The sequence below is a fragment of the Coffea eugenioides genome, chromosome 8 (genome assembly GCF_003713205.1).
Source record: "Coffea eugenioides isolate CCC68of chromosome 8, Ceug_1.0, whole genome shotgun sequence".
Lineage (NCBI taxonomy): Eukaryota > Viridiplantae > Streptophyta > Magnoliopsida > Gentianales > Rubiaceae > Coffea > Coffea eugenioides.
The window spans coordinates 13740147-13812235 of record NC_040042.1 but is presented as its reverse complement, the minus strand read 5'-3'; the positions used below and the strand labels follow the sequence as shown (position 1 = coordinate 13812235).

The following is a 72089-nucleotide window of genomic DNA, read 5'->3' as shown; positions in this document are numbered from 1 at the left end:
CAATATCAATTATTCAAAACAACTACAACAAAAAAACTACTACTATGTGTCTTTGTGAAACATTACAATGCCCCAGTGATGCAATATCCGAAACTGGGGGGGTGGGGGGGTCTACCCCCAGTTTGACTTTGTCACAACCTTTTTCTTACCACTTTACACCCTTGTTACTAGTTAGACAAATTGCCGCCCCACCCCCAAACCAACCCCACCCCACCCAAAACAAAAAAACAACAAAAAAATTACTTGGCATTTTGAATTCACAGACTACTTAACTGCATGACCTTCTCAAACAGTGGGTACTCAAAGCAGAAAATGAGATACAAACACTCAATTGAGGGCTATTTTTAGTAGGCCTCCGGAATAATGTTTCACCTAATTCAGTCATGTTTCTTTTCTTTTATAAGCTAGGAAGGAGAAGAGGGGACGGGACCTGGGGAGGAAAGGACTTGGCTTACTTAGCCTAGCCAATGGCATTCTTGTTGCAACGATTAACTTGTAGAAGAAAAACTTAAAGGTAAATCATTGATCATTTGGTTTAGATGTTAGCGTGACATCTTTTTTAAGTCATGCATTTGAGGAAAGTGAAGCAAATAACTGCAAGCAGTAAAAGTTAGAAAATAAAACTAAAAACGAAACAAAAGGAAAATTGCTTACAGCATCTGGTTCCATTTCAGATGGAGAGAGTAATCTGTCAAAACATCGGCCAGAAATGGTACAAACAAGAAGCTCATTTGCAGGATCAGCAACAACTTCTTTGCAAGTATCGTCACACACTGCATAATCGCATAAAAATCTTAAAGAACTAATTGGCTCCCTGATTATTCCAAATCCAAGAATCACATAAGTAGAACTCTTTAATAGATTTGCCAACTTACCATGTACATTTCCAGTCTTCTCACAAACAAAAACATCTCCAATTTGATAATAGGTACATGTTTCCCCAGAGCAAGCATGATTTACAACCACCTTATCAGTCAGGCCTCTACTACTCTTCCATGTAGAAACTTGATCAGTGACAGTCTTGTCAATAATTATCTGATCATCAAGCACCTATAGATCAAACACCATATAGTAGTTGAAATTATTGCGTCTGTTTAGAAACAACTCAAGCAGCCCAAATTGAAAATCAAGTACCAAGGATATCATTTAGTCAAGATCATACCATGCTGAACAAAGCCCCCTCTCAAAAACAAAGTCATGTAAGCAAAAATATTCAATGCCGTTTAGAGGAGAACCACATAGAAGTAGATTTGTCTGGAAGAAAAGCTAGACCAAATAGGCGAAACTATAATACTAGGAACAATGTCTAAGATTCTCTAGATTAACAAGGTATTCAAGGAAGAAAGTTTGTCTTTGCATAAATGCAAAGCTCAATTTTTTTCCGTCTTTCAATATTTTTCTCCTCTATTTTCAGTTGAAAAAATAAATGTAGTCCAATATAGAAGATTCTCTTCAGTCATAAAAATAAATGTACTCCAATATAGAATATTCTCTTTTATATTTTAATTTTTTAAATTGTAGGATACGGGCAACAGGATCATTAGCTTAAGACTTCTAAGGTATTGCAGATACCATCATGCTGAAATATATTAGAAATGCATCTATCCAGCAAAAGGGTAAATCCTTCTAGAGAAACAACCATAGCTTCAACTTCTTAACAATAAAATTCTTATTCAAATAAGAAAATAAACAAACAAAAAGAAAGAACACACGGAGAGACGTAGCGTACAAATTTGTTCATCAAATCAGTTCAACTATCTCCTGTCCAAGCCAACGATTCAAGGAGAGTAATCCCTTTATACCTGAGAAGGAAGAGGTGCTTGGCTTCTTTTCGCTGCCTGCATTTGTATGTAATACTCTTTAAATTCAGATGGGCAGTTCCTAACTAACTCTACCATGTCCTCTTCATCTCTCTGGAAAAACACAAAAAAAAAAAATAGATAAAATAAAAGTTCACATTTAAGATGCTTTTGTTCATCTAATCATTTATAGTTTTGTAAAGAAGTGTAACAATGCCTATCATGTTATGCATCCTGCAGCTACAAATAAATGCTATTGCAAACACACTATCAAAGTACTTTAAGCGAACTATCACCTATAGCAAATTCTTCAGTATAACTATTCCTTTTAAAGCAATGACCTAACATTTTAGACCAAACAGCAAATAGCCTCCCACTAACCAATATAATGAGGTAGCCTTGACAAGCTCATATAGAACAACAGAAAATTTGATTTTGTGTCAGAACACACCTGAATGTAAAGCTTTTTCCAGGCAAATTCTCGCAACTTCTTGGGTGGCAAAAGACCCCACCGCATCCAATACCTACAAAAATCCATGTACAATCAATCAAGCATTAACTTCTCTTGCAAACAGATATACATGTGAATAAAATTATAGCTAGTCCTGACTATTATAAGCTCATATCAAACTCATAAACACACATAGAAATAAGGCTGTTAAATCTCAACCAAACAGAAAGAATCTGCAGAAGTTTAGCCAAACCAACCAATAATCACACTCCACATACAGAATGGAAGTACTCACAGGCGGCGCCACAAGGACTCATCAGAAGCAGCAAGATTGAGGAATCTACACACCAAAGAACATGCAACAAGATCCTGCATCCAATTGCCACAAAAAAAATAACTTCCTTATTGAGCAAGGAAAAGAAATATAAGATAGAACAGGTGCACATACTACAAGTACCTCGGAGGAGAGAAACTTAAGAATGTGACGGAACAACTCAGGAGGAACTTTACTCAAATCCCCTGTCTCCACCCTCCAAGGCACCGGTCTGCTCTCACTACTACTTCCACTATTATTGACATCTGTAGCAGTTCCAATCTTCTTAGAACGCAACGATGCAGCTACCAATTCATTTGCTGACAAAAATTGGCATGATGACAATATCATGGACTGTCCCTCATTATGATTATCAACTTCCTCTATTCTCCTTTTCTTTACTTCTCTTTCTTCTCCCTCCTTTTCGTCATCCTCACAACTAATACCACCCTCCTCAATGAGCATTTTGTTTACTTGCTTCTCCTCCTCCTCCTCATTCTCCTCCTCCTCCTTCCTCATCTCCACCTCTTCACTAATGTCATCCTCCTCAATTAGCTTTCTTATCGCATCACTCTCCTCTTCTACCTCATCACTATAGTCATCCTCCACAACCAGCATTCTCTTTACAACTCCATCATCATCCTCTTCCTCAAGCTTCTCTTCCCTCTTTTCATCCTCCTGAAAATAGATCAATGAGTCAACCATGACGAATACCCATGTAACCTCACACTTAACACGCACAAGGATGCATGTCTTGTTATTAGAAGTCCAAAATCATAGACTTTAACCGCATAAATTTTCACTTTAATCACACAAATCTTCACTCAGTCGAAAAAAATATAACATTTACTCTTCAAAGTTAACAGTAGCAAGAGAAAATCGATCAAAAACATGATGCATATCATATTGCTTCACTAAGCTACTATAAAGACTAAAAAGTCTATTGCTTTACGTGACACAACGAAATAACACCGAAATTAACAATTATGACACAAGCTTCAACTTCTCTTTTTTTTTTTTTTCTATAACTTCAAGAACATATACTAACCTTTTTTTTTCCTGCAGGCAAATGATAAAAATGCAATTTTGTTAAACTTTTTATTGTTCTAAAATCTAATATTGAAAAAATTGATTTTTCCAACAAAAAAAAAAGAAGTAAAAAAAATTTGCAAATAAGCTTCACTATTTTCAGACATTGTAGCCGCTGCAGAGGGCAAAACCTCAAAATTCATTTTGAAAGTGAAATTTTTTTTAAAAAAATTGTCAAATAAAAGGAAGCAGGCTCGCCAAACAAAATTCCCGAATCAGAAAATTGCAATCCTTTAGCAATAATCTTATCCGATCGATAGGAAAATTAAGCTGACATATTCTCCATCCGTACCTTCAATACAGCAAAAATACCAAACAAGCCCTAATTAACTAATTCTATAATTATCTTAAAATTCGAAAATAACATCACTTTCATAAACTTAAGAAATTTCACACCAATATAAGCATAAATTTAACTACCTGATCGGAGAATTCGGAGAGGACTTCCGATTCGAGGAAGCGAGCAAGGCTTTCATCTTCGTCGTCTAAAGGAGCCATGCACGTAATATAAATTTGATTAAAAAACGAATAAAATATTTGTGATGTAGATACTTATACGGGAAAATGATCGGAGAATTGTCCCCGGCGACCGGAGATCAGCATCGGAAAATCCGGGCCTTCGGATGGAAAATTTTTAGGAAAAAGAAGGAAAGAGAAGATAGACAGGAGATGCGAGATTGTAGGCCACGTGTTTGGCGGGTCGCGTGAGATTGCATTCGGGTCGGATAAAAGATCCGAAATTGTGGGGTCCCTTAAGGTTCTTTTCCTTTTTGTGGGGTCCGGTCGGTCCGGAGATATTTTTCCCCATTTATTTTCCAGAATAATAGGAGGAAAAATACCAATGGTGATATTGATAATTACTTCTTAATTCAAAAAATGATTGTTATTGTCCATAAAAAAAATCTTACAAATTTCAATGAGAGGACTTTGGCTTTTGTTACAATAATTTTAGTGCAAAATTTTTTAGAGTTTTTCCTTCATTAAAAAAATTTCTAAAGTTTTTCTTCTTTAAAATTCTAGAGTTTTTATGCAATGAAATAAATGTTCTTATATATTGGTTGTATAGAATATCAGAAAGTGAAATAAATATAAAGTTAAATAAAAGATGGAATATTTCTTTTTTGTGGAAAACGATGCCAATAGTCTCCCACATTTTGATATATGTTGTAAAACTAATAAAATAAACTATTATAATAGGAATTGAAATATTAGAGAAATGAGTAGAGAAAGAGAGAATAATATTCTTATATTCCAACTAATACAAAAAATCATCCAAAGGATGTCAATGTACCTCTATATATAGGTACTACAAGATTAAAGGAACATCAATCCTATTAAACACCCACTATTACAAGAATATGAAGAAACTTATGAAATGGTTTCTCCACTACATGAGTAGATTTATGGATTGTAACTTCTATACATAATATAGCCATAAATCATGAATTAATTCTCTTGATAATACAAAGGGACATCCACACTTTAAATTGTTTCATAACATTTCCCCTTGGATGTCCATTACACAAAGAACATGTCTCGTTAAAACCTTACTAAGGGAAAACCCATCGGGACAAAAATCCTAGTGAAGGAAAAAGAGTACACTATTCATGTATATTAATTTCTCCCCTTGATACAAATATCATTTGAGATCTTTTAATCGTCGCATACCAATATTCTTCGCCAATTGCACTGAGATATGGTACTTCAGGACCAAGTATCTCTTCATCTTGCTCTCGTGGTCTAAAAGAATTCTTATTAAGATCTAATGATCTAACGACCATTGGAGTACTTAATGTATGTGCCTTATCCATATAAAATCGCTTTAATACCTTCCGGATATATGCAGTTTAGTGGACAAAAATTTCACTTTTCAAATGCTCAATTTGTAAACCAAAGTAGAATTTTGTTTTTCCAAAATTCTTGATCTCAAAATCTTTTTTCAAATATTCAACATTATTTTGAATCTCTTCAGGAGTTCCAATCAGATTTAGATCATCAACATATACAGCAATTATCATAAATTTTGATCCATTTTTCTTGATAAAAACACATGGACATATTGGATCATTGGTATAACCTTTTTTAGTTAGACATTCATTGAGGCAGTTATACCACATACGTCCAAATTGTTTTGAATCCATACAAAGATCTTTGTAATTTAATAAAATAAATATCTTTAGAATTTGATTTGCATGCTTCAGGCATGTTGAATTTTTCGAGAATTCTCATATAAATATCATTTTCAAGATTTTCAAATAAATATGCATTAACGACAGCCATTAGATGCATATCTAATTTTTCATGTATTGCAAAACTCACAAGATATCTAAATGTCATAGCATTCATTACAGGTTAATACGTTTCATCATAATCAAATACAAGCCTTTGTGAAAATTCTTGAGCTACTGGTTTTACACCTTCAGGTGTTTGGATTACAAGTCCAAAAACTTTTCTTTTAACCAATAAATCCAATCAGATTGGATCGCATCTTTCCACTTTGGCCAATCATTTCTATTCCGACATTCATCAACCGATCTAGATTCATGATCCTTATCAACTTCTATAATATCATGTGCTACATTTCATTAGACTCCAATTAAATTTTCTATGATTTCATTCTCTTCAGGAATTGGCTCTTCAGGAGCAACCTCTTCAAGAGGTTAAATTTTGTCATGATATTTATTTAATCTCCAGAGATATTTGAAATCAATTTATGCCTTATTTAGATAGGCCGACCTTAATTTATTTGTAGCACTTGAACATGTCCTTTAGGGACATCAATCTTAGCCAGAGTATTTCCTGTAGGAATAGTTGATTTAATGACTCTTCTGGAATCGATAAATATAATTTTCTACAAATGAAGAATTTCTTGAACTTTTAGTTCACATTATTTTGTATGAGGATCGAAAAAATCCAATTTTTCAGATGATTTCCTTTCGGTTGATTTTTTCCTCCCCCTAATGTCAGGAATCGTAACTTATCAGAATAAATAAATAATTCAATAGATCACCTATCAATATTTTACGATATTTAATCATAAAAGATGATTCATACCCAACATAAATTTTAAATTTCTTTCGGAGTCATATATAGTATAAAGGGGGTATGTATAAATACTCGTCGGCTCTCAAATATTTTCACTTTTGCCAAATCATATGTCTATTGGGATCAGTAAACTTCTGGTTTACTGCAGGTGATGATTATAAATCAAATGAGAATGAAGACAACTATATCGATAACCATTTCTCTCTTGAATGATTATTATGATATAATTAACCTTTATCTCACTTGATTTCTAAACATGATCTTTATTATTGTATCATTTAATGTCTTAATTTGATATCCATTTCGACGGATATTCAAATTCAATAAATTCTTCGAGACATGATGAAAAGTAATGCTTTATTTATCATAAACTTTTTCTCCTACAGGAAGAAATATAGTAGTGGCTCTTCTGGAGTTTTCAATCACTTAAGTACTACCACTGATTGTGTTTGTCTCTCTTATTGGAATATAGTGTATATAGTAGCACTTATTAATGAGACACATATCATTGTCACCATAATTCTTATGGGACAAATATCATCACTATAATCCTTTGACCCCACATATTTAACATCTATTTCTTCTTCAGGAAAAAAAGTCAATTACTATCATAAATTAAATTAATCATCATACACCTTCAGGGCGTTTAAAGAAATTTGCTATGTGAAAATGCTATTATAATTTTGATTCGTCAAATGTACTTCGGGACATTTATCTTTAGGATCCTTATTTTCTTATCCTTATCATTATTATCCCACTTCAAGTGGTAACTTTTTCTCTTGTCATGGTAAAATACATTTTTACCAAAATCATAGTCATGGCATCAACCATAACTAGTAAATTGAAATTTAGTCACATTCACTTCAGGGAATGGACTAGAATTAGCATGCAATAAGTACATAATACTTCTCAAATTTTCTCTCAATATTGCTACTACAGGAGCATATTTGAGAAATCAATTGTGAAAAATATCATTTTCAATATATCTTATGAGTAAAATTTTTTTCGACACAATTTCAACTGAGAAGTAATTACGAAAATTGCAGAATTATGTTCTTGTAGCCATAGGTAAATTTATCATACCAGGCTTTTGAAATAATGACCATCTTCTGGTGGCCAAATCTTTTTGTTAAAGAACGACCATCTTAAGGTGGTCGAATCTTTTTCTTTAAGTATTTCAATGGACAAGTGGATCTTCAAACATAATTGATTTTTTATAATATCATCTCCAAAACTCAATGCATCAGAATATAAGTATTTATAATAAATAATTCTAAAGATAAATAAGTAGAATTAAAAGGAGAAATGTTACCTCAAAGACGTAAAATAGTATATGTTTAGTGGTTGCTCGGCAATAGGCACTTGTATTTTTCGATCATTCAAATGTTAGTCATAAGAAATTGAAATAAATTTATGTGTCAAAAATTTTCCTCAATAAGTAGACAGAAGTTGCACAAAAAATATGGGCAGAATCTCTTGTTTCACTTTTACTCAAGGTAGAGGCTCCGTTTTTACCTTTTACTCAAAAGTAGAGACTCGTGCTGATAACGTGTTGTAAAACTAATAAAATAAACTATTATAATAAGAATTGAAATATTAGATAAATGAGTAGAGAAATGGAGAATAATATTCTTATATTCCAACTAATACAAAAAGTCATCCAAAGGATGTCAATGTACCTTTATATATAGGTACTACAAAATTAAAGGAACATCAATCCTATTAAACACCCACTGTAGACACCAAAAATTTAAATTATTTTTATTTTTATTTCATTTGAATTTTAGTGATAATTATTGTCTGTTTTTATTTGTTAATCTCATGATTTTGGTTTTTAGACATTTCTAGCATTTTAGATTATTATTATTATCATTATTATTTTTTATTTTTTATTTTTTTATTTTTTTATATTTTATTGTACTCTTTTAGTCGTTTAATTTTATTTTAAGGCTTTTGGCATAAAATTTGTTGGAAAAGAAAATCAATCACAAAAATTTTAGCATTTTATTTTTATCTTTCATTCCTAGTTTTGCTCATATCATTTATGTTATTTTTTATTAGGTAATTGAAAAAGGGGCTGCGCATGCAAAAGAATTACAGAGGACATATCATATTTTCCACGGGGGATTTTTCTGTTTCTTTCCTTCTCAATGGTCATCGGATGGCCCTAGGATGCCCAGCAAACCTCCACTCTCATCCTCACCTTTGAGGTGAGGGTTTGAGAGTGTGTGTTTGGTATAAATAGAACAAAAAACGCAGCTTTTGGGGGAAGAGGAAGGAATGGCGGCTGAGTGAGAGTAGGGAGTAAAAATCTGAAAGCCTGAGAAACAGCGGAAAGGAGAAAACTTTGCAGGTCTCCATCAGTAGCTTGAATCCGTTCATCTTACCAAGAGGTAATTTTTGAACTTTCTTCCGTTCTTTTGCTTTCTGCACGTCGTGTTCTTCTTTGGTTGTTTAGTTCCACTTCCCTGTTATAGCCTTGACGTTGGAAATGGTAGAAAGTGATGTGCTGGTTCGAAAGATTACGTCTTTGGTTGAATTTTGTTAGTCGTGTGTGCCCAGAATGTCATGGTTGTGAAGTTACAGAACATTATCCTAGATTTTGCATGATCTTGTTTGGGGTTTTAACGTATGAATGGTGAATTGCAAAGAAGAGATCAGAAATTATGTAGGATCTTCATGAACGAATTTGGTTTTCGTTAGCCTTTCTGCAACTCAGTTTTTCTGTTTCGTTTATGTGTTCAGCATCGAATTCTGATGAGGTGTTTTAGGAGTCTTTCTACAGATTTTTCCTTGATAAGTCTATGAGGTTTGCTTGAATCATAGTGTGGTTATGTTTGTGTTTGAAAGTTTGCCGCAACAGGTTTTGAAATTCTGGTTCGGTTACAGCAGTTTAAAAGAAATCAATCTTTTGGGTTGTTAAAAGTTTTCCAAAATGGCTTAAGCTACCTCTTGGGTTTGTTTGTTGCTCCATGGCATCACATGTGTATGTTTGCTGTCGTTTCGAGTAGCAAGGTGCGGTATACCATTAGACGGCAACAAGTAGCTAATACCCGCGGCAGCCATGATTTTCTTTGCTGCATATTTTGTCCAGTTTGTTTTGATTGGATTTCATGGGATAGATACTTGTGTTAAGTAATCTTAACAAGAATAATTCGAAATCTGTGCATTAGGTTCCGGTTGTTAAATTGGTAGATTTGGTTTGATTTACTTCGCACCTCACATCTAGGCAAATAACCAAAGATTGTTGCAACCTCATACTGCTAAGAAAAGCTGCGTTTCTGATATCCTTCATGTCGCTACAGTCCACAAAATGGGATTAGTTATCCAGTTTACCAATTAACCTTTGTGCCTAGTTGATCAATGGCGAGACTAATGCAATGTTTCTGCATTTAATCTACACGAACTCATAGCTGCAAAAAAAAAAAAAAATTCCGCGGCAAAAACAAAAGAAATTGCATTTTCTGTTCTGTTTCTTTTCCGTGGCTGTTCATCGACCCTTACACTTAAGTTGCATGCTAAGTATGGTTTGAAGGGAAAGAAAAGGAAGGTTTTGGTGATGAGTTTGTACGTTTGGGGTCTACAATACTTGAACTACTGATCAAACACCTTGCTAGAAAATGAACAAATCTGGTTGCCGAATGCTTGCTGCAATTTTTTCTCCAGCATTTGTGTGATCCTCCTTCTATGTTTTGGTTTGTTGGGATGTTGGAATCGTGTGTCACGTTGCTTAGATCATGGAGCTGCGTTTTTCCCTTCTCATTATCCCAAGTCCACACGAGTCCACACTAGTTCATTCTCCTTTCTCCTTCGCATGATTACGTCTAAGCTGATTGAAAATGCAGCAAGTTGTTGCAGCAGTTTCATCCGTAAGCCTGCATAAAATTTTTAAGAGCTTGCATGGTTTCTTTTTATGCTTGTTGTTTGTTTGAGTTATGGTGTTGTCGTAGCTTTTTCTTAATCCAAAACTCTTGATGTTTGGTTGGAAAAATCCTGATTCATTCTCGGTTGTCGAAAGTTTTATAGCTTGCTGAAACTTTGCTGCAGAATGTGTTTCCTTCGTAGCTTGCATGAAGCTTGCATGAAAGTGCTTTCAAGAATTCCATTGTTAATAAGTGTTTTAGCCATGCTTAGTTGGATTTAGTTGAAAGTATTGTGTGAATTTTGTTTGCTGAAAGTTTACTTGGAGTTGCAGAAGCTCTCGGATGAAAATTGTAGCAGAAATAATAGAAGCAAAACCTGTTTGCCGAGAAGCTTTCATTTGCATGCATGGCATTTTTTTTAATTGCGTTTCAACCCCCTTGCTTCTTGTCTAATTCTATTATAGCCCAAACAATTGGGAAAACCAATCAAATTGATTCCTCGAACTTCTTTAAATTGGGTCCTTGTTCGTTTTGATTTGTTAATAAATATGGGGTTTCTCTTATGTGAATGCTTTGAGTAAATCAATTTCATGTTTATTTCCATTTCATGTGATATTTTTGTTAATTAAAGTGGTGCCTTGACCCTTTTATTGTTTTGAAGCTAATATTTCCTTCATTTGATCACCATTGCAAGGGAGGTAATTTCTATCCCTTATTTTGACCTTATTTGACCCTACGTGAACTTATGTGACTACATGTGTTTAATTGCATGACTTTTGAATGTTTTTTTTATTTATTTTTCGCTTTATTTGCTTAAATTTCGTATATTTATTTTAGTTCAATTTTATCATTTGGGAGGCACTCGAATGCCAAAATTGTAATAGTTAGGGATTTAATTGTTTTATTCTTTCTTATTTCCCCTTTTAGATTGTAGTAGACCTTCCCCCCTAAAAATGTAATAGTTAGGGCCTTAATTGCCTTGTGTGTTTTGCATGTCTATGTGCTATGTGTTTAATCGCTTTCTTAGGTTTTGGCATCTAGATATGCATGCTTATGTGTTATGTGTTATGTGAATTACGTGCTCACATGTCTACTTGCTTTAATTATGCACATTACTTATATATGTGTATGATGGATGCAAATGCACGTAATCGTGGCTAGTCCAACGCTAGTCATGATTGTCCCCTCGAGCTCTTGCAAGTCCAACGCTTGTGGGAGAGCGTAGATGTGGGTTAGTCCAACGCTAACCCTTAGGAGCCCTTCGCGCGTTAGATCATGATTGCATGATTGTGTGATCACTTCATTTCATGCATATCTTAACTTTCTAGGGCCTCTTTCATCATATTGCATGACTCTTTTCTTATACACGTATACCCCTTCCCCCATATTCTCTCTTATATGTATATTACTCGTCCCTTTTGTATGAAACATGACATTGGACTTGCATTTCATATAAGCATTAGAATTAGGTTACATCATTTGCTTGATTAGGTTAGGGATACCTCTTGGATATGGGATATGGACGAGTTTGGCTTTTCTAGCCTTAGCACGCTCGTATTCCCTCTATTAAAGGGAAAATTGAGTCACGAACATTAGTTCCCCGTACCCGACATGATGCATTCCCTTAGGTCACGTATATTTGTATAATTATTTTATCCTTTTCCTTTTCTTAGAGTCTCATATTTTTGCATAATTCGTGACTTCTCCAAAGGGTCATTATTGGGCATCACAATTAATGTGATTGGCACCACTCAAGCTTTGAAGAGAAATTTTGCCCCCCGACACCTCCCTAGGTCTAAGGTTTGCATTCATATAGTACATCCAAATGTGATAAATGCTTTGGTTAAAACAAGAAAATCTTTGACTAAATCACGCAACTAGCCTTGGCTAGGTTGAGATGGTGCCTTGGACTTCGTCCTTGCCTTCCCTCTCTTCAAATGTGACTCCCGAACCTTTTTCTTTGATTTACGTAGACTTGGAGTCGTTTAAAAATGGTTTTTTTCTATTTTTCTTTCTAAAATTTCATTTTTAGGTGACTTGGTACACCTTAACTCTATACCAAGTGGCGACTCCATTTTTTATTCAATAAACCCTTTTTAAACTATATTTTGGGTCGAATCGTCGCATTTTCAAGTCCCGTTTAGACCCGTATTTTTCTTCATTTTCTTTGTAAATCAAAAATCATTTTTTCAAATCAAAAATTCACTTTTTAAAACCATTTAATTATTTATCATTTATTTTTCTTGTAAAAAATGGGGCGCGACACCCACTATTACAATAATATGAAGAAACTTATGAAACGGTTTCTTCACTACATGAGTAGATTTATGGATTGTAACTTCTATACATAATATAGTCATAAATCATGAATTAATTCTCTTGAGAATACAAAGGGACATCCACACTTTAAATTGTTTCATAACAATATAAACCATTGGTGTTGTTTTTCCATTCTCTTTCTTTTCCTTTGCTTAAATAAAATGTTAATACACCCAAAACTTGTTATGGACTAAATACGGGAGAATGATACAATGTTTACTTAGACACTCCAATTGTTTTGGAACTACCTCAAATGTATGTACACAACTTTAGCAAGAAACTTGTTCTAACTTCTTTTTAACAAGCAAAAAGTAAATGTGTTACGATCCTATGTTTTACTTTCAATCTGACCCCTCTCAAGCTGTCCCACCTTCTCTTAGGCTAAGTAAAAAGTATGCAACACATCTTTTGTTTTATTTCCTATCCCACCTTCTCTCAGGCTAACAAGTGTCATGCTAACTTAACTCATCTTAATCCTTATAAACCACAGTTAAATTTGATAAAAGCAAACTAACGATATTCATATTAAAAGATAGACAAGAAAAATAGCAGTTTAATTATAAGTTAAAAAAACTAGGAGATGATCACTGTGCTTGCGCACGGTGGTAAATTGTATATATGCCCAGGATCAAACGCTAGATAACATCTGTTGTTATGCAATCAGTATTTAAAATTAAGCAATGAATATTCTAGCCGGATTAAATTAAGAGATTATGTTAATGATTCACGGCATAGGAAAGAGCGTAAAGGGTGCTATATAAAGTGCATTCATGAATAAGAAATACATTTGTAAGGATAAGTGTAAAATATGTAACTTTTATTTAAAGGGAAATGCATGCTGTGCACCACCAACGTACATGGAGAAATGGATAACAAAGTAATAGCTGGAGTTTTCAAACTACACGTTCATTAGAAAAGTCATTAGGATAAAACTAAGTTGTCGCATCTCCCATGGTAGAATACACATAAAAGCTATCATATCATGGGAAATGCTTTTCTGCACCGTTTCTATCAAAGATTAGAACAGTGTAGGTAGTAACGGATTCAGGAACAAAGACCAAAACTTCTCAAAACTATAATCGGTACTCTGCCACAAAGATGTTCCAGTTCGCTGTAAACTGCCTTCCACGCATTGAAACAGTTATTGTTTTGTTTCCAGTCCTCAGAGTAAGCGAATGAGTCTTTCTACTATGGACGAACTGAGCAACAAACCTTGGGACTTTTTAGCATTGCATGGACCAAGAGCTAAGAGTGCTATGATATATAGATGTAAAAAATTGAATAAATCTATATATAAAACTTACAAAGTTATGCCGATTCTGTTTGTTAGTGAATTGATAGAAACACACGCCTTCAGTTAAGGTTTGTACGAAATCAGGCCTCATTGATGATGACACTCGCTGCCATATCATGTTCAGCTCCTTATCACCTGGAATTAAAGGACACTCGCATGAGGGAAACAAATTTAAAAGTATAAATGGCCCGATAAAAAAAATGATTAGCACTTAACTTCCTAACTCAAGGGATAGCTGTGAATGTAGCATATTAGGCAGAGGATCTGTCCATGGCATGTATGCTTGTTTTTTGTCTTCGCAAAATGGATGACATCGACGATTAGGTGACCAGCATGTCGGAGCAAGAAAAAGTATTTTTCCTTGATAATGTTACTGCGGCAAAACTTTTGCCATCCTTCAGTGAATGATTGTCGATGAAGCTTGATAATCCATGTTCTATACCCTTCTCTGATAGTCAGCTGGCTACATCGGTGTTTGATTAGAAGGGCTTGAAATTGAATAGGCAAAATCTGCAGTTCAGATGTAAATATAAGCCACATGAGAAGCAATATCAGATGGCAAGCTATGCTAGCAGCAGCAGAGTGCTAAAACATCTTAATACCTGGTCAGGCTCAGTATATCTAAATAAGAACCAGCATCCTTTTGCAACCCTATCGTTGGGGCATTTCTTGGTAGCGTTTGCGATAGATTGAATTTCTATCCATGAAACCCAAAACCGCTAAGCAAACAATGGCAGCCACTTTAAAACACAATCGTCTTGCAAGAGAGACAACGAGCTTCCCAACAAGGCAGAATATGAATCCACCAGTAAGGCATTAGCACGATGTGAATGGCTTTACAAGGGCCAAGCAACATCGGCCGTAGAAAGTTTTTTAGGTGGAACAGAAGGCTGCGAAAAAGCTAAGTTTAAAAAAGGCACCGGCACAACCCAGAAGCATATGTATGGAATGAAAACGAGAAGCTAACAAAAAAGAGATAGCAAAGAAACGAGGGGAAAGCAATTTCAAAAGCACCGGATACACATAAAAAAATGCATGCAAGATACAAGCGGCCGAAAAGAAGGTAAAAAAAGAACTAAAAGAGAAGCAGAAAAAGAACACAACAGGTACCATTTTTTTTTTTTTGAGTGAAAACTGAAAGAACAGCGACGACAGTGATGCCAACACGAGCAAAAGACGGACATCAGTACGGGGTAGACCAACGCAGAGCAATAGAGAGTGCAGGAAGGCAACAAACAATGGCAAAGAGGACTAAGAAGATGCCGCAGAGGTACCAAAAAAAGAAGGCCAAAGGTCTGATAATAAGGACGAGAATGCAGGGCAGAGAATCTATGAAAAGCAGAGAAGAGGAGCACGAGAAGCTGGCAAGAGAAGTCTTGAAAATCAAAGAAATTATTAGGTTGTAGGCAGAGCAAACTTCGGCAACCAATACAGAGCATGCCAGTAGAGACGAAAATGCAGTTCTTCATCGTCGTTCACAGAAAGGTGGGAAGGGAAGTTATGAAAAGCAGAGAAGAGGATGCACGAGAAGTTGTCAAGAGAAGTCTTGGAAACCAAAGAAATAATTAGGTTGCAGGCAGAGCAAACCTCCGCTACTAATGGAGAGCTTACAGCAGGATTTAATTCTAACAACTAATAGTAAAAATAACAATGCAGCTGCCACCGAAACAATATATGATGTTCACGAGATAAGCAGTCCGCCGTTTACACAGATATAAATAAAAGCACAAGGATGCTTGCTCAATTCCAAAGCAGAAGGAGATATGCTGCTCATTAACTCCGCCATTTACCTGCCGTTTACACATATAAATGAAAGGAATGATGCTTGCTCAATTCCAAAGCAGAAGAGGAATCCGGCTTTATTATTATTATTACTACCTTAGTTCCAAAACAGCAATAACAACTAATTCACACGTGAGACTCACATGGAGGACGACCACACTCTCAAACAATCTGGCCGGTTTATACTACATTTCTAACAAGTAATGAGAGGGCTTAGGAAGAACCTGAGGTAGCCGTTGTCTCCATCTCGGACGGACAGTGACTTTTCCTTTCTCTATCTCCTCTACAAAAACTTCCCTATAAAGTGCTTTTTCTAGTTTTTGGTTTATTTAACACTTCAAATATCAATTTCAAGTAGTTATTGAATTCAATAATGTTGAAAATCGTAAGTTGTTGATATACTAGATTACCTTATGATGTGGTGATTCAGTATCCAATGAAAAGAAAGGCAAAATCCGAAAAACATTATGTCGAAAGAGATGACTATTCTGTTTTGTTGAATCTTATAATCATCAGTGTAGTTTTATTGCTTATTTGTGGTCTAATTTATTAAATATGAACTTTTTGAGAGGTAAAATATGTGTATTAATTGTTTCTAATTTTAATTATTTTTATTCTTTTATTAATACAACTTATATACATGTACATGCATAAAGGGGTATTTGTGGAATAAAAGTTTCATTTTGCTCCTTAAAGTATTCTTTTAGGGTCTGTTTGTTTTGACTGAAAAAATTTTCCAGAAAATATTTTCCGTGATTTCCGTTGTTTGGTTCAATTTAGCGCTAAGAAAATGATTTCTGTTGTAAAATCTTTTCCATAAGTGGGTGTAAAATAGAGCTGTAAACAAACTGAATCGAATCGAGTATTTCATGTTTGAGCTCTGTTCGTTAAGCGATTTGAACTCGGTTCGTGTTCGTTCGTTAACTTTCGAACTCTAAACTTGTGTTCGTGTTCGCCTCGTTAAGTAGTGTTCGTGTTCGTGTTCGGTTCGTTTAACATAAACGAGCCGTTCGTGAACACGTTCGAAAAAATTCGAATCCAGATTATTCTAGACCTTAAATATGCCACACAAATCATTAATCATCCTAAAAAATAATTAAAATTCCAGATTGAGAAACACAAATTAATAGTACCGAATCACAAATTCCAGATTGAGAAACAAAAAATAGTGGTCTATTAAAAGAGAGGCCAGATTGAGAAACACAAATTCCATTGAAAAAAAGTACCGAATCAAAGGAGGGAGGCACGCGATCTTCGAAGTCAGCGAGCCACCAAAGAAGTACTAATTAATAGTGGTCTATTAGCAAATCCCAAAAGTAGAAAAATGGCTTGATTGGGGCAACTGAAACTCCGGTCTCTCTCAGCAGCAGACAAGCACCATTAACAATTGAAAACTTGAAGCCACAAAGCAGAGGACCAACTTGGGCTCCATCGCCAAACCCAATGTCCAATGTTAAAAGAGAGAGAAAATCTAGCTAGCTTATGTGATAGGAGATACCTTATCAGCAGCGGCCAACGGTGAATAAAGATGAATGATTTCAATCTAGAGCTAAAATCAGCAGCGGCCAACGATGGAGAATGAAAACAAAAGTGAGGTTGGAAAGGGGAAACAAACCGCTGGATTATGTTTTAGAATTTCTTATGAGTAACCCTAAAATTTGTCAAAATGACAATTATGTCCACGTTCGCAAACGTTCGTTAAAATTCGCGAACATGTTCGTGTTCGCTCGATTATCAATCGAACAAAAAAATTCGTTCGAACTCAGTTCATTTAAGGTTTCGAACGAGCCTTTAACGAACACGAACGAGCCGAAACGAACCGAGCTAACGAACAGCTCGGTTCGTTTAACAGCTCTAGTGTAAAATAACTTCACTTAAAAACTTACTGAAGTTATTTTCAACCCTCTAATCCTATCCCTTTTGTCCTTAGTTACATTCATCAACATAAGAAGTAAAAAGCCATAGGAAATAGTTCCGGTGGGATTGTCTGATATCTCTCGGCAAAACATCATCGATCCCTCTATTCATTCCATGCTATTCCTCCTCTCACAGAAACACAATCCAACATATCGCACATCCCATTGCATCTGTGTCAGATTACAGAAACAATTAAGATCTATAGAAATATGGAGGATCTAGAGTGTGAGGACCCGAAAATTTACCGAATTTCTAGGTTTTATTTTATTTAATTGCACACTTTTATACCTTTTCTTTATTAGAAAATTCCCCAGATAATTTTTATGAGCAAAATATAGTTTTTAAATCATTTTTCTAGTATAAGTTAGTTCATGTGAAAGTAAGAGTGTATATCGAACGTGGAACCCATTAGTGCGAAAAGTTCGGAAAAATTCGGCCAACTAAGTTAAGTTTTGGATACTGGAATTAATTTACCGGGTGTTAAGAGATGAGTAGAGGGTGCTAAGTGGATTGGTATAAGAGAGACAAAAGTTAGGCAAGCAATTAATGATGGTGACAAGTGTCACTATAGGGTTGGTAGAAACTTTTGACTACTATTCCATGTCTTACCAATTGACTAAATAAGCTAAAAATTTACCAAAAATTCCTCCATTTCCAAGCTCTAGTGGCCGGCCCTCTCTCTCAAGAAAGGAAGAAAGAAAGCTCTCCAAGTTTGCTCCAATTTTGCTCCAATCTACCAAATCAACCATTTACTCTTGTTTTTGTTCCATAGAAACCCTTAAGGGAGTGTTTGTGAGTTGTTTTGTGGAGTTACTTGGAAAGCTAAGAGGACTAGTTGCTCTCTTTCTTGTCTTGCTAAGGTAAGTTGAGAAGGACCCCTCTCCTTCCTCTAATGATGCTTAAATCATGATTAGTGGTAGTATAAGATGCAATTTTATGGATTATTTCTTGATTTTGGTTGAATTGGTGAAGTTTTGTAATTATTGGGGATTTTTTCTGTTTTCATATGAATATGATTATGTGGTCATGTATGATAATTGAAAATGGTATTTAAGGAAGCTAGAAGGTGGAAAAAGTGGTTAATTGCAAGCAATTTCTGTTTTGGAAGAAAATTGAAAAGTTAGGGTTTTGATGTTCTACATTCTGCCCAGTTTTGTAGCTCATAGTTAGAGGCCGAATTGGCCTTGGGTTAAAACATGAAAGTTGTAGGGAATGATATTTTAGAGGTTCCTGCAAAATTTCAGGTCAATCGGAGTAGCATAGCTTGAGAAAAGATGGATTACCCTTGCTGTCCTGGTTTTACCCGAATTTGGGAATTGCTTCTGTAATTGGTTAGTTTGGTCAGGAATGCTTCCGAATTGGTTGTTGAGATCTTCTGATGAATTGTATCCCTGTTTCTTAGCTTTCAGATGGCTTTGGAATTTCTAGATTTGGACTTAGGTAGGCTGATTTATGATGTTTGTACTAGAATGCATTCTGTGAATCTGTTTTTGCAGTTCTGGTGTAGTAGATTGCATTTTTGACTTGGTTACACTCAAAACTGGGCTGAGTGACCTTCTGTAATATTGTAGCCCTATCTCTTAGCTTCGAAACGGTGGGTCTTGTACTTTCATCCGATAATCGTAGTGCCATTGGTACCAAAACCGCATAATGACGTCAAAAACTATTTTTTTCCGGGTTAACACTTACTCCATTTCCGGATTTTTCTGGTTTCCTCTATTGGTTGTATGTGCTTATGGAACCCTATTTTGGGAATATTTGGCATTGGTTTATGACTCGTTATCGAGTCTCATTGTACTTGTTTGCGTGTTTTAGGGCGTGACGGTGGTTCACGACGTTCCTTTGACGGAAGTGCATGAAATATCACTTTCGAGCTTGGTGAGTGTACTACTCACTTGTGTGTTACTATATGGTTTTGATACTTGAACTTGATGAGTTAAATGTTTATTGTACCATTGATATTGATTGAAGTGAGGGTGTACTTTATCACTCTCACTTATTTCTCATGTTATTGGAATGTTACATGAAATGAAAGTACATGACTTGGTGTCGTTTGGACGAGTATCCAACAACCATGATTGTTATCATTGAGTTCAACCCCATTGGTAGTTGATTGAATCAAGCCAGCGAGGGCTTAGTCGTGACAATTAATGAGTCTTGGGGAAATGTTATATGGAATCTTGTAGTATAAGAGACTCTCGATTCCGGTATACTCGAGTAATACCACAGTGCAAGTGTTTGGAGTTCGGGCCCGGTAGGGGTATGTTGGGTGGAAGGAATTGAAGTAAAGTGGAGTCTACGGTTGGTTACTTTTAAACATTGACGGAGAGTCAATGAGGTTCGATCAAGAATGCAGACGAGGAAAAGGGCTCTTGAGAGCCGCCCGTATCCTTTTTATCTCCACCATTAATGTGTGCCTTTGCTTATTTTTGATGAATTGAAATGAAAAGCTTTATGCTTATGTGAACTTTGCTGATTGAGTGGTATTATCTCACTGGGCGTAAGCTCACCCTATTCCTTTTGTTTCCCTTACAGGAAAATAAATACTTTTGGACTGCAATTGATAGTTGGTTGCCGAATTGAGCTAGTTGTACATATCTTTTGTATAGCTCATTTATTGAAACCCTAAATGTACTTTTGGGACCGTTTCTCTTTTGATTTTGATTTGGCAAACCGTACTTGTATCCACTTTTGAATCACTTTGGTATGCCGCTTTGGATCGTAGCTGCTAAATTTCAACATGTAAAAATTTGCTTGATGTTTGGTTGGGGTTTCGACGGGTCGGTTACTATTCATGGCTGACTCCAGTTTTATTTTTTTTTTATTTTTATTTTGACAATTTTGACTTGTTTACGCGCGTTTGTAAGTTCCGGAATGTATTAGATCGCTCTAAACTGAACCGTTAGTCCTGGCGAGAGTTGGGCAGGCAGTCCGCTAACCCCTTTGGTTCGCCTTAGGGGAAGGTGGGGCTGTCACATAGAGAGACAAAACAAGGAGATTGGTAGCATAAAGAAAGAAGAGATCTCAGAGGAACTTTTACAGGACGAAGAAAGTCTTTTAAGATTGGCCACGGAGGAGAGAGATGAGCTAATTCTATATATCACCAATAATGTCCATCTTTTGCTTTGGAAATTTCAATCCGAGATCTTCTAGATCTTTGAAAGAATTTTAGCAGTAAAAATATTCTTGTGAGAGTTGGTTTTATTTCATTGTCATCTTATGACTGATTATGGTTGAGTTGGAAAACTGATATCGATCATTCATGTGTCTATTGCTTTAATCTCTTCTCGGTCAAAGAATGATGGTAGGGGTGATGTATGTGGTGGAAGAAAGTTTTTTGTGATGGAGACGAGAGAGGAATGGCAGAGACGGCCGATGGGAGAGAATTTCTTGATATGGTGAGGAATTGAATTAATTACTCATGAGGACAAATGTTTTCCAAAAGTAACCAAACAGATGAAAATTAGAAAGTAAACAAAACTTTTTCCAGAAAAAAACTTCCCATGAAAATATTTTCCCAAAGAAAATATTTTCCATCCTACCAAACAGACCTTTAATGTTACTTTTTCTAATTGGACTAATTTTGTTATCAAACCTTAATCTTAAGAGAGGTTTATATAATTTTACAAATTTTAGGGAATGCTAGTGAAATTGTTAGAGACCTCAGGGAAGGTTTCTGAAATTATCTCAATAAATAAACAAACTAATTTTGAATATATTTGCTTTAATTATCCTTATTTATAAAGGCATAATCAAATCAGGGCGAGGAGGGGCAACTGCCGCCCGCTGCTCCCCTCACAAAATTTTTTAAAGCCTTGTATTGCGTATAGATATCTTGAACTTTCTAATTAAACCGCACCATTTCCCTCCGAAGTTTTATCTATTTCCCGTACTTTTCTATGTATAATCTTCCATAATAAACCATTTCTTAGTCTCGTATTTCATATGATTAGCAAAATGTAAAAGATAGCTACTACTTACTAGCAATAAAATAGAAGCACGTATTTATTTCTTCAAAAAAAAAAAAAAAGCATAGAATTGTGAGTACATATTTATTTAGAAGAAACAAAAGCAATTATGTACGAGTATGAAATGAGAGGTTTAGAATATTTTGGCTAACAGTTTTTTTGGTCTATTTTGTAGTCAAAACAAAACGATAGTACCAAAAACACCAGTCGATGGGCACAAGAATTTATATATAATCTCTACTATAATAAAACAGGAGCAGGGGTTTGAATCGTTTGATTTGCTACCAACTAATGAACTCAAAATAATGACTTCAATAAATATAACCAAAAAATTTTACAAATATTTTTCTTATTAATTGCCCACGCATTGGTGTGTGCCTTGCACACTAGCATATATAAGGCCGGAGCGCTCTCACAGGCATTTTATTCCAATGAAACAATGAAGTAAAACTGGAAACTCAATCTTCAGCAAATTTCTGCAAAATTTCGTCAGCTATGGGGAATTCAGGAATTATATCCACTGGCACCTGAAAAATTGCAGAGAAGCAAGCATGAGATACACAATTTTTTAACATTACAAGTTTAAGGCTTTTCCCAGGCACAGGAGGATAAATGTATCTATAAAGGAAGTGAGCCTGCTATAAAAACTCTGCAATTACCATCCACCCCCTAGATTGAAAGCACTTTCGCGGAAAAAGATTTATGCTTTTGCACACCAAAAAAAAAAAAAAAAAATGAAAACCAGGTGCACCCAAAGTTAAAACTTTATGAAAATCCACTTCCTACTGAGAATGTCAACTATACCAACCTTTAAATCACCTTACTATCCCCACTAAAGCACACGGTGCAAAAACATCCAAACAAAGCTTAAACCATGTCATGTGTGCTTGAAGTAATTTATCATTGACAGCATACAGAAAAGGCAGGAAAAATTTGAGAGGATAATCATTCTTGATCCGGCAAGTGGATTCTTACTCCTCACATGGAAAGGACTGAGCAAAGATGGAAATCTATGTAGCAATTCTTTAAAGCTTTCTACTTCTATGCCAAACTGCAAAACCTTATTAGTAGTAAGCATATTTATACCTGAACGAGTTCCAACTTTCTCAATGCATCTTTAAGTGGCTGTGTCATCACACTGTATTTTTGAAGAATTATTCTGGCCATGTTTTTGTCACCTCTTGCTTGAATGGTAAGAATCTCTCTGCTTAAGCTCTCAACTACACCTTCAACCTTTTCAGAGACCAAAAAAAAAAAAAAGAGAAACTTTCCTGAATTAGTTCAACTACAATGAAGCAGTTCTTGGCAAGGAGTCTTTAGAAGTCCATACCTTGTCAAAATTAACAGAGAATGTTTCATCAGGATGCAAAACAATTGCGCCATTTTCAAACAGATAGTTGAACTGCAGTGCCTGCCCTTTCCTGATCAGATCAGCAGGAAGTGCAAAATATTGCAATTAGTCATTAGACAGTGGATCATTAACATATAACGTCAATTTCAAAAGAAATTCCAATTAGGAAAAAAGAACAGAAAATCAAAAGTAGAGAATGATGCTGCAGCGGTGAAAAAGAAAAACATGGATAACAGATCAATGTGGGGAATTGAACAGCTTACCCATGAGCTTCCCCCAATCCAAAACGTACGGAGCGAAAACACCCAGCTAGGAAGGAAACATACATGGATTTGACCAAACTCTTTGGAAGCAATTCCTGGTGAGCAATATTGAGAAAATCATAGACATTGAAGACATGGCATCCACAGTGCACAATACATGATAAAAATGTGCATCATACTGAACTTGGACTATCCTAGACAATTAAATATATGGGAATAGCTGTACAACATCATTCACCATTAGACCTCTAAGAACACTCAAGAGAAGTTCATAAGCGCCAATCAAGTAGGAAAGGACTCAGAATAACGTCAATTTGAATTTGTCTGTGAGGTCCAATCAAGACTACATATTCTTCACAATGATGGGCATAGTGGACCATACAGATGTTGGTGCAGCAATCATCCTCGTATTTATAGAAGTCATTTTAGCACTGACAGACTTGCATAAATTTTCTAAACTCACTAGAATGCCATAGGGAAGGCATGAACTAAGCTGACTTATGTTCAAGATATTAGAAATTCATGTTATCATATACGGAGAAAAGCAAACATGTCCATTTGTGTCCTGCCATCAACTCATTAAATTGACATTCCCATGATAGCAGTCAAAGATGAGGTTTTAAAAAATAAATGAAACGGAACACAAGCTCGTAAACGTGCATTATCCTTTGGAATGTCAAAATTTTAAAATCACAATGTTTTGAAGCTTTGACAATAGATGTCAGAGAGTAACCATTAACTACTTCACCTATACTATAAACATAGGGAAGGTAGTGTTGCTGTTGATGGCCCATTTCCATTTTTCTTAAAGAGTTATGAGACTTCAATTTAAACTCTGAGTAGATCAACGTGTAAATGTACCTAATAAGGAAAAAGAAAAGAAGATAGTGAAATATTATACATGTAACCAACTGATTTGCAGAGTTGTTTGGCAAATGTTTTTAACCTATGAAGAACAAAAAAGAAAAAAAAATAACAAACTGAAAATTTAACACCGATCTCCGGCAAACTCAACTGTAATGTAAGCCTGTAGGCTACATAGAACAAAGTAGAATACAACAGTCATAGAGAAAGTACCAATTAACATCTGATGAATTACTTCTTTTTAGGTCATGATATGAATTACTTACCTTGTCAATTAAAAATTTTAGGGCCCAAAGACCAACAATATCTGCTTTTGCTTCTTCCAATGCCGAATGAAGTTCTTGTAGCTCCTGTATTGAACAGATATGAAGGATGTTACCAACTCTTCTTTTCTATTTTGTTGTGTCTTAGGAGCCATTTTCACTCCAAATATGTTATCGAGGATAAAAAATATCAGAAAAAAGGAAATTGAGGAAAGGAAAAAGAAAAGAAGACAACATGTCCTTCTTCAGTTAAAATCTTCAAGTATAACACAGATTGTCCTGCATGTTACTAAAAATATTTTTCTACGTGTAATTTGTCTCTAAACAAGTCTGATTCAGTAGAATAAGTATCTTTTGAAGGGCATTAAGAATATACTTAGACTACAGTATTTGCGTATTGTAAAATGTGTAAGCTAGACTCTTTTATGCAGGCCTCCTTTACAAGAGAAAAACACAGGTTATTATAATATTAATATATATATATATATATATATATTCTTCAACATTGCACACGAAAGGAACAACAGAATAGAGTCCATGATTGGTAGTATCATGGAGTGTATGAAACTAACCAGTCTAACTGTAGACTGCTTTCCATTTGGAAGTTTTATTGTGTGAGGTCCAATTCCATGGCAACATTCATGGCAAATTGTATGAGTGAAGAAAGAGTCAAAGTCTACAAATTCCCGTTGTTCCTTTGAAATACATACATCAGCTATTGGCCGAAGAATAAGCTTGAACCTGTTTAAGGGAAGCAGGTTAAAAGCTTAACAAATTGCATAGTTGAAATGCCTTTCAAAGCCAATGAAGAACATATATGCAAAGACATCTAATTAATTATTAGAGAACTTTAAAATGTTCCTATTTTTAGATAAAAAACCTAACTTTGCCTCAGAGACATTCTTGAGCATGACCATGGATGTCCCTCGATCATTTACAATGCGCTCATCATTTGGAAGATTAAATGCAACAGTCTGGGGGCCCTTCACATCCTGCCAAAAGTAAAAATAACAATGATCAAGATATTTTTGGTGCTTTATTTTTCTAAAAGTTGAACAAAGCAAGTTTTCAACTACAGGAATAATCTAGAAACATCAACACACCTTCAAGGTGATCTTGATTTTGCAATTACAAAAAAATGCCAGGAGTCAAGTAGAAAAATCACTAAAACTAGAGGAGCAACCCTATGGACTTCAGTATTAGTTAAGCATTTAAATGCAACATGATTCCACATATTCGGCCTAGTTCAACAATAAGTTAGTTGCAGAATTGGGTACCTGTTCATTTTTATTGATAACTTTAATTAGCAAAAAACTTATGCCATTTAACATTGCTTTGGTCCGGAAAGGTGTTTCTTCAGCTGTTATAAATGAATTTCTTCACAGGGACGACAAATAGTTTTATGGTTTACTGAACGAAGATGGTTAATCGTAACAGAGTTTCATATCACTGTGAAATTTGATATATTTAGTCTCCTACAAAAGGAAAGCCAACAACTTCAAAGGAGGGAAGGATGATACTCTTAAGAATTTGTCAGACGCAACATCGTTAACAGGTACATTAACCGTGAAGAATTGATTAGAATAGCATTCTGTTCATTTACCTTGAATATTATCAGAGCATGCACAGGTGGACTTTTAAGCCCAGCACTGGCACAGAGAGGAAACCTTGAATTTCTGTTTACTTTGGTTAGTGGAGAAAACATGTACAACCTACTCCCTCCGTCCCAATAAGTTTGACACTCTTCGGAAACCGTGTTTTTTTATCAACAGTCACTTAACTTTGCTTGGTTTCCTTTCATATCCCTATTTGTAACCAGTTTACGATGAAAGAATGAATGCAATTGTGGGGCCCTTAATTGCTTTTGTAATCTATTGATAACCATTTGAAGTGTGTGTAGCTTCACGCTCTAGAGTTATCATAGTTTCGTGCAAAGGACGCTCCGCTATTTTAGCAATCTCGGTAAAGATGGGATGTATCATTTGGGACCCACAATAATTATTAAAACCTCTCCTGACCATGTGAACAAAGGGCAATGCTTGGAAAGACACTAAATTTATTTATCCATTTTTAGTAAGATGACATAATTTTGGGACGGACCGAAAAGGAAAGTATGACACTTTTAATGGGATGGAGGGAGTATTTGATTATTTCGACCTCTCAGAATGAGTCCTATCAGTCAGGAAAACATCATCGTGTTTCATTCACTCCCAAAGTCAATAAACAGGAATCTCTCATTTTTAGTCTGAATGCTATTTGCACTTAGGATTCTGATCTGATAGAAGATAATTATTACCTAAAAATATGCTCTGAAGATCTTTTTCCATTTGTATAAAAGAGGAATTGGCTTCCATAATAATCACTATGAGCATTTATATACAGAATGGTTAACTATAGACCCTTAAAACTTACGCCAGAGTTATAAAGCAGCTGGATGACTCGAATAGGGGCAGCAATCACATCCTCTGACTTGTAAACATCGTCCATTGGAAGGTTTTTCTCTAAGAACTAGTCAATAAAAATTTGTGATAAGAAGACAGTAAAGGAGGTGGCAGAAAAAGCAAGGAACCAATGCTTGACAGAGGAAAACGTAAAATCAAGAAAACCTGTAACTGATCACCAAAGAGTTTAACTTGTTCTGTAGCTTTATCATCTCGAACTCCAATAAATGCCTCAAATGTTGCCTGAAGAGACTCAAAATGAGCTACAAGAACAAGGAAAGGAAAAAATGCACTTTTGGTACCAATTGCATACATTCTGAGTGGTACAAACCAGTGTTTAAATGTTGGGTTGTGTGTTTCACTATTAACCTAAGGTCAGATAGACAATCTATTCTGCTGCTCCTACAAAAGATGCTTGGATAATAATCAATTTCAGATACGCATGCTACTATCGAAAAATATGGAAAGCATATCCAAGATTCAAGTTGCATTTATCTGCAGATGCAGAAGATCAAGAGGATGGCAGGTAATACTTCCAGTTTTCTCCAAGAATGTTTCCAAGAAAATGTGGAAAAGAAAATACTATTTTACATGTATTGACAATGCATTTCAGCTTTCCACTCATCTACTTCTGCGATTACATGTTTTAGCAGTAAAATAGTATCCATTATTCAAATGCTGTAAGTGTGGCCAGAGGCTGGCTGGGTCTTAGATGTCCAGAGAACCAAACAACAATGAACGTAATACTCTTTTAAGTAATAAATAAGCCTATTTCTCAGGACATGGTTTGTACTAAAAGTGATCGGCAGGAACAGGTTCCAAAGAACCAAAGACTATTCTCAAAATGTTCTTGTGGATGGTAACCACTAAGTGGATTACAGTGATGTCATATGGAGAGTCCCTTCAAAGATTCAAAAGCAGCCAAACACAAGTGTGTAGCACCATATTTATAAATACAAACATAAACAAGTTATGCGTTCCAACCCAATACCCAATAAAGAAAGAATATAAGCAAGCAGAGGCAAAATGACATCCATGAAGTACCTTGTATCCAAAAAGTCCATCTTCATAAGTCTCGTATGGACCAATTGTAACATCCAATTTTGAGTCCTTGAATAAACATAGCATGCAGACATGTGAGCTTCTTGATGACAAATAAAATCGATGCAAAAGACAATTTTATAATAGATGCTCTAAACCCCACACTTCTAGAGCAGAGAAATTCTGCAGTTACTATGATTTTTTTCATAGTCTCATTATAATTAACTGTTCTGTGTCCTTTGTTTCTTCCACTGTGTCAGATTACACATCCCCCCCAGAAGTCCAAAAGAACTAACCCTTGGTCCAACTATCCTGCATGTGCTCTTGACATATCATTATGACTAGATAAGCATCCATGCTAAATTCCTCAGACTCTCTAGCTCACACTCCCAAAATATTAAAACACTGAAGACAAGCTAAGACAATTCACGAATGCTTGCTATTTTAAGTACAACCAATGTATCAACACCAAATCTCCTACCAACTAAAGGTGGATATTTAAGAAAACAGAATAAGGATGCTGTCTGAGGATCTAATGTGCAGAAGAACGCGATGCTAACATTAAATCATTTTTATGATGTTGATGCCAAAGTTAAATAAATGAAATTGAAATTTCAGGATAACAGGGAGTGAATTCTGTGGTTAAGTCGAACACAGACATGCACAAGAAAATGTTATGAGAGGAACTAACAAGGAGACAAATGTGATGACAATGCTGAGTCATACTCGTGAGTTTGACATAATCTTAAATAAAAGAAATTGAAAATTTCAGGATTACAGGGAGAGAGGGCTGTTATTAAATCAAACACAGTCAGTTTCAAGAAACAAGAAACCCATAAAATATGAATTCCTCTTAAGCACCCATTTTCACCAGATTGCTTCAATCGCTAAGTATTTAAATATTTCACTTATTTCATATTTATTTTCTAATAAACGAGGAAATTTTCTGGATGGAATTTTTCCATGGATTACAGTTATTCCACTGGAACCAAACCAACAGGTATAGCATGATAAGTTATAGAACAAGAAATGTTTAGCTTTCTTCCATATATTGTGTCAACATATTCAAGGTGAACTTCCCAAGAATGTATTACAAGTAGTCTGGATTTATCTACTTCCTCAACTCTGTAGATAAACCTATGGATCAACTCATCATCTAACGTTCTGAGAAAATCAGTTTAATTTTGAACCTTAGCAGTTTACTTGAAACGAAGTCTGTTAATTGAAAGAACAGTACGCTAGTCAGCACAAACAAATAAAAAAAAAGTATATGATCAAAAAAACAAGCACCTATTTATCTTCATTCATTTACATCTATATGAAAGTGCAACAACTACTAATGGGTCCAGATCGAAGATCACATAAATGATATATAACATAAAATCCAACTTTCATCAATAGAGTCTCTAAAAATTAATTTGTCTGTAAGTAATTGTTTATCCCCATTGTGTTTCAGTTTCACATAAGCACTCCTGTTGAAGTCATGTAAAAAAAATTAAACATCCTTTTAAGTTTCGATTTTGTCTTGGGGTTTGGATATAAAAATCAGAACTAATTGACAGTGCGTATCATTCAGTCAGACTTACATCCATAATAAGATTTAGATTATTAATTCAAACACAAAGGTCAAATATGTGAAGTGATTTATTCCTTTATAAATAACATACAAAATCAACAAGTCATAACCATTATAATCCAAAATTCAACTGTCTTTTTTCTTCTATATTATATATCTAATCAACTTCAAGATACGAAAACTCAAAAGAAGAAGCCTTCTAATGGATAGTGATGCGTCTCTTAATTGTTTTACTCATTTCTTTAGAGGAGTGGCTGGTATGTCCTCCTAAAATATGGTACTCCAACACTAAACTTGGGAAAAGTATTCTCTCATAAGTTTACTCGTTGGTGGCAGAGGATGTCACCAAAATTGTAAGGGAAATTTGACAAAAGTAAATCCATAAAACCTGATAGCAGTATTCTATTCACACTGATAGAACTTCAATATCCTTTAAATATCAGCAGTCTAGAATAGGTCAATCAGAATGTTCCCGACTGCAAGTAGTTAGTCATAGTAGGAAACTAACTAGAAACTCTTACAAAGGTAAATAGGGTTGATGTGCCGCACATCTAATTTACAGAGCACGAAATGATTGGCAATTACAGAATACTAACCAACTCCATCCAGGCAATATCTGAGTCATAGTAGTCATTTGAAAGGAAGGCATCAGCCTTTCCATGTAGAAGCCTCTTCAGACTGCACCAGCGAATTTGGTAATATGAACATCAGTAGTTGCAGTTGTCTACAATTTCTCTCTAAGAAATCACAGAAATCAAAAAATAAAAATATAAAAAGGGAACCATACGTAGGTGAGCTAGCCAAATCTCCCGCTTTTTGCAACAGGTCAGCAGCTTTTCCAAGCAAGGACTTGTACTCTTTGGAGTAAGGGACAATATAAAGATCATGAGCATAATTGGTGCCAACCACTACATCAAGAGACTCAGCTTTATCCAGAAAAATTTCACTATGCCATTTTATAACATTGAAAAAGCCAATTGCTTCCTTTTTCTGATCCTCTGAGAGACTGTTCTTCCACAATTCAAATTCCTAAGGCATGATAATATTTTGAACATTCAATTAAACAAATCAATGAAGAGCACGTTACACTGCTGAAGGTAGGTCATCCAAGTGAAGCAGTTGGACTCAGTGCAACATGTGCAACCACCTTTTTTTGGGTCAAACAAAAATGTTCTCACTCCATACCTTTTTGTCCATATCTGGGGGGTAGAAATTTGCACCAGGTGGTTTCACAACAGGAAATGCTGTTCTATACTGGAGGCCTTTCCACCCTGCTACTGGCTTTGTAGCTTCAGGAAGCAGCTTAATAGCAGAGTCGGCAGTTGTCAAAAATGCCTTATTTTCATCAAGACAAGACCTGCAAGCACCAAAATATATTAGTCATCCAACAAATCAATTTTAAAACTATAACAGCAGTAAATATGTGTTAAAAAGACACTAGTTATGATATTTAGTTATTCATCCTAATGAGTTCCATAACTAAAGCAATTGAAACATGGATATTGTGCCAAAAGCCAGCCAGGAAAATTTAATGAGTTACTGATGGTGGCAAAAGAACACACCCACAGAAACAGCAAGTCGATGCAAGCTACAAATCCAACTAAAACCAGAAGTTACTTGGGCACCCAGAGATCTTTGCATCCAAGACGTAGAGTATTAAGGGAGGTGTTTGAGTTAATGCTGACGTTCATGTCATAACAGTGATGATTATGGAATCCTCTATAAAATACAGAAGTAAAGACAGCTAGACTATGTAAAAGGGAAGGGAAAGAAGATCACAAATTAAATATAACTTTCAGCATACCAGAAAGAATGTCTATATAGCTTGTATATGGAACTTAAGCTCGATTAAGGACCAGTTTTGAGATAGCAAAAGCACTAGTTGGACAAGTTCCGGGTTTGGAGCCTGACTTTATTACATTTGGGATAACTAAACAGGCCCATGGCAAGCTGGATAAGCTGGTGTATCTTCTCAGTTGGTCTACAAGGCCTACAAACTTGATTGACTGATCATCTTGCATGGAAAGATTTCTCATTGTTGTCCACATGATCTCGCATTTGGACCAATTAAATCAAATTCACCAACATATTAAGTCAATTCAATTCCACATTGAATATTTAAATATTCTTAGGGGTATAATGAGTTGGTGATGCATTAATGAGGTAATAAGCATTGTTAGTTTGCATACATGAGGTTTCCCCTTGCAAAGGCCATTAAAGTGTTGGTGATCTAGATGGTCTTTTAGGCATTTGAGAAACAATTCCAGGAAAGCAAGGGTGAAGCTTTTGTTATAGGGGGAGATTGGGAAGGACACTTAAATGGGAAGGTAACATTCATGATGCAGCAGGATTTCTAGGTCTCAGAGAATTTGTGAATTGAATATTAACTTGATAGCTTTCCTGTACATACGGACGTGAAGAGAATCTAACAAAACAAACAGGAGTATGTACAAAGAGAGTTACACGGCAAGACACATACCATGGAGATTTATTAACTTGATAATAATTCCACTTCAACTTGTCCAACTGACTTTTGTTAGCGTGTTCCTTTAGCCAATTTCTCAAGGATGGGTTGCTGTACCAAACCTGTTTATGAAGCAAAAGAAGGAAGAGGAAAAGAACAAAATTCCAAGTAAGAGTCATACAAAAGTAGAAACAAATTAAGACAGAGGACCGATTCTCTAAGCACATCTTTACCATACATTTGATTTAAACTGATCAACTTTGCAATGCTCATTCCAAGATAAAAACAACAAGAGGCCCAACAGGTGAGTGGGCAATAAAAGAACTGACAAATAATGTACTCTTTTGTTGATCCCAAATATCTTCCACAAGTTATACCACAGTACTTAAGCTGTTCATGTTAATGTCTTCAAGTAAATTCATTACATACTGATCAGACAAACTATAATGCGCTCTTTTGTTGATCCTAAATATCATCCACCATTTATACCAGAGTACTCAAGCTGTTCATGTTAATGTCTTTGAGATTCTTTAACGAATACAATAACTAACTCTTTACTAAAGTGACATCGAGTTGATTTATGAAGAAAAAGAGAAACATGATACTTCCAGCCAAAAAAATATTTTTTTTTTTGGAGAAAAGGTAAAATTTAATTGAAGGCACCAAGGAAGTGCAACATCTTATAGAAGCAAACCAATGTACAATGACACATATGTGCTTGGCCAAAAAAATCAGTAAATGATAGGCAATCTCTTGGATAGTATTTATGAAGCAAAAGCTGATGGCTGTCGGAGAAAAACATTTTCAATTGTTCTATTGTTTATGAGTCTCCTTGAAAACCCTGTTTTTCCTAACTCTAAAAAATGACCAAAAAAATGCACGAAGGTGAAGTAATTTGTGCACCAGGTAAGGATAACTAACATTTGGGAATAAAACGTGTTCAACAAAAACACACTATACAAGTCTAAATTGCTCCAAAATGTTTTGGTTTTAGTTCCTAAATCTTTTCAATTAGCTTCATGCAAAAGCTATTGACAATATAAAGCATTATGGTAGAAAGTAAAAGGAATTATAACCTTTTATCTTAGGTTTCTTAACTAGTTGTGGACAACCTTCTATGATAGGTTACTAAAAGTGAGCAATTTAATTCCATCCAATATGAACGCTGAAAAATAGCTAATAATTAAACTATGGATAACTTGGTTTACACATTGGAAACAGAGAATGTGAGCATCTAGTGCAAACCAACTCGACTTTACTTGAATATGACTCCGACTTCCATCAAGCATTTTGAGCTCAATCTGCATTAGTGAAGTCAAGCTGACTTCCATTTAAACTCAAGCCAGATGCTTGGGAGAATGGTACCCATAATCTGAATGCTCTGGCCACTCCACTCATGTTGTGCTCTTTCCCTCAATTTCTATTCCTATAAGTCTATAACTTAAGACTATAAACTCAGACCTAACTCACAGAGAAACTTGAATATTTTAAAGTAAATTTTAGATAATCTCCTACTTCACAGACAGAGGAATACACTCAAGAAGATATAAAAAGATGGCACAAATTGATGAAAAAGTGAGGATGACAGGGTCAAGCAAAAGATGAGTCAAATAAAGCTAATGTGTAGCATTTTTCAAATCTTTATCATTTTGCAAGGAACCATCATAATCTATTTCCATGTTGAAAATTGACCAGAATAAGTACATAAGTGCTTATGAATCTTTTTCAGAGGAACTAGTTCAATTAAAAATCAAAATCAGCACTGATATACTTGGTAATCTTTTCATAGAGAACCCAATCCCAACCTCCTCTTTTCCTGGTGAAGCCTTGAAAGCAATAGTCGAAAAGAATGCCAAAACTTTTGAATGCAAATATTTGTCATGTAACATTACTACATAAGACACTGGCATAAATAACAGCCATCTAAAGCTTTTTCTTCCCAACCTGAAGACAAAAAATGTCATCCATGATGGCTGCAGCCTTAATCAGTAATGCTAGAGCTTCTTTATCTGCACTTGTAAGGCCCGTCAACTGTACAAGAACAAAGAGAATACAATGTCACCAGTAAGTTTCTTTTTCACCTTTGAGATAAATACATTAAATAAGGTTTCCTGGTACCACAATCATGGCATTGTGCATATCATGAGGAAAAAAGAGTTCTGAGTAAAGCAACAAATAATGCACCATATCAGTAGAAACTGACGAAAAAGCTAAACTTGAAAAAGTTCAAGTAGGTCTAATAAAAAAAAGCATTATGCACTAATATATAGGTGTTGTCTTTGGAGCTAACTTTTTTTCAGTTCAGCTCAATTGAGGTCCATCTTTTATGTGATAATGCACAAAAGAAGATAAATGACCATTTCTCTGTCATGTTCATAATTCAAGCTCTGACAATCTCTCTTACTACTTGTGCCCAGAAGTAACATATCCAAAATTCAAGGGCCATCAGGATGAAAAAAATAGAACGACAAATTAATGCTTTGCCAACTGAGATTACCACCTTGACAAAAATCAATCACACGAGAGAATCAGACCGCTGAGAATGGTGGCAACTTTGTCTTTGTTGAGCTGAAAATGAACATAGTATCAATTTACATTGTTGTGTCTAATCTATAAGATTTTGGGAAACTAGATGTCATTTGTTTGAATACAATTCATCTCTGGTGACAAGCAACTATAAAATTGTTTCATTCTTACAAGTATTTATTCCTCGAAAATTCATATTTAGAAATTAGAACACACCAAGGAGCTGACAACATCCTCAAATAAACAATAGAGAATGGAAAAAAAAAGAAAAAAAATACACGATAGTCCTTTTCCAATTAAAAGAGGAAACGAGTCAAAATCACATTATCATAAAGATGGGACTCATTCATCTACATAAACCAGACCTGGTCAACATGATTACTGAAGGATTTTTTCTGAATCTGTATGGCCATTCCTTGACTAGTGGAAAGAGTTTTGGCATCAAAGCACCTATTCTTAGTTGCTTCAAGAATATATTTGGATAGTTGAAAATATCATACATCTGTAGTCACAACACATGTGCAACTATAGTATAAAGAGAGAGAAATTAACTTCATTCAACAAGAACTTAATTCCATTGCACTTATAAAGGTCAAGCCTGGACATCACCACAACAAACAGATAGCTCATTCATTAAAATATGCTTCAGTTTTCCTGATTTTTTCATCCTCTAAAAGACAGACAAAACAAGGTGCACAATTAACAGACTGGAAATGAAAAATAACTTAAAATCCACTTAAATCTCACCTAGATATTGAATCTGTATCAATAAAAAAAAAGTTAAGGGAAAAAAAGGACCTCTGCACTGAGGGAGATCTGAGCATAACGACTGAGCTGCTTTTCTAGTGTCAAACTCCGAGATTCCAGATTTTCTCTGTACCTACAAATATTCCAACAGGTCATGTTTGCAAAAGTAACCCATTGAATATTCAAAGCTCAACAGTAAATGAGCATTCTGAAATGCAGAAATGCTCTAATACAATTCCAAATATTTTTGTATTGGCAAACATATGTTTTATATTAGATTATGACAAGGCCGATGAGGCCTTGATCTAGCAGCTAAGGTTGAGGCCTCAGGATGTAGAGGCATTGGGTCAAATCCCCCCATCCCCTCCCCACTTCTTAAATCCCACTCCTCCCCTGCAGGGAAAAGTTAAAAAAAAATGAGAGAAGTTGCTTTTATTTTGCACAATGACCAAGCTGCATTTCTACTGTCAAACTCCACCCTTCCAGATTTTCTCTGTACCTAGACAGTACCCCAACAGCTTATAAATATAAAAAGAATCCTTGGGAAATATAAAGCCCCGCAGAGGAAACTAGTGTTCCCAAATGTAGTAATGGTGTAAAAAGTTTCCAAATATTTTTGTGTAGGCAAAACTAATGCTTTATTTTAGACTATAACCATGAGACAGCAACATATATTTTAAATTTAAAAGAGAAGGAAATATTGGCACGTCCACTCTTTCAACAGGCACATTACAAGGATTTTGAATATAGACATACAAATGCACATTTATACATCAAAGTGCAAATATACATGTATCTATGTATACATGCATATATAACCATCTTAATTTTCACGTTTCTTACCATAATACAATGAGAATAACACATTCTTAACTTAATACATTGAGAAGCTAAACAAACTATTATCATAAAAACAGAAAGGATCGAAAATTTTTACTTGACGAAATCATCCTTACTCTTTATGAGTAACAAAACTAAATGGTTTCTTTGTGGATTCTATGGCTTTACGAGTATATTCTATAAATTCTGATTTCAAGTAGTTTTATTTCTTTTAGAAATAAAACGTTCTTATTCAATTTAAATCTTTGCACAAGGGTATTATATACTGTATGCACAGACAAATAAAAGTTGAAATGCTTATAACAAGATTAGAGAGCCAATATCGCCATCTGTTTAAAAGACAAGAAAAATCTAGACAGTACCTTTTACAAGCAGAATAACAGAATATTGAAGAGTGAAAATGAAATCATTGAGCAAACAATTCTCAAAAGGTCAAAACAAGTAGCAGAAGAAGCATACTTATATCCAAACAAAAGAAACAGGAAAGGAAAAACAAGAAGTGCAATTATATGTCATTTATCTTTTCAGCATGCTTAAGCAAAATGCTGCCTGTTATTCAACTGGAAACTATTAGATGCATACCTTTCACTAATTATTTCAAAGACTTGATGATATCCACCATTTACATCATATGGCACATAGTCAGGGTCTTCTTTAGCAAGCAAATCTCTGTATTCCTCCACAGAGAGATATTTCACAGCTGAAACTTCTGATTCCTACAATGAACAATGAGACATTCTCTATTAGTGGTAGAGCTGCATGAATGAGTCAATACATATGAAATAGAAGTGAAAAAGCATGGACACATATTCACCATTTAAAGGAAACAGTGATCATGATAATTAATGTTACTGAAGATAAAACCTAACCGCAGATGTGTGTGTGTGTGTGTGTGTGAGAGAGAGAGAGAGAGAGAGAGAGAGAGAGTATGACAAGAATAGCAGAAACATTTCTGCATGCAATTCTTCCCCGCCCAACCCCACCTTCCTCTTGAATATTCCTTCGGTTTGAGCTATATATACAACTATAATGTCATCTAAATGTATCAAAAGGAATTACATAACTAAGGATCTTTTACTATGCTCCCCCTCAAGCTAAGAAAAGATGTTATTCATATTCAGCTTGTTTAACATCTCCTGAAACCTTATCCTAGGTAGCTCCTTAGTAGATATATCAGCAAGTTGAATCCTACTTGAATATTGGGGAAGCACAATAACCGTGATACAAGCCTTTCACAAATAAATGGCTTACTCAATCTGTTTGATCCAGTAATTTTGCACTAGGTTGTTTCACAATATAAAGAGCAGCTCTATTGCCAGAATAACAGTTTATTGACTGTTCAAAATTCATTTCAGTTCCTAAAGCAGAATTGTCTTCCAATCATTTCCAAACACCTTGCTACATGGCTCTATACTTCACCCTTGCAGTGGAATATGCAGAAATGCATAGCATATTATCTCCAGTTCACAAGGTCTCCCTACAAAAGTACATAATAGTTCTTTCCAAACACAACATCCCTAAGCTTCAGTATGTAGCTCCTGTTGATTATGAAATATTAAATCTCTCCCCTAGATAAGTTATAGAGTTATGAGTAGGTGAATAACTTGATGGTTAAAACCTCCGACTATGCATGAGTTGAGAAACTGCACCAATTGCAAATTCTACAATAGCCTTTTAACAGATACAAGTGCATGATAATAAATGACTATATCTGTAAGCATCAATGATTGTTACTGCATTAAACCAATTTAACTCTAAATGAAGCTATATTAGATTAATTGCAGCAGCTGGCCGAATTCCCTCCTATTCGAGAAATTAAGGGAATCTTACTTAATACAAATTAAAATGACATCTTCGACTTGCAACTTTGAACCCTTTAGATATACACCAGCAGCCTTTTTAATCTCAACTTCAACAGTGAGGCCTGTCCTCACGTCTTATTTGACTAAGACAATTCCTGTGACCATTGTATCACATCAATTATTAAGAGCAATCAGCTGTTGTTCTATAAGAAGAGCATGTCATGCATTTAACCGGATGGCAATTGTAGCTCTGCATAAACATTCCCACCATCCTCTAGGAGATTTCTTTAATCCATAATAGGACTTCTTTACATATACACACATTGCATGCCACCACATATCCAGCAGGAAGATCCATTCCACAAATAAGAAATGCCTTTAAATTGTACAAATGTAGCTCCTATTCAAAAAGCTTCCAAACAGAAAAACCAGATTATGGTTTAGTTTTGCTACTAAAATAAGCATCTCTTTGTAGTACTTGCTTCTGATTTTATCCTTTTGCAATCAGCCGCCATAGTTCTCCAGAGATGAGTTCTCATAACATGATGATGTACACCTACTTGCTTCCAACGTAGTTTGACCTTTGGCAGATCAACCCATTCCCAACTGCCATTTTTCCCTAAAAGTACTCCTCATCCATTGCTCCACATCATTTGACATCAACTTGCCTCTTATTAACTCGAAGGAGGTGATGCAAAGTAAAGGGTAACAAGGAGATGGTGGTCAATATAAATAAACAGGAAATTGGATGTTGAGAATACTTTTATAACACTTTTGCAGTTATCATCTGATGGGTCACAAAAACTATAAGATTTAGTTGTAGTAATTTAAAGGAGAAATATCAGCATAACCACCTAATAAACTTCTCAAGAAGATGTTGTCATTATCTAAAATTATCAGCAACCTGTTTCTTTTTTAGTAGATCAGCAATTATCTCATGTTAGTCTGAGTAGTAGGCAGTGTATAGTAAATTCTAATACTATAATTCTCCTTGAAACTACATGAAGGGGAATGGTGAGAATATCCTGATTCTGAAACACAACAGTAATCTAAGTTGATGATTTACACCAACAGACTCCTCCCCACCCATGGATGCTTAATGTACCTTCGGCTCATAAAATCTTGACTACCAAGATGCCTACCACGATACCCACCTTGCCATCATACACCATGTCACTTTTCCTATTTTTCACAAAAGAGCCTCAATTGACCAACCGAAAGGACTGCATGACCATCTCCATCTTTTGTTGCACTAAAATTGGTGAGAAGTGGCAGTACAAAGGCAGGGTTGTAATCTCCCACTTAAGCCTCAAATAGCCCGGGTGTTTTATTGATTTGAATTTCAACTCCACCGACAAATTTATGCCAAAGCAATTTTCAGTCATTTTCTACAATTATAAATCTTGCAACTAAATATTACTACAGAAAAACCATCAAAAAAGAAAATTCTATTGCACATGAAAAAAGTTCAATGTTGCGGGTGGCAAATACGTTCTTGAACTAATCCTCAACAAAAGCACAGTCAAGGTACATAAATTAGACTAATTTATTTTAAGAACTTTATATTACAGTGACTTCTATACTGTTAGAACATTCATGGTAGGGAACTTAAAACAACAGAACATGTAACAGAAAAAGCAACTCTAAGACCAAGACACAGATTACAAGGCACGGCACGACATAATTTATTACTGTGATTATGCGATGATTACATGTACAAGTCGAAATGTATTAAGTTGAGAACAAAAACAACACTTCCATCACAGTTATTTCACGTCAAAACGACAAAGATCAGATGAAAACTCATGTTTAGTTGTTCATAGCACTATTAAGCAGGGTAGAGAATAGTTAAAAGACAATGTCGGACTCTTACCTGAAGAGTAAAAGCCTCCAAAGGAATTGGATCCAATGTCGTAACCACATATACATCATTAAATTCGTTGTTAATGAATGTACCACCATTTATCACACTGCACAAAAAAGCGGTGAGAATTCATGGTTTCCAGTAATAGGACATGAATATTGTATCAAGAAAATATATCATCCAGCTAAAACAAATTCCAAGAAGCTGTAGTTAGGTACTGGAGACTATATTTCTATAGAATCTATAAAATAAGGAGAGTAACCTGAAATTACTTACGGTTGAAATGGGAACTACACCACCTCAAAAACACATTCTTTTGGCACAAAAAATAGTCAAACCTTTATTGTTATTCTCGTACATTTTTTAAACCATGGATATCAAAATAGTCAGATTATGTAGACCTGTAATGGATATAACTGAAAAAAAAAAAAAGAAGAAATCTGGGCCACGACATGGAAGTTACTATGTTAGCATAGACATAAGTCTCAGGACAATAACTTCCATATCTTTCACGAAGACGGACACTGAATAACAGATACAAGAAAGCCCCATTTCTGTCTTTTCCTTTTGGTCCTTGATTTTTCCCTCATTTTCTGTTTACCCCATTCCTTTTACCACGTACATTCCTTTCCTCTACTGATCCTAAAGTTACACATATCACATTCAGAGAATAATCAATCACAGAATAATAAATTATGCAAATGCAGATGTTTTAAGAACAAGAGCGTTTTTAATGGAATGAGGCTGGCATGGAAAAAGGCTTTTGCAGAAATAAACATGAAATGTGAAATGATTGACTTAAATTACTCATTACTAGTATGGAACATATAACAGGAGGATCCAAACATAATCACCACAAGCAGAGAAAAATATTCTGAACATTACTGGCAAGTTTTCATCTCATACTTATCTTAATTTCTGAAAAGAGGCACCTGTCTTTGTCAGATCATATATTAACACAATTAACAAAGATAGAACTTTTAGAAGCAAGTTTTCATCTCATACTTAATCTTTATTTCTGAATCTTTGTCAGATCATATATTAACACAATTAACAAAGATAGAACTTTTAGAAGCAGCAGGATGGGATGAAAATTAGAAAGGAAGAGCATCAATCGCCAAAAGGAAAAGAAATGAGAGGAAAAAAAATAGTTTTCCAGGAACCCTCATAACTAATAACTCAACAGAATGACATCAATATCTCTCTCATAAGCACGCTCAAGTAAAGATTAGGCTGAATTGTTGTGGTTCTTTATCCTGATATTGATAAAGAGAAGAACAAGATCCATTCAATTTCACAGGCTCCACAATCAGAAAAACTTCCTCAACATGTATAGAGTTACACCTCTCAGACATGTAAATAGGAGAACAGACTATGTACTTATGCTATACTTTACCTGGCAAATCCTAACTATGCCCTGAGCCAATCTTGTTTTTCATCTTTTTTCTCTCTTACATGTTTCTTCAAAACACCTTGTGTCTCAATTTACAAATGTATAACTTACCAACAGAAATTTCAAAATGAAATAATTTGAAATAAGACAAGTTACGGTAAGTCAAAATCAAATCTAGTGTCCATACTTTCAACCAAGAGAAGAGAATTCATACCGGAAAATTGCATAAATCTGGACACTGGATAAATTTCGATGATGCAAGAAAGACTTATTTGGATGAACAAAATAAGACTTAAGACTATCTAATAAGATGTTTGTGCTAACCACTCTTGAAGGAAAACAAAAATCAATTCAAAGGCGTCCTTTGGAAGTAGTATCCCAAGCTCTTCATGAAGCTCCCTCCTGAGGCAAGCAAAACTTCTATATCAAGCTGACGCCAACGGAAAAGAAATTTCAAACCAGAAGAGAAGAGTAAATAAAAAGGATCAGAAAAATCATATCAAAATCCTGGTCATTAAAAGAGTTAAATGCATGAAACACTTCATGCACTTACAAAATATGTAGGTGGTTATTACATACACATTTATAACTTGCCCATGCTCATGTGGTAAATAGTACAACCAGAAAATTCCCTATATTAAAATGAGGTCTAGTATGCTATATCATTTTTCTATACTACTAGAGACCGCAAGCATCTTTTGTATATAGCTTTCGAATGCAGCCCACTCAAACTTCAGCATAGGTATAGGGATAGAGTTGAATCACAGATAAATGCTCTCAAACAGTGCTAATCTGAAGTTGTTTGAAACAGGAGAAGAGGTTGGACAACCCACCAACTTTCAAATCCTACTATAAGGAAATAACTCAGTTTAAGAAACATCCACGATTGACTGTACATGCTTTGGCAGTCTTGTGTTTGGCCATTGGAGGAGTGCACTTAAAGCATTCCTGGTTGGAATTCTCCAATAAATTGTAATCTCTGTGGAAAAACAAGCTATAGATTCCAACCAAATTAGGCTTTAAACTTGTTCTCCTGAAATTTTTAACAGCTTTGCTGCTAATACAAAAATTCTCTAAAATAACACATTACCTAGTTGATTATTTTCTCATGTTTACTTTGATGTTGATCCTATAGCAACTTCTTTCTTTCATCAGATCTAAAATTAGCAGGTTACCCTCATACTCCAAAATGAAAAAACAAATGAATTAGTTATATTCCACATCAAGGACTTGAGCTGCAAATAACTAATGACTTAAAGTTGTCGAATAAGAACTCTACAAATGAATTAGTTATATTCCACATCAAGCACTTGAGCTGCAAATAACTTATGACTTAAAGTTGTCGAATGAGAACTCTAATTGTTTTATAAGATTTAATGGAACATCATGTAGGTTGTCAAACATGTCAATCAGAAAGTGGTGGATCCCAGACTCAGAGAATGAAAATGGGGAGTGACTATCTGGAATATAAAAGAGCCCATGTTAGGCCAGTTTTGTGCTAGTGTAGCAATAGAAACTCAGGGAAGCTTGCAGTGAACATAAATTTCAATAAGTAGAATGAGTATTGTGTGTAGGCGCATGTCTATAGCATGTATATAAATTCATTAACATACATTGCTGAGAATAGGGAAGAATCGCCAGCAGATATATGACCAGCACTAGATATATCCCACAACCCAGGCCATGAATCCTTACAGTCAGCACGTTGTTGAAGAAGTAATTCATGAGTACTCTCGGAATATATCCACACATGAACAGCTCCATGGTAGTCCCCGTCTCTATGAACATCTCCCCTATGCAAGTAACAAAACCTTAATCCCAAGACATCAGAAAAGAATTATAAACATTACAAATTCCTTGATCATTGTGTAAATTTAGACATCCTACTTCCTCTGTGCTTCCATTGGTAAATGCATGTATCTAAGAACCTCTTTGCGTACATATAGCCAGATAATGTGGAATAAGGATTTTGTTCAGTTGATTCAAATGTGATCATAACAAGCTTCTGACAATGCGAAAGCAGTCAAAATGCCACTAAACTCCATCAGTACCTAACCAATACATTCTCACACTCAGGTGATGTAACCTATAACATAAACTTTAATGGCATGTTCTGGAGGATTGATGAGATGTAATCCGCCCATATCATTCTACTACCACCAGCAATTCAAGTGCAAAAACTAACGGATATGAATAAATAAAATTTCAGATTTACACGGAAAAAGAAACATGGTATTGTTTCCTGACCCAGAACTTAAGCAATAACAAATATTAAGTGCTAGATAATCTAAGAATAACTGTCCACAAATTTCACAAGAACCCTGCTACATACACACAATTATGTCTCCCTCTTCTTTGGTGCTTATAGTAAAGCATCGACAAAACCATGTCGTTCAGGAAATTAAAACAACTTAAAATAGCCATCAAAGACCTCCCTTGTCAAATATATTATCTCCCACTTCAAAAAACCAAAGACTCCATCATTTCTGCCCCATCAGAAATCCAAATACAGGAATATATGTGGTAGAGTAAACAATAACAAAGTTAAAGTTACTCCAGCAATTAAACGCTAAGAACATCTAAAAAGTTTTCCTTTTTGGCACTATTCAGCAACTTTTATTACCATAATTTAAACAATTGCAATCAAAGTTTTCAATTGATTTTCTTATTGTTATTTCACTTTTCTGATCTGCGATTTCCACAAAAGCCAATAAGTTCATTGAATTCTTGATTTCTTAGGATTCTTCACTTCTTTGTTGATATGAAGAGAGGGAGGAATTAATCACCTGGGTTTTGAAATGCCAGTTTTCGCACGAGTTTTAGTGAGGACATCAAGGTACTCTTCTTGTTTGAGTACCTCATCTTCTGCTCCTGCTGCAGCCATTATTTCTTTCTTTTGTTTTCTTGGAAAACGAAAGCTCCAATTGAAAATGAAAGCTCACTAAAGTCCAACTTTGTGTTAAGGATACACGTTGATAAGAAACAAATTCGCTGCGGGAGAATTGCAGTTTTGGTGGCCTATGTATCAAATTAGTCCTTAATATTTTGATTAAAGTCACTTTAGTCCCCAAATTTTGTGATTTTAAGACAGATTTAGAGTAACTAACAGAAATGAAATAAATGATTAAAGATCAAGATCAACTGCTATTAGTCAACAACTTTGATTTTACACTTTTGGTCTCCAATGTTTTAATTTTAAATCATTATATTTCCCTAAATTTTAAATAGTGATATTAAATGTTTTAGCATTCATTGAGATGCAAATTAGAATGATATAACATTAAATGGGTGATAAGAATTCTAATTAAACTTCCTTTTCTTCTTATTTTTATTTTGTTCATGCTAATAATATATCAAATGGTTATTTTTTTATATAGTTAGTCTCAAATTTGCTATAATACATGTATATTATTGTTTGTCACTATTCATAATTAATTGATAATGAGTTTTATTATCTTTATTTCTAATAATAATTAAAACTTTATTAAATATCCCTTTAGATATAAGGAATGTATGCTTTTTGTAAACTAAGTTGATATGCTTTTTGTAAATTAAGTTGCTTTTTTTAACATTAATAAGTTATCAATTGAGTTTGAAATGAAGTCAGCATTTTATACACATTATATGAACCATTAAATGATTATCAAGGTACATAGATATTAAAATAAATGCTTTAAAACTACAATATTGAAATGTTAGAGTTTAAGTGGCAAGAAAGACAACAAAAAATAAAAGGTAATTTTCTTAAGAATTTTTAAAATTACTTCACATTGATACCCACCATCACTAGTTTTTATAAGTAAAATGGGTATCTACAAAAATTTAAAGTGCACGTGTACAAGGCACAACAATTTTTGTAGTAGTAACTATAATAAAATTAGATTATAGGGAGAAAATTTATGATAATAAACTTAGATTATGGGGAAAAAACTATAATAAACTTAGATTATTATTGATACTTTTACAAAAATTATTACATGTCTTGTGCACATAAGTCTCATATTCTTGTAGTTAGCCATTGTACTTATAAAAACTAGTGCACTTATAAAAACTAGTGATGATAAGTATCAATATGAAGTGATTTAAAAAATTGTTAAGAAATCTATCTTTTTTTTTCTTCTTTCTTGCCATAAAACTAAAAGTCCAATATTGTTTTAAAGCATTTATTTTAATATCTATGTACCTTGATAATCATTTAATAGTTCATATAATGTGTATAAAATGTCAACTTCATTTCAAACTCAATTGTAACCTATCAAAATTCCAATAAAAATATCAACTTAATTTACAAAAAGGATATATTTCTTATATTTTTAAAAGATAATTAATTAATTTTTAAATTATTATTAGAAAAATAAAACTTATTATGAATTAATTATTGTAAGAAATAATAATATAAACATATTATACTAAATTTGATACTAACTATGCAAAAGAAATAAACATATGATACATTATTAGAATGAATAAATAAAAAAGAAGAAAAAAAGTATAATTAGAATTTTTATTACCCATTTAACACTATTTCAGTCTAATTTACATCTCAATTCATGCTAAAATCCTTAATATCACTATTTAAAATTTAAAAAACTATATAATGATTCAAAATCAAAATATTGGGAACCAAATGTGCAAAGTCAAATTTTGTGACTAATGGCAATTTGATATTGCCGTTAGTCATTGTTCTATTTCTATTAATTGTCCTAAATCTGCATAAAATTACAAATTTTGAGGGTTAGATTTATTTTGAACGAAACATTAGGAACCAATTTGGCACACAAGCCAAATATCAGGGATTAGGACTATAATTCTCGCACATTTGGTTTGTATATAAAGTAGTCCTTATTGTTTTTAGGGTAAAATGCCAAAAACCCTTACGTGGTTTGCTGAATGTTCAATTTATCCCCTTTTGATTTGAAATTCTAAACTTTAACTCCCTGTGTTTTCAACTAAACCAAAAGTGAGACGGAAAATATCTAAACTAACAATTGAATGGAAAATGTCATAGTTGCCCTTGTATAAATGAATACATCAACAGAATGTTTCGTCATTTTGGCAATTCAAAGAATGGAGAGAGAGAGAGAGGGAGGGAGGGAGGGAGGGAGGTGAAGCTTTGGAGGAAACCGTAGGAAGACATAATGATAGCGAGATAATTTTGCATGTTATTTATTAATATTCTATCTTAATTTTGGCCAAATATTATGCTAATTGATGGATTTTGTTTATATTTGGTGTTTTGTGTTGTTATAGGACTTTAGAGTAGAAAATGACACTTCAAGTTAAATTTTTCAGAAGACTATTTGCTCCAAAACGTGCCCACGCCAGAGATTGAGAAGTTGAAAATTGGAGATGAGACCCGGAAATTATCTCTAAAATTTGGAATTATCTTTTGGATGTTTTGTTAAGAGCTTTTATTAGAATAGGGAACATGCTTAGTTAGTATTTTATTGGGTAAAAAACAAAAAAGCCCCCTGTGGTAAACCTAATACACAGAAAAGCCCTCCATGGTTTCAAAATATACAACACGATTTCTCATACTTTGAACTAAATTGTAAAGGTGACGGAATCCGTTAAAGTTAACGGAAATGGACAAAATGACCAAAATACCCTGATATAATTAAGCAAAAGACAGCTCAAAAAAATCATTTGTTTTATTCTCTAAATAGAGAGAATTGAGGGTTAAGGGGTAGAATAGGTATATTTGATAAAAATTAAGTATAAAATTTTTTTTTTAGGTTCCAATAAGTCATTTCCGTTAAATTTAACGGATTCCGTCACCTTTACAATTTAGTTCAAAGCATGAGGTATCGTATTGTATATTTTGAAACCATAGGGGGCTTTTCTGTGTATTAGACTTACCACAGGGGGCTTTTTTATTTTTTACCCTATTTTATTTTCGGATAAGTTAGTTTCAGATGAGTTTTTGAAGTTGATTAGGAGAGGAAACAAATCAACTTACAGTTGGAAACGTTTTCTTGATAGGCTCCTTGGTGACTTGATAAAAGGAAGGAGACTAGTAGTTCATTGGGCTTCTTTTCCGTCTTTTCAAATAACATTTAGTAGGTTTCTTTCTGTTTTACAAGTTTTACAAAAACAAGACTTGTAGAAAGACTTTCATGGAGATTTGTGGCTACGTTTTCTTCATGGAGCAGAGCTAAATTTATGTCTAGTTGAAGAGTAATCAAGGCACGGTTTCATGATCAATTGTGAGATCTTTTAATTTTTTATGTGCTTAATTTTATATGTCATGAGTATTTAATTATTTCCTGTATTTCACTGGTTACTATCATTTGGGTTTAGTTGAATAATTTGGCCAACTATTCAATTGTCTGAATGATTTAATGCCAATTAAGACATCAAGTTCGTAATATTTGATAGTTTAATATTAGTGACAGATGGCGCAATTTCATTACTTCACAAGTTGTCTAATTTGTACTGTGGAAATAATTAATCTAGTTTAAATGAACTTGCATGTGTGTTTGTTAACTAGAATTGGGTCTCTCTAATATTTAAATCCTAGGTTGTAAATAGATAAAATCCTATGAGCATCACTAGGATTATTAACTTTACAAGGGAAGTAGTTAATAAGCATCTCTTGACTATCGAGAAATTAAGAAAAGATTGGTAGTTCGGCGGTTGTTGAATTGCTATAAATAATTTATTTGTGAACATACGAGTTATTTTCTAGTATTAGTGATCAATTGAGTTGAACCGTTGCCAAGATTATTTCCTTGACTTGATTTTGCTAACTAATTTATTCTTTAATTTATATTATTGCATTTTACCATTTTATTTAATTTAATTATAATTTTAAAGAAATTCTACAACTTTTCCCCTCAATATTCATCGCATTTCTCTGTGAGTAATAAATCTACCAGTTCTCTAAGAAGATACTTATTAACTTTTGGGAGTAGGTAATTTTATTTTTGGTGATTTGACACCCACCAAATTTTTGCGCCGTTGCAAGGGAACTGGTGCTTAAAACGATTTGTTATTTTACATTTTGATTATTCTCTGCTTTATGCCTTGATCTTCCTGTATAGGAAACCTTGAATTTGATCCAGAAATAGAGAAAAGAGCCAAGAGATTGGCTTAGGAAGCTAAATTGTGTAAGCAACAAGATTCATCACCATTTTCTCCTAGACTTGACTTGGTTGTCGACTTAAGCAAATCATTTCGTGATTTTGAAGAGGACGTAAGTGGATTAGAGGAAGTGATGGCAGCTCAAAGGACTTTGAGGGAACTCGCAACTCCAAATGTTAACCAGCAACCACTATGCATCACATATCCTGAAACCGAGGAAGCTTTCGAACGTAAATCTGGTTTAATTCATTTATTGCCTACTTTTCGTGGTATTGCAGGTGAAGACCCATATAAACATTTGAAGAAGTTTCACGTAGTGTGTTCAACTATGAAATCTCAAGGTATTATGGACGAACAAATCAAGCTGCGAGTTTTTCCTTTTTCTTTGGCAGACAAGGCTAAAGATTGGTTGTATCACTTGCCATCAGGATCTATAACCATATGGGAAGGACTTAAAAAGCAGTTCCTTGAGAAGTTCTTTCTAGCTTCCAGGGTTGCTAACGTTAGGAAGGACATATATGGTATAAGGTAGACCATAGGAGAATCTCTCTACGAATATTAGGAAAGGTTCAAACAATTGTATGCTAGTTGCCCACATCACTAGATACCCATCTAGCTATCGATTCAATATTTTTTATAAAGGATTGTTACCAATGGCTAGAAGCATGGTAGATGCAGCTAGTGGTGGTGCTCTAGTCAATAAAACAACAGATGAAGCACAATGTTGATTTCTAATATGGCGAAAAATTCTCAACAATTTGGTACTAAGACAGAGGGAGTGACTAGAAGGGTAAATGAGATAAATCATTCTGATCTTGAAAATTGACTATCTGAACTAATTGTTTTGGTTCGCCAAATGGTTGTAGGACAATTGTAGATAGCTAAAGTATGTGAAATTTGTACGGCTCTCGGACACCCAATTGACATGTGTCCGACTCTTCAAGAAATTCTCATGAGCAGGCAAATGCTGTAGGAGGTTTTTCAGGACCACCGCAAATGAGGAATGATCCGTATGCACCTACATACAATCCAGGGTGGCGAAATCACCCCAACTTCAGCTATGCTCCAAAATCGTCAAATTTTTCACAACCCTTTCAAGCAAGACCACCAGTGCAGCAACCATCAACTTCTAATACAAGTATGTCACTTAAGGACATGGTTAAATCCCTTACTAATAGTACTTGTCAAATGCAATAGGAGTCACAGAGATTTCAACAAGAAACCTGAGCTAGCATTAAAAATTTGGAGACACAAATGTCGCAACTAGCATCTTCAATGAACAATTTTGAGAATAATAAAACTAAACTACCAACTCAGGTTATTCCAAATCCAAAGGAAAGTGCAAGTGCAATGACCCTCCATAGTGGCAAGAAAATACAGTTCTTAGTATCGCGAGAAAGGAAAATTAATGGAGAAAAAATGAATAAAGAGCTTGAGAAGAAAGACTCCTCAACTGAAAAGGTAAGACATAAATATGATGTTTCTAAAACACTTGAAATTGACTCTCCTTTTCCTAGCAGGATGGCTAAAACAAAGAAGGAAGAATTTGAAAAGGAAATTTTGGACACAATTTGAAAAGTTGAGATCAACATTCTTTTGCTTGATGCAATTAAGCAGTTACCGAAATATGCAAAATTTCTGAAAGGATTGTGCACTAATCAAAACAAGTTTAATAATGATGACAAAATAAGGATTGGTGAGAATGTGTCAGCTTTCCTCCAAAGGAAGTTGCCTCAAAGGTGCAAGGATCCAGGTATATTCACAATACTATGCATTATAGGCAATAAAAGAATAGAAAGAGATATGTTTGATTTAGGGGTATCCATTAATGTTATGCCTTTATCAATATTTAAAACCTTAAATTTAGAATCTCCTAAGGATACAAGGGTAATAATTCAACTAGCTGATAGATCTAATGTTTATCCTAAAGGCCTAGTTGAAGATGTTCTAGTGAAAGTTAATGAACTTAGTTTTCTGCTGATTTCTACATTGTTGACATGGATGATGACTATTCTATCAATTCAGCTTTAATTCTCTTGGGTAGACCATTCATGAGTACTGTTAGAACAAAAATTGATATGCATGAAGGTACTTTATCTGTAGAGTTTGATGGAGACATAGTTACTTTCAATATTTTTGATGTAATGAGATACCCAGAGGACATTGAGTGTGTTACTTATGTTGGTATTACTAATTCTATTGTGCAAGCTAACTTTGAGCAGAATTTTATGGAAGACAAGTTGAAATTTGTGTTACAGCATAGCAAGACAGGAAAGGAAGTGGAACTTGAGGATGAGGAACCTATATAAGAAGCAATTATAGCTCTACAATCACTTCCTGAATTTGAAATCCAGTGCATTTAATTTCTAAAAAGACAGGAATTACGCTTGTTCGAAATGTGAAAAATGAGTTAGTGCTAATGAGAGTTCAGAATAGCAGGAGAATGTGTATTGATTTTAGAAAGCTAAATGCAGCACCAAGGAAAGACCACTTCCCCTTATCTTTCATTGATGAGATGCTTGAAAGGTTGGCAGGTAAATGTTACTTTTGTTTTCTTGATGGATATTTTGGATATTATCAAATTAGTGTTGCTCAAGAAGACCAATATAAAACTACTTTTACTTGCCCTTTTGGAACATTTGCTTACCGTCGCATGCCTTTTGGATTGCGCAATGCCCCATATACATTTCAAAGATGCATGATGAGTATCTTTTCTGACTTGATTGAGAATTGCATTGAAATATTCATGAATGAATTTACCGTTTATGGCAATTCTTTTGATCAATGTTTGCATCACTTAATGAAAGTTTTGAAACGGTGCATTGAAACCAACTTGGTTCTTAATTATGAAAAATATTACTTCATGGTGAAAGAAGGGATAGTTTTGAGCCATGTTATTTCATCTAGGGGTATTGAAATTGATAAAGCCAAGGTTGATTTAATTACTAGTTTACCTTACCCCACTAATATAAGGGAGTTTCGTAGTTTCCTTAGTCGTGCAGATTTTTACAAAAGGTTCATCAAAGATTTTTCTAAAATTGCACAGCCATTATCTCATCCACTTAAAAGGAAGTATCATTCTATTTTGGAGATGATTGTAAGTTGGCATTTGATAAATTGAAGGCAATGTTGACTACTGCACCAATCATTCAACCTCCAAATTGGGGTTTATCTTTTGAACTCATATGTGACGTGAGTCAATATGCTGTTGGTACTGTACTTGAGCAAAGAAGTGGGCGGTGTAACCACGTCATTTATTATGCGTCAAAAATATTGACCCCAACTCAATGCAACTACACCACCACGGAGAAAGAGTTTTTGACAATTATTTTTACTTTTGAGAAAATTAAATTACATTTATTGGGATAAAAAATAATAGTTTTTTCTGATCATGCAACTATAAAATATCTTTTGGCAAAGAAGGAGTCTAAATTGAGACTCATTTGTTGGATACTTTTACTGCAAGAGTTTGATTGGGAGATTAAAGATCGTAAAGGAGTTGACAATTCTGTGGCAGATCACTTGAATAGATTGATTCGAGAAGAGGAAGTCATACCCATATCTGAGGTATTTCCTGATTAATTTTTATTTCATTTTAAGAGTAAAAATTTTGATATGCGGATATTGTTAATTTTCTAGTGGCTCATAAATTTCCAAATGATATGAGTAAGGCTAAGAGGGATAAAATAATAAAAGATTCTAGGTATTATATGGGATGATTCATATTTATGAAAATAGGTTCAAATCAGGTCATCTGTAGATGTGTACCCAATGAAGAGATTCCCTCCATACTTATGCATTGTCATAATTATGCATGTGGTGGACATTTTGACTCAAAAGGAACAGCTAGAAAAATCATTGATTGTGGTTTTTATTAGCAAAATTTATTTAAAGATAATTACCTATTTTGCAACAGTTGTGAGAAATGTCAAAAAGTTGGAAGTTTATCTCATAGGGATGAAATGCCTCAGATTCCTATTTTATTTTGTGAAATTTCTGATGTCTGGGGTATGAACTTTATGGGATCTTTTCCTAACTCTTTTGGTTTTTTCTCTATATTCTATTGGCTGTAGATTATGTGTCAAAATGGGTAGAAGCAAAGGTTACTCGAACTAATGATTCCAAAGTTGTTGCAGGATTTCTCAAATCTAACATTTTTAGTAGGTTTGACGTTCCAAGAGCAGTCATTAGTGATCAAGATACACAATTTTGTAATCGCACTATTGAAGCTTTAATGTGCAAATATGGAGTATATCATCGAGTTGGCACAACTTATCACTCTCGGACCAACGAGCAAGCTAAGGTTTCGAATCGAGAGATCAAAAGTATTTTGGAAAAAACGGTCAATATAAATTGCAAAGATTGGAGTTTACGATTGGATGACCGGTTATGGGCATACCACACAGCTTATAAGACGCCAATTGGAATGTTACCATATAGGTTGGTTTATGGTAAGATGTGTGATAAGTTACATTTTTGTCATTAATTTTATGGTTATTTCCCTCTTTTATTTTACCAAATATTACGTTAATTGATGGATTCTACTTATATTTGGTTAATGGTTCTAATTATAGGAAAAAGAGCAAAACATGACAAAAAGGGGCAATTTTCCAATTAATTTGATGGTGACACGTTCGGGACCGGTTTCCAAATTCGATTCAAACTCTGGGCAGCTTTAGAGGAAGATTTGGAAGACTTGAATTCTAATTATTAGTTTTATGGTTGAATTAGGAAACTTGAAATACTTTCTTTTGTGGTTTATTTTTCTATTTAGAATACTAGTTTTATTTGGTAGTAGACTTCAATTAGGAAACAAAAAGAATAAGGAAAAGCCGGATTCCCGCGTGATTAAGAGTTGGGTAGCAATAATCTCGCGAAAGGGGACTCTTTGAAGTATTAGGGGGAGCCGTCACTTGCTTTGGGGGTTGGTCGGCTGGCCTTTTCATTAGTCTTTGGAGAAAAACAATTGTAAGTTTTGACAGATTATCTTTCGGCGTGGCTTGTTCTCCCTTAATGGAGAACTAGTTTCATATTTTTAGTTAAGGAACGCTGAGGATTTGGTTCAGCTATCACTATGAGATCTAATCGATTTTATTTATCTCCTCTATTCTTTGATATTTGTATGTTTTCTGCTTTATAGAGTATGATTATTGTTGTGTGATTGAATAGGTGCACAATATTTAATTGTTCACGTAATCTATTTGCTAATTAGAGTAGTTGAATCCGTAATTGTTTGATTACTCTAATCCAGGTAGCGACTGGCATAATTGGATTTGTGTCAGGGGAACGTACAATCTAATTTAAATAAACTCTCGTAACGTATTTATTAATTAGAACAGGATTTCTCTAATTCTTAATGCAATTAATGAATTAAATCCTATGGTCATACTTAGGGTTATTTCTAGGTTAGGGAAATAGTTAATGGTCGTATATTGACTATCGAAACAGTAAGGAGAAACTGACTGTCAGATCGTATCGGCAGTTAAAAACCTGTTTATTAATGAATATTGGAATTATAACTGCATCAATGATTGGTTACTTGAACCATCTCTGAAGTGTAACCTTGGGTAGAGTTCTCTCTATTAGTTGTCTTTCTCAATCTCTTTTGCATGTTTCATTATCTTTATAATATTTTACTAGTCGTTAAATCTTGAAAATCCCCCCACTCCGTTTTAACTTGAAAAAGAGCAAATTTTTCCCAATTCCTGTGAAATCGACCCTACTCACCGCTATATATAAAATTTATATTTTTGTTGAGTAGGTTTTTGTTATTGCACAAGCTCGATGTGACGCCCGAAAGAATGAGTGTGAGAATTCAAAAATTTTTATATATTTTCTAGACATGATTTTGTTTCCTTGTTTATAATTTTGTACCTTTCTTCAAGATATTAATTTTCTATACATTTTTATAAAGGAATATAATTTTCAAATCATTTCCTTGATACGAGTTAGTCCACGTTAAGTTTGAAGTGTATTATGGACGTGAGACCCGCTAGTGCGGTAAATGCAATATATTTTTGACAACTTGTTGGAGGTTTGTATTAAGTGATATTATTTTACAAGGTGCTAAGAGATTTGTATTAGAGAGACAAAAAGATAAGTTTTAAGCTAAAAGGTGACAAGTGTCACCATTCAATTCACCCTTGGACTTTTGACCAAGATATTTTTACCATCTTAAAGCTAATTTTGGCCATTTTATTTCTTCATTTGAAGCTTTCTTGGCTGAACTCCTTAGGGAGAGAAAAGAAAGAAACCTCCAACTACTTTCTTCAATTTCTTGCCTTGATCTCACAAACCAACCGCTAAAACTTTGATTTGCTCCATAAAAACCTTTCTCTTGGTAGGATTAAGGTGAGTGGTGAAGTGGTTTGAGAAACAAAGGTGTTAAGTTGCTTGTTGTCTTGAGGTTACAAGGGCTCGTGGCGAAAAAAGGCTTGTAGTACTTATTCACGTGACTGGATGACATATATTTTGTACAGTTTGGATTTGGAATCATTTTATGTATAGTTTGGGGAATTGTTTCCGCTTCGCTTATGACATGTAATTATTGGAGAATTTGATGTAATATTTGAGATTTATATTGTAATTTATTTGAGAACTGTAGTGACTGACTGAGTCCCGGCGAGAGTTAGGCAGGCGGTCCGCCGAACCCTTTGGTTCGCCTTAGGGTGAGGTGGGGCTGTCACAGTTGGTATCAGAGCTTAGGTTTCAGATCTCTATAGTGTATCCGAGACTTGAAGTTTAGGATGCCGGACTGTGGGTTTGGTTTGAAATATCAGTGATTCTTGTAGGACTGAAAGGCGGACAAGTAGGTGTTATTTGACTCTTAGTGTTTGCTTGGAATGCTTGAGTGATTCTTGCGGGATGTCTTGACTTGATTGGTACAAGATGGAATGTCGAGAACGATATTCTTTTAAGGAGGGGAGTTTGTGACGCTTGAAAGAATGAGTGTGAGAACCCGAAAATTTTTATATATTTTTTAGACATTATTTTGTTTCCTTGTTTATAATTTTGTACCTTTCTTCAAGATATTAATTTTCTATACATTTTTATAAAGGAATATAATTTTCAAATCATTTCCTTGATACGAGTTAGTCCACGTTAAGTTTGAAGTGTATTATGGACGTGGGACCCGCTAGTGCGGTAAATGCAATATATTTTTGACAACTTGTTGGAGGTTTGTATTAAATGATATTATTTTACAAGGTGCTAAGAGATTTGTATTAGAGAGACAAAAAGATAAGTTTTAAGCTAAAAGGTGACAAGTGTCACCATTCAATTCACCTTTGGACTTTTGACCAAGATATTTTGCCCATCTTAAAGCTAATTTTGGCCATTTTATTTTTTCATTTGAAGCTCTCTTGGCCGAACTCCTTAGGGAGAGAAAAGAAAGAAACCTCCAACTTCTTTCTTCAATTTCTTGCCTTGATCTCACAAACCAACCGCTAAAACTTTGATTTGCTCCATAAAAACCTTTCTCTTGGTAGGATTAAAGTGAGTGGTGAAGTGGTTTGAGAAACAAAGGTGCTAAATTTCTTGTTGTCTTGAGGTTACAAGGGCTCGTGGCGAAGAAAGGCTTGTAGTACTTATTCACGTGACTGGATGACATATATCTTGTACAGTTTGGATTTGGAATCATTTTATTTATAGTTTGGGGAATTGTTTCCGCTTCCCTTATGACATGTAATTATTGGAGAATTTGATGTAATATTTGAGATTTATATTGTAATTTATTTGAGAACTGTAGTGACTGACTGAGTCCCGGCGAGAGTTGGGCAGGCGGTCCGCCGAACCCTTTGGTTCGCCTTAGGGTGAGGTGGGGCTGTCACACTCGACACCTGTCAATTTTTGGCGCCGTTGCCGGACACTGGCATTAGTTAATTTGTTTTCTTTTTGAGGTCATTTTATTTTTGAATTTCTGGTTTTTTTTCTTCTCTTTCTCGATTTTATGCTCCGTTCCTCTTATATAGGTGAATTAATTTTCGACCCTGAGATAGAGAAGACTGCGCATAGTGCCACCTCGAATGATTCTGATCAAGAAAACATTGTTATGGCTAATGCTCGAACTTTAAGGAAGTTGGCTAGTGCAAATTTAAATCAGCAATCATTATGCATTACCAGTTGCACAGACTCGACACCTGTCAATCTGTCATTTACCAGTTGCACTTGAACATCATGTGTTTTGGACAGTTAAACAGTGTAATTTGAATTCGGATAGAGCTGGAGAGGAAAGGAAGTTCCAACTTCAGGAGTTGGAAGAAATTCGCTTGGAAGCATATGATAATGTAAGGCTCTACAAAAAATGCATTAAATACTTTCATGATACAATATTGCGTCAGAAGCAATTTTCTATAGGTCAAAAGGTATTATTGTTCAATTTGATGTTGAAATTCATGCAAGGTAAGTTAAGATCTTGATGGATTGGGCCTTATGTAGTTGTGGCTATTTTTCCTCATGGTGTTATTGAGATCCAAAGTTTAGAAACTGACAAAATCTTTAGGGTTAATGGTCATCATCTTAAGCATTTTTTGATGTTTCTGAAATTGCTACTATTGAGGAAATTCACTTGATTGATCCAGTCTATGAATAATTGTGCAGGATTTGGATTATGTCTAGCCAAAGACGTTAAAGAAAAACGCAACTGGGAGGCAACCAAATTATTTTGATTTAGTTTATTTTTAATTTAATTTTCTTTGATATTGTTTATTTTTGTTCTTAGTTTTGTATTAAAATAATGTTTTTTCTTTCTTTTTGGCAGGAAATGAGGTTCCATAAGATGTAGTGTAAATGGTGGAAAAAGAAAAAATATTTTCAAAAGTTGGCAAGATGAAATTTATTACACGTGTCATGCCTTGTTCCAGTTATGTGTAATGAAAAATTTCAGAAGACTTTAATGCAAATGATGGGTCCCACGACTTCCAAAAGCAAGTCTTCTGATGAAAATTGTCAGAAGACTAAATTTAAAAAACGTGCCCTATGTGTTACAAGATGAAGTCTTCTGCACAACACAAAAAAAGAGTCATTTTTCCGTTGGTCCTCTTAGCAGCTATAACTTTTCATCAGAAGACTAAATTTAAAAAACGTGCCCCATGTATTACAAGATGAAGTCTTCTGTACAACACAAAAAAAAGTCATTTTTCCGTTGGTCCTCTTAGCAGCTATAACTTTAATTTCAGTTTTCTTCTTACTAATTATCAGAATCTGTTACTTCCATTTTTTTTTTTGAAAAAAGAGAAACAAGAAACAATTCCTTTTTGGTTTAGAATTCTTTTTCATTGGGCATACTATTTTTTTTCCTTCTTTCTCTTTTTAAGGCCACAAAAACTCAGGTTATTCATAAAGATTTGCAGCGTTCGTAAGCTTTAATTGAAACTTCAAATTTCGAGGAAACAGCCATCAAATGCCGCTGTTTCTCTATCACTTAGAGTTGCCAACTATTCAACAAAATCTTCATCATCTCCATCTCTGTTCCCTGCTGTTGGTGCTGACTTGCTCGTGTCGTCATTACTACTGATTTGTCGTTGCTGTTTCAACTGTGTTATCTTTAATGCTGCGTTGGAGTCATCGTCATTGTTGTTCGGGAGCTATATTGTGGCTGACCAGTTCTTGCGGTTGCATTGAATTGTTCATTGGTCGAAATTCATGTTCAATCAAGCTATTGTCGGTTGGACGTCAGGAAGTTGAATGCCATCAATTTGTTCATTGGCCACCGTTTGAAGTTGCCTAATTAATTTGCTCTTGAAGACAAATTTGACAATTGCCAAAACAAAAGGACCAAGCTTCCAACCAAGACTCTCCAATCAATTCTAGAGCCGAACAAGAAACGAAGAGTCCCAACAGAGCCTAAGAAACGATCTAGATTGGGCATCGCTAAGGGAATTTTACCACTTTCTCCTTCCGAATTAGGGGTGAATTAACTCAACTCACCAAGGAACAAACAATGACATTGCACATGTTGAAGTCTCGATCATTTGCTCCTTGTAAGTACATTCATACTCCCACATTGGATCAATTAAATATTGCAACTGAGGTGAAAAAATTATTTACAGCAATTGGGTGGCAGCAATATTTGACACTTAATTATCCCACTTTTCTTGAATCGTGTTGGAAATTTTATAGTACTTTCAAATTTGTAGAGTTGGACAACTTCATATTAGATACTCCAAATGTGGTTAGTTATAGGCTGTTGGGGTCGAGTTGAGTCACTTAATTACTGAATTTAATTACTACTTAGATTTCATTGATGAAAATTCAATTAAATCTAAGGAGTACATCGAGAGTGTTTGTGACTATATTGAACCCTTTGCTTCATATTATGTCGGGATTTGGAAAGTGATGTCAATTGATAAGTTTAGATATGACACTAGTCAATCTAAGAGTTCTTATCTTAAAGACCCGATTTTGAAATATATTCAAAGGTTTTTCGCCTTTAATTTTTCTGGAAGGAATGATGCTTCAGGAACTATGACAAAAGACGAATTTTATTTTATTTGGTGTATGTTGAACAATGTCAAAGTAAATGTTGGTTGTTGGGAAGTGACACAATTTCAAACGGTGCTCACAAAGAAGAATAAGCCAATGATTTTAGGTTCGCTTATCACTAATTTGACTATTCGACGTGGGGTGTTAAATCTTGATGAAGATAAAGATTTACATGTTGCTCACCAATCAAAACCTTTGGATTTGGTTGTTTAGAGAGGATGAGGGTCATTTAGTATAAAGATAACTGTTATCAGTTTTCACTACCGGGAGAGATTAGACTCACAGTCAGGCAGGGTCCCCAGCCTATCAGCTCTTCCCGTACTTCTCAAGTTGTAGATGGAACTGACTCCTCAATTGCAACACCATCTTCTTCTCCTTTTGATGATCGACTTCAGCAGTTGGAAAGTCGCCTTTCTAGGATTGAGCAACAGATGTCGCGAATAGAACGAAACTTGGATGCTTACTTCACCTCGGTTGGATTCACACCTCTAATTTTCCCTCACACTTAGTGCTTGGCAATACTCGCTCTCTCCTGTCCGGGAAGTTCTCTTATTTTTCTTTTCTATTTACTTTCATACATTGAGGACAATGTATCATTTAGGTGTGGGGAAGGAGAATAATTATGCAACTTGGTGTTTTTTGTTTTTCATTCGTGGTTTTTCTTGTTTCAAAAAAAAAGAAAAAAAAAGAAAAAGCAAAAAAAATCCTTGTTTTGAGTTGTTTTTTTTTTAGTTCAATTTGTGGTTCCTTGTTTAGCTTTTCGGGTTTGAAAAAACAATAAATAAAAAAAGATGTTAATATTTTTTTCTTTGTTAGTTTGTCCTTATTCATTATATTATCAAGTTAAAATAGGATTAAGATGCAAGTATGAATAGTTGAATTCTCTTTGCTAGCATTATTATCTTATTGTTTGATGATGGATTCGAACGATGAATGTGCAAGGTTTAACTCAATTTTAATAAGTCATTGTGAGTTTTGGACCTTATGAGCATTTCATTATATCTTGTTGAGTGATACATCACACATGGTTTGAATATTCTAGAGGGTAAAATATAGAAAACCCCCCTGTAGTTAAGAAAATTGACACAAAACCCCCTCATTGTTTAGAAACACCCGCTTAACCCCCCGTGTGCTTTGGACCTTTTTGGATTTTACCTGCTAACTGGTTGGGCAGCTAGCAAGTGATATTAACGCTTCCTAATGGTCACTTGTGATTGGAAAAGACTCATTTATGGAATAAGATATTAGTTTTCATTCTAATTTTATCCTTTATGTCTCTTACAAATGAAACCCACCATAGTTGTAGTTCTGCAAATGAAAAAAATGGGCAGAGAAATGCAAAACTAAGACAAAAAAACATAAGAGTGCAACGTAGCTTTGGAGGGGAAAAAAAGAACTTTGGAGGGGAAAAAAAAGCTTTAAAAGGAGAAACCAAAAATGTCAAGCTCTCAAAACTATGGCTGTGGATCGAGGGACCTAAGGTACCAAAACCGGTGATGTTTCTGCAAGAATAAAACAAAGATTAAGGTAGTGGAATCTAAAAAACTATCAAAAGGTATGTTGTATTTTGTATGTGAAACTGGTGCTTATTCATTTTAGGCATGGTGCAACCCAATTAGTAGAGAATGAGGCACTAATGAATCATCCTGCCAAAGTCCATATGTGGAAGGGGTTTCACCAATTAGACCTACAATAGTGGAAAGATTTTTCATGTCTGGGCAAGGGATGGAAAGTAATAATTATAACATTATTATTGGATTACAGTCGAAGATTCATAATGTCGAAATAATGATGGGGCCGATGAAGAAGATGATGATGGTGTCTGTAGTTGTGTCTCTTTTGTCACTAGTTGTTATATGTATGAGACGAATTTTGAAAAAAAAAATTATAATGCAAAAGTAGTGTAATACAATCTGGAGTTGGGACAAATTTTAGTGTATAAAATGTGTAGAAAACAAGGGAGTTGGGCATCATAGTAGATTTTGTAATGCCTAATATGTGGCCACATCCTGGTTTCAATTGCATGTAATGAAGTACACATTCAGGTTTCAATTAAGAAGAACGAATGAAGCTGCTTTTGTTATAGGACATTTAAAAAATACATGACAAAAAAACTAAAAGACCCGAGATTTCAATGCAATGAACTTGTCAGATTAAGTCATCTTCAGTAAAGATATGACCAGCAATACTGCCATCCACAAACACAAAAACGTGGCATATTGCCACAACCATACCACAATAGTATCCTACCATAACATGGCAAAAAATTTTAGTTTTCTAATTCAATAAATATTACAATCCAATCTCAAAAAGATTCACCGGCAATACTGCCACAAATGACACAACAAGACAATACGTTGCCACATCCATACCATAATGGTATCAGTCAACCAAAACATAGTAAAAAATCTGAGTTTTCTACTTAACTTAACTAGTATATTCAACTAACAAAAGCGAGATAACTGCAGTTTATTTTCTTAGTCTCTTGGAGCCACAATGTCGCAGCCTTGACATCCTTGCAGTTGGTTGCTTTCTCTTTGAAGATCTACTTTGTTGGCTTTCTTGGTTGGTACCACTTATAGGCTGACTTGATCCCTGCATATAAGTCCTCATGGTTAGTATGTAAGTAGATCTCACCACCAAAAAATAGGCAGTTAAGAACTAGTACCTGTGAAAGAGTAGTAACAGTAGTACTTGAGACACTAGCCTGAGTTACAAAAGTTACGGATGTTGCATTTGAAACTATTGGATCAACTTTAGGTGCCTATAGTTCAAATTGAAATGAGTGAGTGTATAAGTAGCAACAAAACAAACTAAATCATAGTTTTGGTTCTGAAATGTTACATTACTTTGTAAAGTTTGGACTTAGGGTAAATTACTATTTTGCAGGTTCTTATGTTATGTCCAGATTTCAAACACCTCTGATAGTAAACTACAAGACCTTTCCTGCTTTCTTTCTGCTGATTTGTAGGCTCTTCTGGACTCTTCTTCCTCTACTTTTTTGTCTACCAGACTGTTTTTTCACCAATGGTGGGTTCAAATATTGCATTTTGCTATCCACACAGAATTGCTTCGAAGGAACGGGACCAATTGTGAAGTTGTAGGCCCTTAAATATGCTTCCCTGTGGTAACAAGCATCAACATATTGCTCGAATTCCAACTTTCTGCTCTGAATGCAGGCAACCGCATGCACACATGGAATGCCACTAAGTTGAAAATGACCATAGGTGTATGTTTTCATCTCCAAATTGACAACATTTGTCCTTCCATAGCCATCAACTTCCAAATTTCCATTTCCTCCATAAATCGCAACACAATTTCTTGGCTTTATCTTCAGTTTCTCTAACTTCTCATGAATGTTTGGACATAAAGTGCCACCATGTTTCAGCATGCCCTCTCGTTTTGTTATCAATCTTTGCATTAATCTCCTCCGAATCCACTCCAGCATTGTTATTATTGGCTCACTTCTAATTTTTAGAGTGTAATCATTCCATGACTCATTCATGTTGTTAACGCATGTGTTACTCCAAGCAGCTATACTAAAGTGGGCTCTAAACCATAGTTTTGGAGACAACCGTTTGAACCATCCCGCAGCTGTTAGCTTGTCACCTTCCTGTGGGTCAGCTCTTTCAAGATTTGCTAGCCGGCATGCTTGCTGTTGCAGCAACTTTCCAAAACATATCTCTAAGGTTTTGATTCTTGAATCTTTGTTTGAAGTTCTCGAACATAGGTTTCAAATAGAATCTGTGCTCTGATTTGGGGAACAATTCCTCAATTGCATGGACAAGACCCTTTTGCCTATCCAAAATGAAAGTGTAAGCCACTCATTTGTTTCCTCTTCCAATTTGGGTGATTAATGCCTGCAAAAACAAACTCCAACTGTCGTAGTTCTCTATCTCGACAACAACAAAGGAAATAGGGAATATATTTTCATTGGCATCCCTACCCAAGACTGTAAGCAGCTGACCTCCGAAGGGACTCTTCAGAAAGCAGCCATTTAACCTATTACAGGTCTACATTCTTCTAGGAAACCATTTTCCAAAACAGCTAATCCATAATATATCCTCTAAAATATAGCCATTTCCTCAACACTTCGCCTATCAATTTACAATGAAATATGACTATCAGGATTGGATTTTTTTACAGTAGCTACGTAATCCCAAAGTCTGTGGTATTGCTCCATGTCATTTCCTCGAAATGCCTCTAATGCTTTCTGCTTTGTTCTGGCAGCTTTTTTCTGACTAATGTCTAGCATAAACAATCTTCTTGTCTCATTCACTATGCCAGGAATACTGCACCCAAGATCATCCCTCACTTTGGTTTGAAATTTATTATTTACATATGTTGAAGTGGAATGTCTATTGTTGTAATCTCTGTCACAATGGTGCTCTCTCTTAAGAGTTTTGATCATAAATATCTTTGTTCTCTAGATTTTGCTTGCATGAATTCTCCAACTGCACCCCTTTGCACATTTAGCTGTGATTCGAGAGCCTTCATTTCTGATGTATTTGTGCTCATATCCCTCCCTAATTTCCCATTCCACCAAAGCCTCTCTAAATTTATAGAAGCTAGTAAATTTATGGCCAACTTTTAGTTCAAAATGCTCTTTCCTAAACTCTTTCTCCGCATTGAAGTAACTGTAACCAGGGATGCTTTCATCATCAGATCCTATCCCTTTGTCAAACTGGTTTTCATCATCCTTTACTGGCTCATTCCAGTCCTCTTCCTGCTCATTGGCATGGCAGCTATCTTTCAGACCTGATGTTGGATGACTCCCCACTTCATGGGTCTGGTTCTTTACTTGTTTTCTTGATTTCGATTGTTGATCTTGTTGTTGATGCTTTGAATCAGTTTGTTTTTTGGATTGGGCCTGCTGTTGATCTAAATCAACTTGTTTTCTAACATTTGCTTGCAGATTTTCTTGTTGCTGCTCTAAACCAACTCTAACAGAATTTGCAGATTTTAGATTTATAGATGCCTATGTTGATCCTTGACCATTTAAACCTGCAAATATATCATTATCTTCAGGCCGTTCTAGTGCTTCTCTTAGCCAATCAGGAAGATCTGAATAATCTGGTATGACATCATCTTCTTCTCCGTCTTCATAAACTGTTTTTTCTCCCCTAAAATTAGTTGTTTCTTTTGTTAGATCTCTCTCAATTGTTGTTTCTTCTGCTGAATTCCTTGTAGGAGACTGCTGGACCTCTGAGGATGTATCAACTTTTCTTTCTCTTTAAATAACTGCCTGACTGACTTTCTTGCATTTAACTTTACTCTTTGCATTTGGCTTTTTTTTATCATTTGTTGTCTTCTTTCTTTTGGATTTGTTAGCTGAATCATATATGTTCTCTCTATGTGGTCCCACAAAAGCTGGATCCGACTCCATTTGTAATGATCCTTCTTTATAGATGTCTTTTCCTCTAGACTTAATGTGTGGAATGTATTATTGTCCTCATTCCCAATTACTAAAGGGTCAATGTTATCACTGCCTTTAACAGTTGAGGACAAATTAATCTTAGCATGCCAATTATCATGATATGGAAGTGCAAGTAGGCCATTACCAGTCACTCTCTAGTATAGTAATTTTCCTTCCGGAGACACAATTTCAATGGGATCAGGCCCCTTCTCAGCATATATGTGCATTTCTGGAAGCCCCTCATAACATGTTGTCAATAACTCGATGTCGACATCATCTTTAACGCTAACAACACCAACATCAATGTCATGAAAGGGGATAGAGTACCAAAAATTCATATTTGTTACGCCGCGCTCAATTGTGTCATACAGTTTTTGAAACTCAAATGGAGATAATTCATCAGGGTCCCATCCACAAAATACCCTCACGTATTCGCCAGTGTATCTAATTCTCGATTTCCATTTGAAATATCCACCATAATGCATGTGTATGTCTATGGTCTTAAATGGATTATCTCACATTCTTATGCACCAAAACCAAAGTAACGGAGATTAATTTACTAATTTGATTTTCAGATGTATCGAAAAGGATAGGCAATATTTCATACACTTTCGGTTTCAAAAAAATATAGTCAACATTAACACACTTATCTAGAAGGATAAAAAATATAATCAATACCAGTATGAACCACAATAGTCCTGATTACTCCAAAACGACCATACATTTTGTGTATTTAGCAATTTTTTTAAAAAAAAATTTCACAAAGATTGTCGAAAAAATTTCTGACTAAGCCAAAACTGACATTTTGCGTATTTAGCAATTTTTTAAAAAAATTTCCCACACAGATTGTCGGAAAAACTTCTGACTAAGCGAAAACTGATACTTCTTTTATCAAGTTTCAAAATATTCCCAACAATTTACTACCAAAACACCTGTCATCAAACAAATCAACTCCTCTAAAATTTAGGGTTTAGATATGAGATTACCTGGTTAATAGCTATGCTCGATGCGTTGCAACCCTCGACCGATCTACACAGAAACGCCGACCGATCTTCACAAAAATGCTGACCGATCTGCACAGAAACACCTTCTTCTTGGTTGTAGGTTTAGGGTTTCTCTCTTTACACATGAAGTACCACTCAATTTTTACTAATTGCATCTGTACTTTTCATATATTATAAATGAGATTATTTTTGGTATTTCATATTGTTACTGACTTCCCAACCGGTTAGCAGATAAAATCCAAAGAAGTCCATGGCACAGGGGGGTTAAGCGGGTGTTTCTAAACAATGAGGGGATTTCGTGTCAATTTCCTTAACCAGAAGGGGGTTTTCTGTATTTTATCCTATTCTAAAACTTGCATTGTTATATATGTTGAGACTACATTTTGAATTTGTGCATTAAAATGACAAAAGGAATAGGTGTAACCCCTTTTGACTTTCTAAAAACCTGCCTTGAGTATATTATCCTTAGTTAACCATGTCGAGTTTAGCCCCTTTCTGTGTTATGTTACCCTCAATATAGTCCTTAACCCTTTATTATTAGACTTTGTGACTTTCGAACCTTGCATCAAAAGAATGTGTTGATTAGTTGCATGAAACTTTGTGTACCCCTGTGAATTGGACATTGAAGGAGATTCAAGTTATTGCTTGTAGCCAAGTCAGATAAAAAAAAAAGAAGAAAAAAATGTTGAAAAAAATAAAAAAATGCAAATTTTTGAATTTGTATTTCACTTGGTAGGTTGTGCAGAAATTTGTTGAAGTAATGCAAGCTCAAACCAACTTGAATATGGAAGTACATGCTGTTGTTGAGATTTGAATTCATGCAATTAGTTCATGCATTTCATTTGATGTATTTTCACATGAATTTCATTTTTGTTTAATCCTTACTTAAGCCATATTACATCCTTGTCAAAGTCCCTTGAATTTTTGCATTGAATTTATATTTAGTAGTGGAGATGTGATATATTTGCAAGCTTATGGCAATTTCATTTTATGATGTGATTTGAGTGTTCAATGAATCCCTAAATATTTTGAGTGCATAGAGTGATATTCTAGTGAGGGTAGTTAAACCTTGTGCATTTTGATTTCGAAAACATTGTCAATGAGATGGATAATTGGTGTTAGTATTTGATAACTCTTGCTATGAAATACTTGTTATTTTAATTGAGTTTTGACTTGATTTTGTAATGAATGGTGTCTAGGAAGTTGTATGCTTGAGGACAAGCATTGCTTAAGTGTGGAAAAATTTGATAGCGAGATAATTGTGCATGTTATTTATTAATATTCTATCTTAATTTTGACCAAATATTATGCTGATTGATTGATTTTGCTTATATTTGGTGTTTTGTGTTGTTATAGGGCTTTGTTGTAGAAAATAACACTTCAAATTAAATTTTTCAGAAGACTATTTACTCCAAAGCGTGCCCACGTTAGAGATTGAGAAGTTGAAAATTGGAGATGGGACCTGGAAATTATCTCTGAAATTTGAAATTATTTTTTGGATGTTTTATTAAGAGTTTTTATCAGAATAGAGAACTTGTTTAATTAGTATTTTATTTTGGAATAAGTTAGTTTCAGATAAGTTTTTGAAGTTGATTAGGAGAGGAAATAAAAGAAACAAATCAACTTATGGTTGGAGACATTTTCTTAATAGACTCCTTGGTGACTTGAAAATAGGGAGGAGACTAGTAGTTCGTTGGGCTTCTTTTTCGTCTTTTCAAAATAACATTTATTAGGTTTCTTTCTGTTTTACAAGTTTTACAAAAACAAGCCTTGTAGAAAGACTTTCATGGAGATTTGTGACTGCGTTTTCTTCATGGAGCAGAGCTAAAATTATGTCTAGTTGAGAAGTAATCAAGGCACGGTTTTATGATCAATTGTGAGACCTTTTAATCTTTTATATGCTTGATTTTATATGTCATGAGTATTTAATTATTTCTTGTATTTCATTGGTTACTATCATTTGGGTTTAGTTGAATAATTTAGCCAACTATTCAATTGTCTGAATGATTTAATGCCAATTAAGACATCAAGTTCGTAATACTTGATAGCTTAATATTAGTGGCAGATGGCGCAATTTCATTACTTCACAGGTAGTCTAATTTGTGCCGTGTGCTGTGAAAATAATTAATCTAGTTTAAATGAACTTGCATATGTGTTTATTAACTAGAATTGAGTCTCTCTAATATTTAAGGGTGTGAATATATTAAATCCTAAGAGCGTCTTTAGAATTATCTACTTTACAAGGGAAGTAGTTAACAAGTATCTCTTGACTACCGAGAAATTAAGGAGAGATTGGTGGTTCGACAATTGTTGAATTGCTATAACCAATTTATTTGTAAATATATGAGTTATTTTCTAGTATCAGTGATCAATTGAGTTGAACCGTTGTCAAGATTATTTCCTTGACTTGATTTTGATAACTAATTTATTCTTTAATTTATCTTATTACATTTTACCATTTTATTTAATTTAATTATAATTTCAAAGAAATGCTACAACTTCCCCCCTCAATATTCATCTCATTTCTCTGTGAGTAATAAATCTACTAGTTCGCTGAGGAGATGACCCTACTAATCACTATACTTATTAACTTTTGGGGAGTGAGTAATTTTATTTTTGGTGGTTTGACACCCACCACATAATCAGTAATTTGCGAAAATATCTCAACAATTAGTGGATAATTCTAGTCTAGTAAGATAGGACGTCAATTGCAAACACAAGACATCAACTACCTTGTATCCAAGACATAGAAGGAGACTCGTAGCAGGATATGTAAGTTTCTAAGCTTCGGATGCTTCCTATTTTTACGATCTATTAGTTTGTGCGAATAATCTGGATAATAATGTGGATAAACACCTAGACTTATACGCTTCTATCTATTGAAGTGAATTTTTGTACACCTAGAGTTATAGTACTATTACAATTGATGGTTCCTATTTTTTTGATCTCTTAGTTTATTCCAATAATTTGGATAAAATTGTGGATAAACACCTGGATCTGCATGTTGCTATCTATTGAAGTGAATTTTTGTAGACCTAGAGTTGTATGACTCTTACGATTAAGAAAATTTGTTAGAAAAATCTAGATAAAACCTAACTATTCACTGGTTTGCTATTTATATGTTTATGATTTGGGGCATTTTAAAAACATAAATGGTTGAATTAGTTAGTGTATGAGTTGGAAAAGGATTTATATAACATATGTTGTTGGAAAGATAGAAACTTTACGAAAATTGCAATTTAATTATGATTTACATCCCTATTATTATTCTAATTAGATTGTCATTATCCTTGGCAATTCAACAGTCAAATTGGAGCCAAATTCTTGTGTGTAGTTGTAAAATGTGTTCTTATCATATATGCTTTCTTTACATAAAGTATAGACAACATACTTGGGTGACTAAACTACACTACATATATATATGTATGTATATATTGCATTTGTCTGATCAACAAAACACAACGAACAAGAAAAAGAAAAAGAAAAAGAAATGGTTGAGATACACTTGTATTTTGATGGAATTTTTAGAAATGAGCCAAGCATAGTCTATGTAGGAGACTATAAGCTAGTTATAAGACAGAGATCCAAGTAAGTTGTTCATAGTTAGACTATGTAGAATGTTTAAGGTAATGGATAAGGATAGAACTAGGGTCACTTTTTGGTGGTGTGTGCCTGATTTGGATATGGGGATTGGATTGCTACCAATCAGAGGGAATGATGACATTAATTTGATGAATGATTCCCATCTGCATTTTCCCGTAAGAGTGATATATAGTGTAAGTGGGGACCAAGCATTTGAAAAGCCTTCTCACCATGGTGATAGGGTCAGCATGTTGCAAAAAAAGGGTACAGAGGCTAACTATATATGTGAAGAAACTGCGGATAAGGGGTTACGAAGATTACAATTGGACCAAATATGGACAACAAAATAGGGGTTCCTATGGACAAAGCAAGAAAATAAAAAAAATGCTAAGCCTCATTGGTTAGATGAGGGACTTAAGCCTATATAGGATGAAAATATTTTTGTTGTGATGCCACATAAGAATGTGGCTGCCAAGCCAAAAATTGTCCTAACCTCAAAGTGCATGTGTTTGCTCTGAAAGATGATCTCAAAAGTCCAAAGAAAAAGGCTACAGTTGACAAGCCTACTATTCAATCTAGGGAAACAATAGCAGAATACTACTCTATATGTTCATACCTAAATGATAATGGAAGTCAAGTAGAACAACAGCCTAAAAAAGATGTTGAAGGCTTGAACAATGAAGTTAGAGTGGAAGCCAATTGGAATGAATTTGCAATCCCAGATAAGGAGCTGCTGGAAAGGACTGGTTCTGATAGCGAAGAGGTTTAAGAATATCTAGACTTATATTCAGAAGTTGAGTTTGAGAAGCCTTTTGAACTTAAAGTCGGCCGCAATTTTATAGATTTCAGATTATTCAGGATGGCTTTATTGGAATGGAATATAAGAGAGGACTATGAAACGAAATAAATTAGAAATTACTCTTACAGAATCATAGTTAGGTATGAAAAGGGGTTGCTCATGGAGAATCCATGCATCAAAAGTTTAAGAGACTAGTACCTTCTAGATCAAGACTATGAAGGGAGAGCATGTTTGCAGTAGAGAGTACAATAACAAACATGTTACAGCAAGGTACCTTAGCCAAAGATACCAACTTAAGATTAGGGATGATCTTAAGTGTAACTTAATTGGTTTTCAGAATGATGTTAAAAGGGATTTAATGGTCAATGTCACTTCATCTGACATGTATGAAGCCAAAAGGAAGGCAAGAGAGAATATACAGGGATCAGAAATAGAGCAATATCATAAAATTTGGCATTATGCAACCACTATCTAAAAGTATAATCTTGGTAGCACGGTCTAGATTCAAATAGACAAGCCATCACCAGAATCTAGAGGTATATTTGAAAGAATGTACTTCTGCCTTAATGCTTCCAAGTAGGGATTCCTTGGTGGATATAGACCATTTATAGGTTTAGATGGATGCTTTTTAAAGAGTGCATTTGGTGGTCAATTACTATATGCCTTAGAGAGAGATGATAATGACAATATGATTCCAATAATAAGAAAGATGCCTGAAAGACCAAAGAAGATGTGGAGGAAAGCACCTGATGAACCAAAAAAGGGTCAAGTATCAATTAAGAAATGGCTAACCATGCATTGTAACAAATGCTTCAAACTTGGGCATAATTCAAGAAGTTACAAGAGTCCTATCCATCTAAATTCCAAATTTCACAAGGTATAATCTTCTTTATTCATGGCATATGTACTTCTTTATTAACACTTCAGAATCACAAGATGTTAAACACTCTACTGTGAGCATTTCAGTACCATGATAGGAGGCAATGTTAAAACTAGTCCCTTAAGAAATGCTTATTGATAATGCCAGTCCATCTAAATTAAAAGTTCCAAAGAGAAAGACATATACGCAATCAACAAAGTCTAGCGTAAACAAGGTTGCCACTCAGAAAAATGTTGCTTCTCTGGTATTATTCATGAAAATTAGAGATAATACTTGAAACATGTGTGATGTACTTAACATTCCTCCATTTTGCAACTTGTTGTGATGTTGGACTTGTTTCCAATACGGCTAGTGGATGAATTAGGCCTCCAATAGTTACAGACGAGCCGCATAAAATAAGGGCCAAGAGAACAAGAATAAATCCATTCTCCTAAATTGTATGTATGTCTAATTTGTAGTTAGCTTGAGTTATATAAACTGGCATATTTTGGTGACTGAGTTAGACTCAGATTGTTGCAAATCTAAACAAATTATTTATTTTTCTGCTATTTTTTCATGTGTTGAACCTGATGTAAACCGAAAATGATGTGTACTATTTTTGTATAGATGATCTAAATGGCTATTTTTGAATGAATAGAAGGATGGACAATATTTTGTAGTGAATTTATTCATCTTTTTGTTAAATGGTTGATGGATATTATTTTGCAGCCATTTCAGTTCTCTTTTTTAAGTTATCTAGTTTCATTTGCCATAGGCATTTCATTTCTCTTTTTCACGTTCTTCAGTTTCATTTACCACAACAACTGATAAAAAAAAGGGAATATACCCTATATCAATTATAGTAGGAGTTCTATATTTAACCATAGCTATCTAAAAGACAATCGAATACTTTTCATATCTACAAAGCAAAACATGAAATCATCATTCTACATGTGGATATTTCTTACACTTTTCCTACCCTGTTCAACATCTACTACCTAAACTGAACAAAAGATTCACACATCAAATTCACATCTTAGACATCAACATCAAGAGTGAAAACACAGAGCCCATTAAACAGCAGCAAACCAGCAACTTCAAACTTTTCAATTCGTCGTCCACTTTTTGCCATCTCAACATCATACAAGCTTACATATTTGGTTGCTCTTCCTCTGTTGGTTTTCCAATTCTAGCTTCCCACCTTGGCTACTCTCGACTAGTTGGGTTACACTAACACCAAAAGGCGCATTCATCTCTTTCACATACAAAATATAATATGCCTTTAATTGATTTTTTTGATTCAATGATTTTTACCTTGGCCTTCCTTCCACAATCACATAACCTATACTGATATCTCAAATCCTTACTTCTACTACCACTTCTATAATTTAAGAAAGACATCCCTGAAGACATCTCGAAATAATCAATTTAAAGATCTTACCTCTGCTCCCAAATCGATTGCAGGCAATTCAAGGACCCAAAGTCACCAATTTTGCTTCTAATCTCCTACCCAATTTAGGGTTTAGAGAAGAAAACATTAAGGACATCACATTCCTTCAGCTTTTGATATACACATAGATGTACTTTTA

At 34.6% G+C, this 72089-nt stretch overlaps 2 protein-coding genes across 2 annotated transcripts in view; both read right to left on the bottom strand.

Moving 5' to 3' along the window:
* Positions 1-4301, bottom strand: part of LOC113779635 (F-box protein SKIP31) — a 5024-nt gene extending 723 nt beyond the window's left edge. The window contains exons 1-7 of the mRNA XM_027325294.1: positions 4073-4301; positions 2708-3241; positions 2546-2619; positions 2251-2323; positions 1803-1913; positions 876-1050; positions 655-773 (exon numbers count right to left, since the gene is read on the bottom strand). Coding sequence (XP_027181095.1) covers positions 655-773; positions 876-1050; positions 1803-1913; positions 2251-2323; positions 2546-2619; positions 2708-3241; positions 4073-4150 — 1164 coding nt within the window. The 5' untranslated portion in view covers positions 4151-4301. The remainder of the gene's footprint in view (positions 1-654; positions 774-875; positions 1051-1802; positions 1914-2250; positions 2324-2545; positions 2620-2707; positions 3242-4072) is intronic.
* Positions 4302-21997: 17696 nt separating this feature from the next.
* On the bottom strand, positions 21998-44196 carry LOC113779853 (nudix hydrolase 3). The gene is made up of 21 exons (XM_027325599.1): positions 44062-44196; positions 42889-43068; positions 41600-41677; positions 39892-39988; positions 36799-36932; positions 35428-35509; positions 34048-34134; positions 32119-32225; positions 30825-30996; positions 30427-30668; positions 30236-30317; positions 28067-28132; positions 27188-27265; positions 26994-27089; positions 25467-25573; positions 25154-25322; positions 24585-24668; positions 23455-23549; positions 23171-23261; positions 22927-23073; positions 21998-22367 (listed from the first exon to the last, which is right to left on the bottom strand). Exons 1-21 carry the CDS (start codon positions 44157-44159, stop codon positions 22299-22301), a joined length of 2361 nt encoding a protein of 786 aa, XP_027181400.1. The 5' UTR covers positions 44160-44196; the 3' UTR covers positions 21998-22298.
* Between the last annotated feature and the right edge of the window lie 27893 nt (positions 44197-72089).

What these genes read in the sequence shown, in the direction of transcription:
- LOC113779853 (XM_027325599.1), bottom strand. Translation starts at nt 44,159, where the DNA reads ATGGCTGCAGCAGGAGCAGAAGATGAGGTACTCAAACAAGAAGAGTAC. An exon ending in TTTGAAATAATTAGTGAAAG is followed by an intron (nt 35,510 to 36,798) that starts GTATGCATCTAA and finishes GAATATTTGTAG; the next exon opens with GTACAGAGAAAATCTGGAAT. An exon ending in CCCCAGATATGGACAAAAAG is followed by an intron (nt 30,669 to 30,824) that starts GTATGGAGTGAG and finishes ATCATGCCTTAG; the next exon opens with GAATTTGAATTGTGGAAGAA.